The following is a 72,089-nucleotide window of genomic DNA, read 5'->3' as shown; positions in this document are numbered from 1 at the left end:
AGTCCTGCTGATCCACTTGGTCCTGGTTTAGTTTTCTTGGATCACGTGTTGCTCTCAGGTGTAAAGATTGTCTCAGTTTGTTTTTCCTCTCCTTCGACTTGTTTTCTTCTCTCAGTTCTTGTCTTTCAGCTGCAGTATTTCACAGCTCTGTGAAGTTTCCCTCGCCGGGACTCAGGTCTAAATGTACTTTCCTTTGGATGTGTGAATACACAAGTGTGTGTTGATCATTCCTAGAAAGCAGTTCATATGTAGCTGCTAATTACATACAACGTTTCGTGGAAATGACAAGAGTATTTCTCTACAAGCATCTCTTTGATTAATTCATATAACTCCACATCATAACAGAGAAAAAAAGTGAAAATGGACTGAAACAAACTTGGACAGTCGACCAGCACCTGCTGCTGCCTACATATTATATTTTACAATGGCCAGTTCACAACAACAGTCATCTCATGTCACGTTTCATACAGTGCAGTTCGAGACCATACTCTCTGATACATCTGTCTCAGTTGATCAAATGTTTTGTTTTAAGTTAAATGTTGTGAACTTTAATGTAACATAAACTTTGATTAATTTTGACCTCTGACCTCTTCTGTTTCAGGGTTTTTCATCAGATGCTGTTCGTTTTGTGGCGTTCTTCATCTGTTTCTGCCTTCAGCTCATTGAGCTCATTCTTAGCTGCTTCTCTGACCGCCGACCGCTCTCTGAAAAACACACCTACGTCCAGGTACCAAACACACATCCAGGTACCACTTATACTTACATCCAGGTACCACGCACACCTGGGTCCAGGTACCAAACACACGTCCAAGTACTTACATCCAGGTACCACGCACACCTGGGTACAGGTACCACGCACACCTGGGTCCAGGGACCACGCACACCTTGGTCCAGGTACTAAACACACGTCCAGGTACCACTTATACTTACATCCAGGTACCACGCACACCTATATCCAGGTACCAAACACACATCCAGGTACCACGCACACCTGGGTCCAGGTACCAAACACACGTCCAAGTACTTACATCCAGGTACCACGCACCCCTTGGTCCAGGTACCACGCACACCTGGGTCCAGGGACCACGCACACCTGGGTCCAGGTACCAAACACACGTCCAGGTACCACTTATACTTACATCCAGGTACCACGCACACCTATATCCAGGTACCAAACACACATTGAGGTACCACTTATACTTACGTCCAGGTACCACGCACATCTGGGTCCACATACCATGCACATCTGGGTTATAAGTAGCAGGTTTAATGAGTTAACTGGAGAAACGTCCTTAAATCTGAAAACTGGACTGACATCCAAAACATCTCAATTACACACCAACACTATAGCCCCTTTTCCACTGTACAGTACCAGCTCGGCTCGACTCGCCTTTGATTGGTTTTCCATTGTGGAAAAGTTGTACTTGCTTCCAGGTACTTTTTTTTGTATTACCTCCGTCGAGGTTCCAAGTGAGCTGAGGCTATACTAGAGAGAAATATACATGACATTCCATCAAACTCATTTTTGACAGCTATTTCCGGTCCCGCCCCCACACCGGATGTCTGTATGTAACTGATAAGAGGGGTGCAACCGGTCCCGCCCAACCGTTGGAGGAGGTTTTTCATTGATTTAAAGACTTTATAAAGTAATAAAACTTGAATGAATGAACTAGTAGGTGTTTATGGCAATAAATTTATCATTAAAAAAGTATAGCAGTGATTTATAAGTAAAGGAGGAATCTCCGGGGCCAGCAAAGGATCAGCAGGAGGTTTCTTTGGAATCAAGTCAGTCTTTATTATTAAACAAGTGAAGAATAAATTGAAATAATGACATTAAAGCAGTAAAATGGTATAACGGTGAGTTAAAATTAAACAGCATTATAAATTACCTTCAACAGCATGCAGCAAAATAAGAGTGAGTTCCAAAATTAAACTTTGTAAAATCTTTGCTAAAGCTTTGTGTGACAAACTTACCATCATTAAAGAACTAAAGAATAAATTGAAATAATTACAGTAAAATAGTATAACAGTGAGTTAAAATTAAACAGCATTTTAAATTACCTTCAACAGCATGCAGCAAAATAAGAGTTAATATAAGAGAGTTCCAAAATTAAACTTTGTAAAATCTTTGCTAGTGCTTTGTCTTACAAACTTGCCATCATTATCACTCCAAAGCTGTAGCCTAGTCTTAAACTTGTGAGTCTTAAAACTTTAATCCTTCTAGAGTCTGTGTCTCTTCTTCTCTGTCCTCTCTCTTTCTGGTGTAGCATAGGCTGTGCAGGGTGAATTGAGGAATGTGCTCCACCCCCCGCACCTCCTTCCCTCCCTCCCTCCCTCTGTTTCTCAATGAGCCACATCAAGTTGTGTGTTTAACTGTCATGAGCATCTTCAGGTAATCTTGTAGACCAGTTATGGAATAGAGTTATCTATAACCCAGACTCCGGATGTTAAAAACGGTCTGGGTTTATCACACAGAGTTCGTTTTCGAAACAGGAACCTATTTTTATCAGCCAGAGAGACAAAAGTTTGGAACTACAGTTATTTCCCACATGCTGTCACATACAAAATAAGAGGGTGGGCAGAGTTCCCGTGAGCCAATGATAAGAGACTAGGAGGGGTTACCATAGGCCAATGATGGGGTCTGTGAAAATAAAACCAGAACATTGTCTTCAAGAAATTGCCAAGAGGGCACTTGGATCCTTGAGCAGTATCTACCTACCAAAGAGGGGACCTCCATGCGGTTAATTTTTTTCAGCTAATGAGTGTTTGTATCTCTTAAAGACTTCTTGTTTCTTTCAAAAATGGACATTTTAACATCAGTGTTAGTAATATTTAAACATTTCTCTGTGATACAAAAATATTCAGGGCCACTTTATTGAGAATTTACAGTTTTACCTGTTATTCAGAAATAACTTGGATGCATGCACAAATATCAAAGATTGCAGTATTAGCAGCAAAAGTACTTTATCCAGGGTTCAATTATATAAAATGTCTTATTACACTAGTGCAGTCATTTAAACTTTCTCTTCAGGTTTGTCTGTGGTGCTTGGTCATTTGGTGAAGTAGGCCTTTTTAAAGGGCCTTCATCTTTATCTTATTTGTATTTGCTCTTCATAATTATAAATCAGGACTAAAATGCGCAGCAGCATGATCCTATTTTTTAAGTAATCACTAAAACAGGTTTATCAACTTTTACTAAACCTTTGGAATAATTCTGTCCCCAAATATTGTGAAATGAAATTGACCAGTTATAGACAAGATTTCTATCAATTTTGCAATGTACTTGTTTCTTCAATCTAAATTTTATAGGATTGCATTTTATTTATTGACTGCATTCCAGAAACGTCCATTGTTGGCTGGCACGTAATGACACGGAGTTCCCTCTTAGTTCCTTCTTAGCTAGCATGGAGCGACACTCCAGCATGAATGAATTAAAGAATGGGGTATTTCTATTAAGAGAATATTGTAATCTAAACTAAATATTTAATTTTTAGTTACACTTACAAAATAAGGACAATTCTTATGTAGCAAAAAAACACAAAACTACAAGTGTTAACAGCGTCCAAATAACTCTAAATGTAGTCTTTCAGTAACATATAGACTATGTCCCTCATTCTAAACTAAAGCCTTAGTCATAACTAAGTCACTAGTCACGCTAACAGGCCTCCTCTTTCCCTTTAGTAAAAAAAAGCTAGAATTATAAAAAAAATATAGTTTACAACTTCAACAACTGGAAACTTCAAGAGCTAAAGTTTGATCCTTCTACTGAGAACCAGCTGCCTTTTGCTAATTAGGCTTTATTAGACTATTACAGAGGTCATGAAATCCAGAACCCTTCCCTTGGGGATGAAGTATTCAAATGCTAGTTAACTACTTTGTTGACATAACAGGACAGTAGTTTTCTGTTGATGAAAATAAAACAGAAGGTTATAATAAATCTCCTACAGGTAAAAGAATAAAAATCAGCTTCTTTATTTTGGCTCAACCGTGATCTGTGCTAATAACACTTATTGCACGTTCCAAAGCTCAACAGGAACCAGCAGCTTCAACAACAAAAGTCTGTAACAATATCTATCATATGGCTTTTATTTTTATGTAATGCCCAGATTTACCACGGGGTTCTTGACTAGCCAGAACGTCTCGGGTTACGTATGTAACCCAGGTTCCCCAAGAAGGGGAACGAGAGACTGCGTCGGTTACGACACTATGGGAACGCCTCTAGGCAAAGCAGGTCTGAACGTGAATGAAATCACTCCAATCCTATTGGCCTGTTGCTAGAACGGTAAGGTGTGACAGAATAACCGGAGGAGTATAAAGCACACCTGTACACACTCATCATTAGCTTAAACTATGAAGCAGGCACTTCAGGCGGGGAGAGAGGTGCGGCGGGCCGACGCAGTCTCTCGTTCCCCTTCTCGGGGAACCAGGGTTACATACGTAACCCGAGACGTTCCCCTTCGAGATACCCACTAAACCGTGCCGAAAACCCCACCTGCCCCTGTGTGCAATAAAGTGGCACGACTAAGAGGAGAGCGCACGAGTGCCAGGTGCCGAAGGAAGGTCAAGACTGTAAAACCGAATGAATGTGTGCGGAGTGGCCCAGCCAGCCGCTAAACAACATCCTGCAAGAGGCCCCGGAAAGGAGGGCTCGAGAGGCCGCCTTGCCTCTGGTAGAATGAGCCCTCACAGCCACAGGTGAAGGCAAACCGCGCACCTGATAGGCCAGGGAAATAGTCTGAACAATCCAGTTGCTAATAGTATGTTTGGATGCAGGGAGCCCGGCCCTGGGAGACCCAAAACACACTAGCAGCTGGTCAGCCTTCCTCCAACGGGAGGACCTCAGAGTGTAAATACTCAGTGCTCTGACAGGGCAGAGCAGATGAAGTCTCCCGTCCTCCGCCGTCACATGAGGTGGAGGATGAAATGCCTGCAGCACTGTGGACCCTGCCGCACAAGAAGGCACTTTAGGGATGTATCCTGAACGAGGGTGCAGGATAGCCCTAATATTCCCCGGGACAAACTCCAGGCTTTGCGGGGAAACCGAAAGCGCTTGGAGCTCCCCCACCCTCCTCAGAGAGGTGATAGCAAGGAGAAAGGCCATCTTGAGGGTCAAGTGCGTAGCCTCAGCTGACTCCAGGGGTTTGAAGGGGGCCTCAGCCAACGCCCCAAGAACCACTGCCAGATCCCAAGTGGGAACCTTGGACCGAGTCGCAGGTCTCATCCTCCGGGCACCACGGAGGAAACGTACAACCAAGGGAAGTTTCCCCAAGAACCCCTCCCTCAGAGGGGTGTGGAAAGATGAAATAGCTGCCACGTACACCTTGAGGGTGGAAGGGGAAAGACCAGCAGAGAACCAGTCCTGGAGGAACTCAAGTACCTGAACCACCGGGCAGGTAACAGGGTCCACCGACCGCTCCCTACACCAAGTGGAGAAAACACTCCACTTCAGGCCGTACATCCTCCGTGTGGACGGGGCCCTGGAGCTCAGGAGGGTCTCGACTGCTCCGGCTGTTAGACCCACCTCTAGGTACTGTGCCCCCACAGGGGCCAGACCCACAGTCGCCATATGGCGGGGCAAGGGTGAAGAACCCGGCCCTGGGACAGCAGGTCTCTCCTCAGAGGGACCCGCCACGGCGGGCCGTCCAGGAGCGACATGATGTCCGAGAACCACACCCGGGTTGGCCAGAACGGGGCTACGAGCAGTAGGCCGACATTGTCCTGGCGGACCCGCTCCAGAACCCCGGGAGCAGAGCGACTGGGGGAAAAGCGTACAGTACATGTACCATGGCGTCCAGACCCAACAGGGCTGGAGGAACGAGAGAAACCATAGCGGGCAGTGCGTAGTCTCTTGAGACGCAAACAGATCCACGTCTATGGGGCCGAACTCTTCGCACAAGAGCTCCACCACTTCGGGGTGAAGTCTCCATTCCCCGGGCCTCAGCCCCTGCCTCAACAGCAGGTCTGCTCCCTGATTCTGCGTCCCCAGGAGATACATCGCCCTGAGCGATAGTAACCTCTGCTGGGACCACAGGAGGATCTGACGCGCCAGTCTGTCCAGAGGGCGCGAGCACAGACCGCCCTGGTGATTCAGATAGGCCACCACCGCTGTGTTGTTCTCCTCGGAACGAACCAGGACATGGTGGCCTTGGAGATCGGGCAGGAAACTCCTTAGAGCCTGGAACACCGCCAACATCTCGAGACAGTTGATATGCCACTCGGATCGATGCACCTGCCAGGATCCCCTTGCAAAGCGGCCGTCCATGACCGCGCCCCAGCCCGTGAGGGAGGCGTCTGTCGAAAGAACCAGCCGGCGACAAGACCCTCCCAGCACGGGCCCCTGGGACAGGAACCAAGTTTCCTTCCAAACTGATAGGGAACGAAGACACTTGCGCGTAACCCAAACCAGACGGAGAGGATTCCCCTCGGGGAAAAACCCTTGTTCCTTAGCCACCACTGCAGGGGTCTCATGTGCAGCAGTCCAGATGGTATTACGCTGGACGCAGCCGCCAGGAGACCCAACACTCGTTGAAAGTGTTTCATAGTGATGGCGTGGCCTAACTTCACCCCTTTCACAGCAGCCAATATGGTGTCGACACGTGCCGGAGACAATTGTGCCCGCATCGTTGTCGAATCCCATGCAACCCCTAGGAATATAGCCCGTAGGGTGGGCGCCAGCACGCTCTTCTTTGCGTTGCGCCTCAGCCCTAAACGCCGCAGACGAGCCAGAACGACATCTCGATGCCGAACCGCCAACTCTCGAGACTGGGCTAGGATGAGCCAGTCATCGATGAAGTTGAAATCCGGATGCCCCGGAGCCTCAGCGGGGCCAGTGCTGCATCCATACACTTGGTGAATGTGCGAGGGGAAAGTGCCAGGCCGAATGGAAGAACCCGATACTGGTAAGCCACACCCCCGAAGGCAAACCTCAGGAACTTCCTGTGAGAAGGACGGATGGAGACCTGGAAATAGGCGTCCTTTAGATCTATCGTGACGAACCAATCCTCAGATTGGATGTGCGTCACGGTGGCGGGGATGATGAGCATCTTTAACCTGAATCTCCTCAGAGACCGGTTAGAACCCGCAGATCCAAAATAGGGCACGCAGCCCTCCGTCCTTCTTGGGGACTATGAAGTACCGGCTGTAGAACCGGTGTCTCTGTCTGGGGGGGAGACACGTTCCACGGCCCCTTTCCTCAGCAGAGTACAAACTTCCTGTCCCAACACCGGACCTTGCTCGGGCGGACCACAGTCCAAACCACCCCCTCTCTTCTGTTGAATTTGGAGGGCGGGTTTTGAACTGTAGTCGATACCCATCTATGGCAGTGCGCAGGACCCGCGGAGAAATGTTCGTCAGGCTCCGCCAAGCGTCTGCAAAGTCTGCCATCGGTGTCTCGTGTGATCTTCTGGTGGACCCCTGAAGCCCCGGAACGGCAGGGGGGAGCCGCCAAAGATCCACGGTGAGTGAGTCGGGATGCCGTCCGCCTGCAAACCCTCGGGGCAGGCAGTACGGCGCGGACTCGATGGTGGCAGGTGCGTCATGAACGTGTAAACGGCGGGATAACATCACCTGTTGCCACGGCGGAGGGGACCTCGGTCGGCCTCCGGGGGGGGTGGGGGGTGTGCGGGAGGGGAGAAAGACTCCCCTACCCCGGTCTTCCCTGAGCTCCGTCGGGACTGGATGACGGTCCTCAGATCGCGTCTCTCAGACGGCTGAGGGTGAGAGCGCCGTCTCGCTGCCCCAGCTCCTCGGGGGGCCCCCGAGAAGCGACACTCTGCTTCCTCTCCTCTCCGTAGGAGCTCGTAGAGGGAAGGGACCTACGCCTGGCAGCCTTAGCTGCCTTGGGTCCAGACTGGCGAGGGAGGTACTGGCGGAACGCTTCGCACTGCGTCTAACGCTTCGTGGTTCTGCGAAGCTCCGCCAGATCTTCCTCGGAGGGACCCCCCCTCTGAACCATCTCCTGTAGCAGGTTGGCTTGGTAGGCTTGAAGCACCGTGGTGTGCAAGCTCGCACCTGCCTGGCCCGCTGCCATGTACGCCTTCCCCACGAGCGTGGATGTGGTGCGACATGGTTTGGATGGTAACGCCGGCTTCTCCAGGGAGGACGCAAGTCGAGGGGAGAGATAGCTCGCAAGCTCATCCTCCACCCGAGGCATCCTCCCATAACCACGGTCCCTAACCCCCATCACATTACTGTAGTTCAGTGATCGGGGTGTGGAAAGCCATGTAGAGAAGGGTCTGCCCCATGATTACTCAGTTCATCATGTACTTTCTTTTCAGGAAAGAATGGCAGAGACCGGCGTGGAGGTGGCGTGTGGTGCTTAAGAAACCTTTCATCAAGCTACCACTAGCCTGTGGTGTCTGCTCCTCCCGTGGCCAGTTGATGTTGAGCGTAGCCACAGCTCTAGTCACCACCTCCAGCAGCACGTCATAGTCGAGCGCGGCCAGATGACGCCGCCCCGACACCCGGAAGTCATCGTCCACTGCGCTGAGCACGTCCGCCTCCTCGGAGTCGGATTGCTGCAGTGTCTCGGATCCAAACCGCGAGCGGGAGAAGCCGAGAACGGGCTCCCGAACGAGGAAAGGAAGCGTCGGAGCCAGCGGATGAAGGTCGGGAAAAAGCCTCAGCTGTCCCGAAATCCTCCGACAGATCACGCTGTGAACCCTATGAGTGAAGCCGCCGGGCCGCCTCAGCGGCCGCAGGGCCCGTGCCACGGGGAAAACACATCCGGCCATCCTCGGAAAGAGAGCCATGCTGTACCTCAGTACCCGCACGGAAAGGGCTTCGCAACGGGCGCAGGCAGCCCACTTGAGTACCGAGGGCAAGAAAAAACAAACCTTCTGTACATCTGGTTGCCGGACATGCTGGTAGACTTCTTCTTCAGGTAAGACACACTGCTTGTAGGACTGGAGCTTTCTTCAAACAACATACAGAGCACCTGCTGAATAGAAAAAAGCTAATGATGAGTGTGTACAGGTGTGCTTTATACTCCTCCGGTTATTCCGTCACACCTTACCGTTCTAGCAACAGGCCAATAGGATTGGAGTGATTTCATTCACGTTCAGACCTGCTTCGCCTAGAGGCGTTCCCATAGTGTCGTAACCGACGCAGTTCGAGTTCCCTCGAAGGGGAACAGGATGTTCAGCAGTCTTACACTGTTTCATTGCAGGTCTTGCATTCAACCATAGTGGCTAGTTTGCCCTTGACAATAAGGTTTTAGTAAAAAGTCTCATCACTGCTGCGACCTCTTTTTTGAGACCATGCTGTTTCTATTTTTTTTCTAGTGTCCCCTTCCATAGCATTTTTCAGAGACACTACAAAAGAGGAAAACAGATTGCCATCGATAACCTAAACTCTAGGGTTAACTCGTAATTTTCATTACATTTGTTATGTAGTAAATCTACAACTTCAAAGCAATTTAGTGATCCCTACCATGTAGTGATCAAATGCCAATGCTCTCTCTCTCTTCCCCATATTTAAAATGTGTAAAACTAATACCGCAAAACTCATCAGGATCAATCTTCTGTGTGTAAGTTAACATGTTGCAAATTTTACCCTTGCTACTAAGAGTTAGTACATGACACGCAACATTAGTCCTCATTTTCCGAGCTGCTTTTGTCAAGCTTTGTGAGACGTGAAAACATTTATTTCACCCCCACAATGTTTCTACATCACTGAAAAGAGCATGTGAAAATCTAGTTTTGGGGAGAAGTCTGTTTTTGCTTGTGATAAGCTAGCCCAAATCACACCATCAAAACTTCTAGTTTCACATTTAAAAAATCCTGCCCCCGCCTTCATACTATTTACCTGTTTTGTGAAGCACATGCAGGAAGGATTGAATTACAATCAGCAGTGGTTTTACATGTCAACATTAGGTTATTGCAGAACAACAAAGAAGCCCCCTGCTGTGAAGAAGCATTTTGAGTAACAGAATTACATATCATGACAAATACATTAGTATGTACCACCGGTTGTTGTGGCACTAAAAACTGAGTTGATGGCTCACTATGACTCTGAACTGTTTTAAGTTAAATTAAAACACTTAACTACCACCTTCACTGAAATAGCATTCTTACAGAAGATAAGACTATTACTTATTATGTTTAAAGTTAAGCATTCATGAATGCAACATTTATTTATTAAAATACTCCCCTTTACATCTCACACCACGCCACATAAGAGGGGAAAAGGGTTCATCTGGCACATTTTCCAAGGCTGGTACTGCTGAGGAGCCCTCCTCAAGTTGACCGTTGTGCTGACAACAGTATTGATTATGAAATTACATTTTCATTAGCAAATTACACTTCTAATTTGGTGAAGAACTTAGAGCTACTCTAGTGCACATGAACATTGAAGTCAACATGGATGGCACCAAAATGCACACCAAAGACAGTGTGGACCAAACGGTATCTAGACAAATATTTAACACTTTCAGCAGTCTATTCAACTATCTTAAGTCTTGCAGGTTGCAATCCAACAAGTATGCAGCAACCATTTTCTTCACAAACAATCTGAATTACTTTAAACACATACATCCATATAAAAAGTCAAATTGGCTTCCATGTACAAACTATACAGTCTCCCATTTAGAATCTTATGTTTGTACCTCTTTGCAAAGTTTTAGTACTAATTCTCTTGATAAATAACAAAGAGACACACAAACATCAATTTGCACCTCAATTAAAGTGAAGTGAAAAAATCAACCCAACCGATGAATTGCACATGCTTCAAAACAAACAACCAAATTAAGCATCTAAATGATTATCAGTATAGATTATGCGTGATACAATGAGTTTTGTTATTTACTTTCAACAGCAAAAATCTATATTTAAGCTTAAACATGTTAATAGTTAGGTAGGCTCGTAAGTGTCATTGCGGAATTATTCTCAAAGTTATGTACTCACTAAGACCTTTTTAAACTTTTTTTAAGAACCAAGTCCAAGTGAATAGAATTTATCAGAGGAGGAATATGTACCTGATTCTTACAGTCAATCAGACTAGTTCATGGGAAAGCACAGCAGGACGTTCAAAATATTTGCAACCCTCAGAAGAACTTAATATTAAAATGTCCAACACTAAGACTGCAGTCAACACAACACTTGTAGGGAAATGAAGCAAGTACAAGTACCAGGAGTTCGGGCTAAAGCTCTTAATGGAAATACTGAAGACACGTCTGTTAAGGATAGTGCTGAAACTGGTGACGATCAGTACATCCAGTCTTTAAAGACATCCTCTTTAGTAAGTAATATAACCTACTGCTACATTTGTGGAAAACCAGTCAAAATGTACACGTCATTTAAAAAGTTTTCTCTCCACATGGGAATCAAGAAAAGAAACGTTGGAATTAGCGTATAACACATGATCAACTATATGGTGGTATACTAGCCTGTACATTCTGCAGGGATGGAGAGAGTCAGGCCATTGATTCATTGCATGTAGGCTAAGCAAAGCTACCGTATTTCTATTAAATTATTATGTTAAATATATTCTTAATACATGTTTTTATTTTCCTCCCCAATATATTAAAACCGCTCTGGAAGGCACATCTCTACAGGTATGCCCCAATAGAAATGTTTAACTAGCAAGCCGCTTTTAAAGCTATTTTAATGCAAGTCAGTGTCAACATCACCAAACTTTAAATTTAAAATTAGTGTCATCATTAGTATTTTGTTGGACAGTACAGCTGCTTGTCCCCATATAAACCTATGTCAGTTTGGTCTCTCTGACTCTTGCTCTCCTGCTTTGCATTGTTTTTGTCACTCAAGCATTTGTCCTTTTCACTTGCTATTTGGTCAGATAACTGCCCATAACATATAACTTCACTAAAAATTGACATCACTTTCATGATGTCCCTTTCCAGATGACTTAATACACCTCCTAGCCAGCTGCTGTAGAAAACTCTGAAGCTAATGAAAATGTAATTAACATTGCTTTGAAGTTTTAGATTTATAATATCCTGTAACTGACATAACACTTGTAGTAAAGTTGTAAATATTTATACATATGTATTGTTTTGGTTAGAATGGATAAGATTTTTTCTTTTGCACCGTGTAACAAGAACACAGACGAGAGGGACAAACAGGCGAACATGAGAAGGGAAGGGCACGAACCCCATGGTAAATACACAATACAAATACAAAAGTATGTGTTTTACTATCAGTTCAGAGTCATAGTGAGCCATCAACTCAGTTTTTAGTGCCACAACAACCGGTGGTACATACTAATGTATTTGTCATGATATGTAATTCTGTTACTCAAAATGCTTCTTCACAGCAGGGGGCTTCTTTGTTGTTCTGCAATAACCTAATGTTGACATGTAAAACCACTGCTGATTGTAATTCAATCCTTCCTGCATGTGCTTCACAAAACAGGTAAATAGTATGAAGGCGGGGGCAGGATTTTTTAAATGTGAAACTAGAAGTTTTGATGGTGTGATTTGGGCTAGCTTATCACAAGCAAAAACAGACTTCTCCCCAAAACTAGATTTTCACATGCTCTTTTCAGTGATGTAGAAACATTGTGGGGCTGAAATAAATGTTTTCACGTCTCACAAAGCTTGACAAAAGCAGCTCAGAAAGCAGCTCGGAAAATGAGGACTAATGTTGCGTGTCATGTACTAACTCTTAGTAGCAAGGGTAAAATATGCAACATGTTAACTTACACATAGAAGATTGATCCTGATGAGTTTTGCGGTATTAGTTTTACACATTTTAAATATGGGGAAGAGAGAGAGAGCATTGGCATTTGATCACTACATGGTAGGGATCACTAAATTGCTTTGCAGTTGTAGATTTACTACATAACAAATGTAATGAAAATTACGAGTTAACCCTAGAGTTTGGGTTATCGATGGCAATCTGTTTTCCTCTTTTGTAGTGTCTCTGAAAAATGCTATGGAAGGGGACACTAGAAAAAAAAATAGAAACAGCATGGTCTCAAAAAAGAGGTCGCAGCAGTGATGAGACTTTTTACTAAAACCTTATTGTCAAGGGCAAACTAGCCACTATGGTTGAATGCAAGACCTGCAATGAAACAGTGTAAGACTGCTGAACATCCTGTTCTGGCTAGTCAAGAACCCCGTGGTAAATCTGGGCATTACATAAAAAAAAAAGCCATATGATAGATATTGTTACAGACTTTTGTTGTTGAAGCTGCTGGTTCCTGTTGAGCTTTGGAACGTGCAATAAGTGTTATTAGCACAGATCACGGTTGAGCCAAAATAAAGAAGCTGATTTTTATTCTTTTACCTGTAGGAGATTTATTATAACCTTCTGTTTTATTTTCATCAACAGAAAACTACTGTCCTGTTATGTCAACAAAGTAGTTAACTAGCATTTGAATACTTCATCCCCAAGGGAAGGGTTCTGGATTTCATGACCTCTGTAATAGTCTAATAAAGCCTAATTAGCAAAAGGCAGCTGGTTCTCAGTAGAAGGATCAAACTTTAGCTCTTGAAGTTTCCAGTTGATGAAGTTGTAAACTATATTTTTTTATAATTCTAGCTTTTTTTTACTAAAGGGAAAGAGGAGGCCTGTTAGCGTGACTAGTGACTTAGTTATGAGTAAGGCTTTAGTTTAGAATGAGGGACATAGTCTATATGTTACTGAAAGACTACATTTAGAGTTATTTGGACGCTGTTAACACTTGTAGTTTTGTGTTTTTTTGCTACATAAGAATTGTCCTTATTTTGTAAGTGTAACTAAAAATTAAATATTTAGTTTAGATTACAATATTCTCTTAATAGAAATACCCCATTCTTTAATTCATCCATGCTGGAGTGTCGCTCCATGCTAGCTAAGAAGGAACTAAGAGGGAACTCCGTGTCATTACATGCCAGCCAACAATGGACGTTTCTGGAATGCAGTCAATAAATAAAATGCAATCCTATAAAATTTAGATTGAAGAAACAAGTACATTGCAAAATTGATAGAAATCTTGTCTATAACTGGTCAATTTCATTTCACAATATTTGGGGACAGAATTATTCCAAAGGTTTAGTAAAAGTTGATAAACCTGTTTTAGTGATTACTTAAAAAATAGGATCATGCTGCTGCGCATTTTAGTCCTGATTTATAATTATGAAGAGCAAATACAAAATAAGATAAAGATGAAGGCCCTTTAAAAAGGCCTACTTCACCAAATGACCAAGCACCACAGACAAACCTGAAGAGAAAGTTTAAATGACTGCACTAGTGTAATAAGACATTTTATATAATTGAACCCTGGATAAAGTATCTTTTGCTGCTAATACTGCAATCTTTGATATTTGTGCATGCATCCAAGTTATTTCTGAATAACAGGTAAAACTGTAAATTCTCAATAAAGTGGCCCTGAATATTTTTGTATCACAGAGAAATGTTTAAATATTACTAACACTGATGTTAAAATGTCCATTTTTGAAAGAAACAAGAAGTCTTTAAGAGATACAAACACTCATTAGCTGAAAAAAATTAACCGCATGGAGGTCCCCTCTTTGGTAGGTAGATACTGCTCAAGGATCCAAGTGCCCTCTTGGCAATTTCTTGAAGACAATGTTCTGGTTTTATTTTCACAGACCCATCATTGGCCTATGGTAACCCCTCCTAGTCTCTTATCATTGGCTCACGGGAACTCTGCCCACCCTCTTATTTTGTATGTGACAGCATGTGGGAAATAACTGGTGAGGGGTTGGGGGCCGTTACTTCTGGTACAACCAGATTATTATATAGTCTGTAGTTCCAAACTCTTGTCTCCGGCTGATAAAAATAGGTTCCTGTTTCGAAAACGAACTCTGTGTGATAAACCCAGACCGTTTTTAACATCCGGAGTCTGGGTTATAGATAACTCTATTCCATAACTGGTCTACAAGATTACCTGAAGATGCTCATGACAGTTAAACACAAGTTTAAGACTAGGCTACAGCTTTGGAGTGATAATGATGGCAAGTTTGTAAGACAAAGCACTAGCAAAGATTTTACAAAGTTTAATTTTGGAACTCTCTTATATTAACTCTTATTTTGCTGCATGCTGTTGAAGGTAATTTAAAATGCTGTTTAATTTTAACTCACTGTTATACTATTTTAATGTAATTATTTCAATTTATTCTTTAGTTCTTTAATGATGGTAAGTTTGTCACACAAAGCTTTAGCAAAGATTTTGAAGGTAATTAAAAATCTGTTTAATTTTAACTCACTGTTATACTATTTTAATGTAATTATTTCAATTTATTCTTTAGTTCTTTAATGGTGGTAAGTTTGTCACACAAAGCTTTAGCAAAGATTTTACAAAGTTCAATTTTGGAACTCACTCTTATTTTGCTGCATGCTGTTGAAGGTAATTTATAATGCTGTTTAATTTTTACTCACCGTTATACCATTTTACTGCTTTACTGTCATTATTTCAATTTATTCTTCACTTGTTTAATAATAAAGACTGACTTGATTCCAAAGAAACCTCCTGCTGATCCTTTGCTGGCCCCGGAGATTCCTCCTTTACTTATAAATCACTGCTATACTTTTTTAATGATAAATTTATTGCCATAAACACCTACTAGTTAATTCATTCAAGTTTTATTACTTTATAAAGTCTTTAAATCAATGAAAAACCTCCTCCAACGGTTGGGGCGGGACCGGTTGCACTCCTCTTATCAGTTACATACAGATATATTTCCGGTTGGGCGGGACCGGATACACCCTCTTATCAGTTACATACAGACATCCGGTATGGGGGCGGGACCGGAAATAGCTGTCAAAAATGAGTTTGATGGAATGTCATGTATATTTCTCTCTGATACTAAAATGTGACGTGAAAACACAGCAGACTACTGATCGGTCAGAGAGAATCGTCACTATTAGCTGCATCATCATTGCTGCACCAGACAGAGGCCAGCAAAATAAATATATATATATTGTCAAGTTCTGTGTGTTTTTAATTGATTACAGCTCAGCCCAAACTTGAAAACTGCTTTTCTCTCTGAAGAACGCAAAGGACAACTCAATCTTTTCACTTCTTGATTCTTTATTTTCTTTGAGATGGTTTGATAGACCAGTGATGGAATAATATGGTATAGTTTCTTGAATGTGACTTGATAGATCAGTGTGGGGCAGTAGGTATAGGTTGATAACCTTTCAAATGCACAAACCAAAACATGAATTAGTTACAGATAAGTCATGAATCAGTCACACATAAATCACAATACCACTTTCTCACAGAAGTAATAAATAAATGCTATTGAATCTTCAAACCAAACTAAACACGATCCTTAAGTCTAACCTAGGATTTTAACAAGAAAATACCAATCCCGTAATTAAACTCATGCACATGTTACTTCTATCAAGTTCAACATTCACATAACAAATCCCCATTACTTATTTTAAATTGCAAATTACAATCCAAGCAGAACCTGAACATTTAAACTCAATATATTCAAACACAGTCAATCATAAATTGTCCTACCAGTTGCGTCTTTGAGTGATCAGGAGCTGTAATCATAGTGTCCTTTTCCAGGAATAAATGAGAGAACCAACCGAACTCTCTACAAACATTTCAATGCCATGCTCTCTCTGTGGGTGCGCAGGCAAATATAGTCCCAAAGCTACTTCCCCAAAAGTTGGTTCCACCAACTTTTGTTGCATGATTGCCCCTGTAGTTGCATGATTGCCCCCTGCAGTTTGGGAGTGCCCTGAGAGCCCTGGGTGAATCAAGGCTTGGATTGCTCAGTACAACTAAAGCAAAGTAACCATAAATTGACACAACATATATATATATATATATATATATATATATATATATTATTATTATTATTATTATTATTATTTTATAGTTTTCGTATGTAATTTCATCACTAAATCTACTTCGGAGTAGTTTTGAGGTGAGAAATCAGCTGTGTAGATTTAAAATATTGACAATTTTACAAAAAGTGATAGCTTGAAATGTGTTTGAAAGTCTTCAAACAACCAGTTCCATTGAGGGCTACTATCTCTGGGTACTATCTGCGATGGAAAACGGAGCACGGCCAAGGCGAGGCGATTTGAGCTGGTTCTGGTAATGGAAAAGCACCATATCTGGATGGCTTTGCCCTGGCCTCCAGCACCACATGTAGCTGAGCCTCCATCTGCCCGGCTTCCAAGCCCACATTTTGTTAACCGTGAGTTTCTCTTTTCTCTCGTTAGAACCAATGTCCAGAAGAAGATGCTTCATTTCTCTCCAAGTTTTTCTTCTTCTGGTTCTTCTGGTACAAACAACACAGCTGAAACACTCAGATCCATGATCGCCATGATTGTGTTATATATATACACATACATATATACATACATGCAAATATTTGATTATATCTTTTCATGTGACAACACTGAAGAAATGACACTCTGCTACAGTGTAAAGTAGTTTGTTTAACCGTGTAAATCTGCTGTCCCCTCAAAATAACACACTCAATATCACACAGCCGTTAATGTCTAAACTGCTGGCAACAACAGTGAGTGAAAATACTAATAATAATAATAATAATACATTTTATTACTGCATTTTATATTTAAGCAAATCCCAAAGTGCTACATGATAAAACAGATAGTGCTAAAAAATAAAAACACAGAGAGCATGAAAATAAAACAAAAACAATGAGGCAAAGGAAATGGTGAAGAGTTCAATCAAAAGCTCTCCTAAAAAGGTGGGTTTAAGGCCACAACAGCATCCACAGTCTGTGGTGTCCTCAGGTGGTCAGAGAGCGTTCCACAGATTGGGAGCAGCTGAGCAGAAAGCCGATCTCCCATTGTATGGAGCTTTGTCCTAGGAGGTTTCAGGAGATACGGCAGATGGGAGGCAGATTGGAGGGCTGTGGGGTGAGGAGTTCCTTGAGATGGGGGGTGGGCTTCACCATGGATGCACTGGTGGGTAAGGAGGGAGACCTTGTACTCAAACCTGAGTGAGACAAGAAGCCAGTGGAGTGATTTAAGGATGGGGATGATGTGGTCATGTTTGCACACTTTCAGCAGGATCCTAGCAGTGCTGTTCTGGATGTACTGCAGCTTCTGAAGGCTTTTCTCAGGGATCCCGGTGAGGAGCAACATTGCAATAGTCCAGCCTGGAGGAAAGAAAAGCGTGGACAAGCTTTTCCACAGGTGGAAGAAGGAGGTCTTGTAGAGATGTTTGATGTGAGCCTGTGAAGTCAGATGAGAGTCCATTTTAACACCCAGGTTGGTGGCTGATGTTGAAAGTGGAATATTATGGACAGAGAAGGTGATGCTGGTAATGTCAGGTAACCATCCCTGGTGTGGAGTGTCGACTAAGATGACTTCAGTCTTTGAGCTGTTTAGTTGCAGAAAGTTTTGTTTCATCCACGCCTTTACCTCCTCCAGGCCGGTGGTCAGAGTGGCTGATGGCAGGACAGCAGATGGGGTTGGGTTTGTCCTGAGGTAGAGTTGAATGTCATCAGCATAGCAGTGGAATGAAATTCCATGCCAGCTAATGACGTGGGGGGAGCATGTAGAGATCAGGGTGGGGCCGAGCACTGAGCCTTGAGGGACACCACAGGTAACATTAGGTGCCAGGGATTTAGCCTCTACCAAGGTGACATGCTCAGTTCTCCCAGTGAGGTAGGACAAGAGCCACTCATGGACAGAGTCAGAAAGACCGATAGTGGAATGTAGACAGCAAAGGAGGATGCTGTGGTCCACAGTGTCAAAAGCAGCAGCCAAGTCCAGGAGGATGAGAAGAGATGGGGAGCCAGTATCTGCAGACATCAGCAGGTTCGTGACCCTGACCAGGGCTGTTTCTGTGCTGTGGCCAGGGTGGAAAGCATACTGAAATTTCTCGAACAGGTTGTTTTGTGTTAGATGGTCCTGAAGCTGTACCGTAACACCTTTTTCCAGCACCTTGGAAAGGAATGGAGGGTTGGAGATAGTCCTGTAGTTGGCTGTAGACTTCTGGGTCTAAGGTGGGTTTTTTGAGAAGTGGCCTGATGACAGCGGTTTTCAGTGTTGATGGAACATGGCCAGACTGGAGGAAGTGGTTAATGACCTTCGTGATGACGGGACTTATGGCATGGAGGTTGGATTTTACCAGGTCTATGGGGAAGGGGTCCAGGGCACAGGTGGATGGTTTCATCTTTTTGATGATGTCCTCAACCTCTCGTTATGAGGTGGCAGAGAAACAGGCAGGTTGGGAAATCCCAAGCTGGATAGCAGGGATCAGGTGGTGTCTAACTTTTTTTCTAAAAAAAGTGATGAAATTGTTGCACCTCTCTTCTGTGGCTTCTGAATGAGATTGAGTTTGAGGATGTAATTTATAGTAGAGAAAAGTTGCTTGGAGTTGCCAGGGCTTTTGTTTATAATGTTGGAATACAACTGTGAACGTGCATCTCTCAGGGACCTTGCATAGGACTCATGTTCTCGGTAGGCCTGCCTATGAACAGTGATTCCTGATGCCTTGAGGTGCTGCTCAAGGAGTCACCCAGCTGTTTTAATTTTCCAGAGTTCGCAGGTGTACCAGGGGGCTGAGCATAAGAAGCTGACAGTTTTAGTTTTAACAGGGCGTGGAGATCTAGGAGACTGCTCAGAGATTGGAGAAGTCAACTGACTCAGTGACTGAGGAGAAATCAGCAGAGGAGAGATGTTGCATGTCTATGGTCAAGGTGTCCGGGTTCATCTTTTTCAGGTCCCTATAGCAGATTTGACGCTTGTCTTTAGTGTGCGAGGAAAGGTGTGGCAGCTCCATTGAGATGGCCTTGTGGTCAGACACACCCAGATCATGCGCCAGAAGGATGCTAATGGGGGCGGAGTTAGAAATAACCAGGTCCAGTGTGTGCCCCAAGAGTGTGTGGGGACAGTGAGGCAGTCCAGTAGTTTCAGAAACTCAGCTGCAAAGTGGCAGCTGGGGTTGTCCACATGAATATTAATATCTCCAAGTATTCTAATGTTGGCAGAGGTGGTACAGAGTGTTGTGAGAAAGTCCTGTATGTCTGAGATGAAAGCTGAGTTGGGTTTGGGGGCCGGTAAATAAGGAGCATTGTCATGGGGAAATGAGTTTTACATTTAAATGCTAGGCATTCACATGAGGACACTGTAGGCAGTGGGAGGGGAGAGAGCTCCAAGATCTGTCAATGTATGAAGCTAGGCCGCCACCACGACCAATGCTGCGGGCTTTCTCCAGGTAGCTGTAACCGGGTGGACAGACTTCATTTAATGCTAAGAAACCCCCTGGCTGGTACCATGTTTCTGTTAGGCAGATGAAGTCTAATTCATGATGTGGTGTTTTATGAAGAATGCTGTATTTGTGAGGGATTGTGTATTGAAAAGTTCTATTTTGAGTATTGATGCTGTGGTGGATCTTTTGTAGAGGTTGTAGTACACTGGAATCCACTCCACGTTTTCTGGCCTGCTTGGTGTGCAGAGATCTCGCAGTGTTTCCCGTGTTGCTAGCACCAAAAGCGACAGTGCTCTGATGACCTGGCAGACGTGCAGCAGCGGTCCAGATGGATGGAATGTTTGAAGCAGGCTGGCCAGGCTGATGGTAATGAACTTTCGACCGGAACTTCTGTGGATGTAACGCAGACAGCGCTGAAGTCCAAGTTCTTCCATGCCTGCAATGCACGTTGGAATGGTGCAGTTGTTGAGAGTTAGCAGCTGTGGGATAGAGTACTTGAGCTTCATGCCGGTCGCCGAAAGTCTTAGCCTTGAGTAGCCATTAGCCAAACACAGAGATGGAGGACTGTCAGGCACAGCAAGAAGATTGTCCATATCATGGCAACGGGGTGCACGCGGCACGGAGGATTACCTGGATGCAACTGACAGCTAGCTACCAACTGCAGAGTTATCGCCCCATAGGCTCGAGGCCAAACCGGACCAGGACAGCTAGATGGCTGCCCCGGGAGTATACCTCCTGGAAGGGCGGAGAAGTCCTTAACCTGACCACTGACAGCAGAAAGGTGACCAACAATCCGCCGATGTAGGAGAAGATGGCAGTAGGTGAGTAAAGCCTTCAAATACATACTGATCAGTGCAAAAACACAAAAGAGAAATACTGTTTAGAATAAGAAAAAAACGAGAAAAATGGGGGAGAAGCAGCGAACAACAAATGCCAGCGTCCTTTCCCCTCCTGTTGAAAGTGGGCCCAAAGTGTAACTATTATGGGTGGCCAGCATTATTTTCCAGCACTGTCTTAACCTTCTTGGGCATGGAGTTCACAAGAGCTTCACAGGTTGCCATTAGAGTCCTCTTCCACTCCTGCATGATGACCTCATGGAGCAGGTGGATGTTAGAGACCTTGCGCTCCTCCATCTTCAGTTTGAGGACACCCCACAGATGCTCAATAGGCTTTTGGTCTGGAGACATGCTAAGCCACTTAGGCATGTACTCACTTTTGTTGCCAGCGGTTTAGACATTAATGGCTGTGTGATGAGAAAATTTACACTGACTAGCTATACACTCACTACTATACACTAAAGGCAACCCTTTTGTTTTTGTCCCAGTTCATCATGAGCTGAACTCAAAGATCTAAGACGTTCTTTATGTACATAAAAGGTCTATTTCTCTCAAATATTGTTTACTAATCTTTCAAATCTGTGTTAGTGAGCACTTCTTATTTGCCTAGATAATCCATCCACCTCACAGGTGTGGCATATCAAGATGCTGATCAGACAAAATGGGTATTGCACAAGTGTGCTGCTATTATAGACATTTCAAATGTTAATAAACCAAACGAGTCATTACGCTCGGGTTGTGACGCTCAGATATATTGATCTATCGTGTTGTTTGATATCGTGCCGCTAGGTTGCCAGCTAGTAAAATTTACTTCAAAGCAAGGGGCACTTCCTGTCGGCTTTGAGGCACTGCAGGAATACCCAGCATACCAATCACAGTTCTTAAGGTCCGCATCACCCCGATGTGCAGTTAAATTTTTGAGGAGGTGCACGTCAGGCTATAGCTTAGGGTAGGGGGGCTCTGCAGAGGCTACACTGTCAATGTAACGCAAGTATAAATCACGCTTTAGGCTGGCCAATCAAAAATGTGCATTTTCACTGTATTTCACAGGACCCCCTGTACGCCACAGGGGGTCCTGAAACCAATCAGTATCTGGTTTGAGCACCCTTTGCCTCATGCAGTGCAACACATCTCCTATGTATTGAGTGGATCAGGTTGTTGATAGTGGCCTATGAAATGTTGGTCCACTCCTCTTCAATAGCTGTGCGAATTTGCTGGATATTAGCAGGGCCTAGAACATGCTGTCGTATATGCTGATCCAGGGCATCCCAAACATGATCAGTGGGTGACATGTCACCCATTGTTCTTAGTCTTTCACACCCAAGTTGGAAATCACTGCAACCAATTCTCTTGTTATAGTGTACCGAGCACCTGGCCCGTAGTCTGAATTTTTATCTGAATTTGCAGAGTTTTTGTCAACTTTAGTCCTTAAAACAGACAAAGTTATTATTGTAGGGGATTTTAATATTCATGTGGATGTTGAGAATGACAGCTTCAGTACTGCGTTTATCTCTCTGTTAGATTCCATCGGCTTCTCTCAGAGTGTTCATGAACCGACTCACTGTTTTAACCACACCCTCGACCTTGTTTTGGTGTATGGTATTGAAATTGAACATTTAGTGGTGTTCCCACAGAATCCCTCTTTATCGACCACTGTTTGATAACTTTTGAGTTTGTATTGCTGAACTACTCGCCATTGGGCAAAAATTTCTATACAAGATGTCTGTCTGATAGTGCCATAGCTAAATTTAAGGATGCGATTCCATCAGCTCTAAATTCATTATCTAGTCACAAAGTAACGGAGGACTCCTATGCTAATTTCAGTCCCTCCCAAATCGATCATCTTGTTGATAGTGCTGCAGGCTCGCTGCGAATGACACTGGACTCTGTAGCCCCTCTAAAAAAGAAAATAATAAAAGCAAATTAAAGCAAATATCGCAGAAACTTGAGAGGAATTGGCGTTCCACCAAACTGGAAAATTCTCGTTCATTGGCAAGATAGTCTTAAACTTATAGGAAGGCCCTCCGTAATGCCAGAGCAGCGTACTACTCGTCATTAATAGAGGAAAATAGGAACAACCCCAGGTTTCTTTTCAGCACTGTAGCCAGGCTGACAGAGTCACAGCTCTATTGAGCCAAGTATTCCCATAGCTCTCAGTAGTTCCGACTAGATAAGTAGACGAGTAGATAAGTTACAGTGTTTCCCGTACGTTCAATTATTTGTGGCATCCTGCCACAATAACAACGCTGACCGCCACACATTAATATTCTATTTTTTTTTACTAGGCCTATTTAAAACCGTATTTGAGCTGCAGGCAGCGCGTATTCACGCAGCACATCCTCTCGCTCTCTCTCCCTCGTTAATACAGCTGCACAAATCTGTCCAACACAACGCCGTCGATGTCAGTGACCCAGCTATTAAAAGTTATTAGCAAGCATGTAAGGAGCCTAGCTAATAAGGAGAGCTAAGTTAATGTTAGAATACAGTCATTCTGCGGGAGACACTGAGTGATGATAAGTTATTAACAGATGAGCTAATAAAGTCCAGTCAATAACTGAATTAAAACGGATTAATTATTACTGAGATGAAAAGGTGCCACAAACACATTTAAATAGGTTACTGCCCCACAAAAGAGGAGGTGAGACTTAATCATGTGTGTTGACTCAGCAGGGATTATATTAAATACGTTGATCTACAGGAGAAATATTTGAATGCCTGAGAGCCTCACTACATTATATTCTATTATAATTATATATTTTGAATTGTCACCTGACATTTCCACCATAAATTGGTGCAGATAAGATAAGAAAACTTTATTGTCTGTCAGAAATTTGTCTTTGACAAGACAGGCTCAAAAGAGATAAAAACACATATTAAACATAGATAACACATATAAAATATAGATACACTGAAGACAATTTAGCCACATTAGTTGTACAGACATGTGCAGAATATAAAAATGTGATATGTTCTATATGTGGTTGTTCAGTATAGTAATGGCCGTGGGAATGAAGGATTTTTTATATGTTTTTCCTTGCAAGTGGGACTCTGTAGCGTCGACCTGATGGCATTAATTGGAAGGATTGGTTAAGTGGGTGGGTGGGATCTTGTGTGATTGTAGTGGCTTTGCTCAATACTGACCGGGTATGGAGTTCTGTTAAGGGAGTTTGAGGGGAGCCTATTATCCTACTAGCTTGATGTATTATTCGTGCAAGTTTGATTTTATGCTTAATAGAAAGGGAACTATACCAGGCTGCGATATTTAAAGTGAGTATGGATTCAATGAGTGGCCGGTAGACCCTAGATATAATGTCCTTGCTCACACTGAAGTTTCCTCAGCAGGTGTAAACGCTGCTGGGCTTTCTTAAACACAGTTTCTGCGTGCTGTGAAAAAGACAGAGATGTGTCCATCTCTGTCCCAAGATATTTAAAAACACAAAAAGGCAAAAATTGGAGGAGAAATTCACCAGAATGCAGGAAATTAAGTGTTTGATGCTCAAAATCTTCTGGGGGAGGACCCCATACCCCCCGCTTATTAAGTGCCCTATCCAAGTAAACTGTATCTGGCTTCACACAGTTTCTGGGAGGAACATTCACTTAAATATAATTACTTTTCACATGGCTTTTTTGTTACCTTTTCCGTGTTTTTAATAACAATAGTAACAATAAAAAAAATCAACAAAATTCAGGGCAAATAGCAAACATCTTTTTTGATGGTGGTGGTAAGGGACCTGGATAATGGATAGGGGGGCGCAGGCCCAAAAAAGGTTGAGAACCACTGATCTACACCATCAACCTGCCCTTTAGACCCCATCCTGACTAGGCTGCTTAAAGATGTTTTACCCTTAGTCAGCACCTCTATACTAGATATGATCAATCTATCTTTATCAACAGGCTATGTACCACAGTACTTTAAAGTAGCTGTAATTAAACCTCTTCTGAAAAAGCCCAAACTTGATCCGGATGTTTTAGCCAACTATAGACCTATATCTAACCTTCCATTTCTCTCTAAGGTTCTGGAGAAAGCAGTTGCTAAACAGCTGTGTGACTTTCTACAGAGCAATAGTTTATTTGAGGATTTTCAGTCAGGATTTAGAGCTCATCATAGCACAGAGACAGCACTGGTGAAAATTACTAACGACCTCCTTATTGCATCAGACAAAGGACTTGTCTCTGTACTGGTTTTATTAGATCTTAGTGCTGCATTTGATACTATTGACCATCAGATCCTATTGCAGAGACTGGAACATTTCATTGGCATTAAAGGAACCGCTCTAAGCTGGTTTAAGTCCTATTTATCAGATCGATTTCAGTTTGTACATGTTAACGATGAGTCCTCCATGCACGCCAAAGTTAGTCATAGAGTTCCTCAAGGATCTGTCCTCGGACCAATCCTCTTCACTTTATATATGCTTCCTTTAGGCAATATTATCATGAAACACTCCATAAACTTTCATTGTTGTGCAGAGGATACTCAGTTATATCTATCGATCAAACCAGATGAAACTCATCAGTTAGCTAAAGTCCAAATGTGCCTTCATGGATGACCTGTAATTTTCTAATGTTGAACTCAGACAAAACTGCGTCACATCCGTGATGCATTATCTAAAGATATAGTTTCCCTTGATGGCATCGCCCTGGCCTCCAGCACCATTGTGTGGAATCTTGGAGTTATCTTTGATCAGGACATGTCATTTAAGTCTCATATTAAGCTAATTTCAAGGACGCAGGATGCAGAAAAACTGGTCCATGCATTTGTTACTTCTAGGCTGGATTACTGCAATTCTTTATTATCAGGCTGCTCAAGAAAGTCCATTAAGACTCTTCAGCTGGTCCAAAATGCTGCAGCACATGAGAGAGAAATATACATGACATTCCATCAAACTCATTTTTGACAGCTATTTCCGGTCCACCCCCCACACCGGATGTCTGTATGTAACTGATAAGAGGGTTGCGTACATCCTTCCATTGTGTGTTTTTGACTGATAGTTGGAGGAGGTTTTTCATTGATTTAAAGACTTTATTAAGTAATAAAACTTGAATGAATTAACTAGTTGGTGTTTATGGCAATAAATTTATCATTAAAAAAGTATAGCAGTGAGTTATAAATAAAGGAGGAATCTCCGGGGCCAGCAAAGGATCAGTAGGAGGTTTCTTTGGAATCAAGTCAGTCTTTATTATTAAAAAGTGAAGAATAAATTGAAATAATGACAGTAAAGCAGTAAAATGGTATAACGGTGAGTAAAAATTAAACAGCATTATAAATTACCTTCAACAGCATGCAGCAAAATAAGAGTGAGCTCCAAAATTAAACTTAAGTTAAACTAAAATAAAATCTTTGCTAAAGCTTTGTGTGACAAATTTACCATCATTAAAGAACTAAAGAATAAATTGAAATAATTACATTAAAATAGTATAACAGTGAGTTAAAATTAAACAGATTTTTTAATTACCTTCAAAATCTTTGCTAAAGCTTTGTGTGACAAATTTACCATCATTAAAGAACTAAAGAATAAATTGAAATAATTACATTAAAATAGTATAACAGTGAGTTAAAATTAAACAGCATTTTAAATTACCTTCAACAGCATGCAGCAAAATAAGAGTTAATATAAGAGAGTTCCAAAATTAAACTTTGTAAAATCTTTGCTAGTGCTTTGTCTTACAAACTTGCCATCATTATCACTCCAAAGCTGTAGCCTAGTCTTAAACTTGTGAGTCTTAAAACTTTAATCCTTCTAGAGTCTGTGTCTCTTCTTCTCTGTCCTCTCTCTTTCTGGTGTAGCATAGGCTGTGCAGGGTGAATTGAGGAATGTGCTCCACCCCCCGCACCTCCTTCCATCCCTCCCCTCCCTCTGTTTTCTCAATGAGCCACATCAAGTTGTGTGTTTAACTGTCATGAGCATCTTCAGGTAATCTTGTAGACCAGTTATGGAATAGAGTTATCTATAACCCAGACTCCGGATGTTAAAAACGGTCTGGGTTTATCAGACAGAGTTCGTTTTCGAAACAGGAACCTATTTTTATCAGCCGGAGACAAGAGTTTGGAACTACAGACTATATATAATAATCTGGTTGTACCAGAAGTAACGGCCCCCAACCCCTCACCAGTTATTTCCCACATGCTGTCACATACAAAATAAGAGGGTGGGCAGAGTTCCCGTGAGCCAATGATAAGAGACTAGGAGGGGTTACCATAGGCCAATGATGGTCTGTGAAAATAAAACCAGAACATTGTCTTCAAGAAATTGCCAAGAGGGCACTTGGATCCTTGAGCAGTATCTACCTACCAAAGAGGGGACCTCCATGCGGTTAATTTTTTTCAGCTAATGAGTGTTTGTATCTCTTAAAGACTTCTTGTTTCTTTCAAAAATGGACATTTTAACATCAGTGTTAGTAATATTTAAACATTTCTCTGTGATACAAAAATATTCAGGGCCACTTTATTGAGAATTTACAGTTTTACCTGTTATTCAGAAATAACTTGGATGCATGCACAAATATCAAAGATTGCAGTATTAGCAGCAAAAGGTACTTTATCCAGGGTTCAATTATATAAAATGTCTTATTACACTAGTGCAGTCATTTAAACTTTCTCTTCAGGTTTGTCTGTGGTGCTTGGTCATTTGGTGAAGTAGGCCTTTTTAAAGGGCCTTCATCTTTATCTTATTTTGTATTTGCTCTTCATAATTATAAATCAGGACTAAAATGCGCAGCAGCATGATCCTATTTTTTAAGTAATCACTAAACAGGTTTATCAACTTTTACTAAACCTTTGGAATAATTCTGTCCCCAAATATTGTGAAATGAAATTGACCAGTTATAGACAAGATTTCTATCAATTTTGCAATGTACTTGTTTCTTCAATCTAAATTTTATAGGATTGCATTTTATTTATTGACTGCATTCCAGAAACGTCCATTGTTGGCTGGCATGTAATGACACGGAGTTCCCTCTTAGTTCCTTCTTTAGCATGGAGCGACACTCCAGCATGGATGAATTAAAGAATGGGGTATTTCTATTAAGAGAATATTGTAATCTAAACTAAATATTTAATTTTTAGTTACACTTACAAAATAAGGACAATTCTTATGTAGCAAAAAAACAAAAAAAACTACAAGTGTTAACAGCGTCCAAATAACTCTAAATGTAGTCTTTCAGTAACATATAGACTATGTCCCTCATTCTAAACTAAAGCCTTACTCATAACTAAGTCACTAGTCATGCTAACAGGCCTCCTCTTTCCCTTTAGTAAAAAAAGCTAGAATTATAAAAAAAATATAGTTTACAACTTCATCAACTGGAAACTTCAAGAGCTAAAGTTTGATCCTTCTACTGAGAACCAGCTGCCTTTTGCTAATTAGGCTTTATTAGACTATTACAGAGGTCATGAAATCCAGAACCCTTCCCTTGGGGATGAAGTATTCAAATGCTAGTTAACTACTTTGTTGACATAACAGGACAGTAGTTTTCTGTTGATGAAAATAAAACAGAAGGTTATAATAAATCTCCTACAGGTAAAAGAATAAAAATCAGCTTCTTTATTTTGGCTCAACCGTGATCTGTGCTAATAACACTTATTGCACGTTCCAAAGCTCAACAGGAACCAGCAGCTTCAACAACAAAAGTCTGTAACAATATCTATCATATGGCTTTTTATTTTTTATGTAATGCCCAGATTTACCACGGGGTTCTTGACTAGCCAGAACAGGATGTTCAGCAGTCTTACACTGTTTCATTGCAGGTCTTGCATTCAACCATAGTGGCTAGTTTGCCCTTGACAATAAGGTTTTAGTAAAAAGTCTCATCACTGCTGCGACCTCTTTTTTGAGACCATGCTGTTTCTATTTTTTTTTCTAGTGTCCCCTTCCATAGCATTTTTCAGAGACACTACAAAAGAGGAAAACAGATTGCCATCGATAACCCAAACTCTAGGGTTAACTCGTAATTTTCATTACATTTGTTATGTAGTAAATCTACAACTGCAAAGCAATTTAGTGATCCCTACCATGTAGTGATCAAATGCCAATGCTCTCTCTCTCTTCCCCATATTTAAAATGTGTAAAACTAATACCGCAAAACTCATCAGGATCAATCTTCTATGTGTAAGTTAACATGTTGCAAATTTTACCCTTGCTACTAAGAGTTAGTACAGGACACGCAACATTAGTCCTCATTTTCCGAGCTGCTTTCTGAGCTGCTTTTGTCAAGCTTTGTGAGACGTGAAAACATTTATTTCAGCCCCACAATGTTTCTACATCACTGAAAAGAGCATGTGAAAATCTAGTTTTGGGGAGAAGTCTGTTTTTGCTTGTGATAAGCTAGCCCAAATCACACCATCAAAACTTCTAGTTTCACATTTAAAAAATCCTGCCCCCGCCTTCATACTATTTACCTGTTTTGTGAAGCACATGCAGGAAGGATTGAATTACAATCAGCAGTGGTTTTACATGTCAACATTAGGTTATTGCAGAACAACAAAGAAGCCCCCTGCTGTGAAGAAGCATTTTGAGTAACAGAATTACATATCATGACAAATACATTAGTATGTACCACCGGTTGTTGTGGCACTAAAAACTGAGTTGATGGCTCACTATGACTCTGAACTGATAGTAAAACACATACTTTTGTATTTGTATTGTGTATTTACCATGGGGTTCGTGCCCTTCCCTTCTCATGTTCGCCTGTTTGTCCCTCTGTCTGTGTTCTTGTTACACGGTGCAAAAGAAAAAATCTTATCCATTCTAACCAAAACAATACATATGTATAAATATTTACAACTTTACTACAAGTGTTATGTCAGTTACAGGATATTATAAATCTAAAACTTCAAAGCAATGTTAATTACATTTTCATTAGCTTCAGAGTTTTCTACAGCAGCTGGCTAGGAGGTGTATTAAGTCATCTGGAAAGGGACATCATGAAAGTGATGGCAATTTTTAGTGAAGTTATATGTATGGGCACTTATCTGACCAAATACCAGTCTAAAGTGAAAAGGGCAAATGCTTGAGTGACAAAAACAATGCAAAGCAGGAGAGCAAGAGTCAGAGAGACCAAACTGACATAGGTTTATATGGGGACAAGCAGCTGTACTGTCCAACAAAATACTAATGATGACACTAATTTTAAATTTAAAGTTTGGTGATGTTGACACTGACTTGCATTAAAATAGCTTTAAAAGCGGCTTGCTAGTTAAACATTTCTATTGGGGCATACCTGTAGAGATGTGCCTTCCAGAGCGGTTTTAATATATTGGGGTGGAAAATAAAAACATGTATTAAGAATATATTTAACATAATAATTTAATAGAAATACGGTAGCTTTGCTTAGCCTACATGCAATGAATCAATGGCCTGACTCTCTCCATCCCTGCAGAATGTACAGGCTAGTATACCACCATATAGTTGATCATGTGTTATACGCTAATTCCAACGTTTCTTTTCTTGATTCCCATGTGGAGAGAAAACTTTTTAAATGACGTGTACATTTTGACTGGTTTTCCACAAATGTAGCAGTAGGTTATATTACTTACTAAAGAGGATGTCTTTAAAGACTGGATGTACTGATCGTCACCAGTTTCAGCACTATCCTTAACAGACGTGTCTTCAGTATTTCCATTAAGAGCTTTAGCCCGAACTCCTGGTACTTGTACTTGCTTCATTTCCCTACAAGTGTTGTGTTGACTGCAGTCTTAGTGTTGGACATTTTAATATTAAGTTCTTCTGAGGGTTGCAAATATTTTGAACGTCCTGCTGTGCTTTCCCATGAACTAGCCTGATTGACTGTAAGAATCAGGTACATATTCCTCCTCTGATAAATTCTATTCACTTGGACTTGGTTCTTAAAAAAAGCTTAAAAAGGTCTTAGTGAGTACATAACTTTGAGAATAATTCCGCAATGACACTTACGAGCCTACCTAACTATTAACATGTTTAAGCTTAAATACAGATTTTTGCTGTTGAAAGTAAATAACAAAACTCATTGTATCACGCATAATCTATACTGATAATCATTTAGATGCTTAATTTGGTTGTTTGTTTTGAAGCATGTGCAATTCATCGGTTGGGTTGATTTTTCACTTCACTTTAATTGAGGTGCAAATTGATGTTTGTGTGTCTCTTTGTTATTTATCAAGAGAATTAGTACTAAAACTTTGCAAAGAGGTACAAACATAAGATTCTAAATGGGAGACTGTATAGTTTGTACATGGAAGCCAATTTGACTTTTTATATGGATGTATGTGTTTAAAGTAATTCAGATTGTTTGTGAAGAAAATGGTTGCTGCAAACTTGTTGGATTGCAACCTGCAAGACTTAAGATAGTTGAATAGACTGCTGAAAGTGTTAAATATTTGTCTAGATACCGTTTGGTCCACACTGTCTTTGGTGTGCATTTTGGTGCCATCCATGTTGTTCTTCACCAAATTAGAAGTGTAATTTGCTAATGAAAATGTAATTTCATAATCAATACTGTTGTCAGCACAACGGTCAACTTGAGGAGGGCTCCTCAGCAGTACCAGCCTTGGAAAATGTGCCAGATGAACCCTTTTCCCCTCTTATGTGGCGTGGTGTGAGATGTAAAGGGGAGTATTTTAATAAATAAATGTTGCATTCATGAATGCTCAACCTTAAACATAATAAGTAATAGTCTTATCTTCTGTTAGAATGCTATTTCAGTGAAGGTGGTAGTTAAGTGTTTTAATTTAACTTTTTTAAATCTTTGGTTCACCAATATACTAGTCTATTGGAACTTGATACATGCAAAGCAGCAAATATTATATTTACAGAGGGTAAAAACTTCCTTGTGGTGTTGATTAATTGTGATTCTTCATATGCATCACTTTACAAATTTCTACAATAATCCTCAAGGGTGGGTTCACACCTAAAGGTCCGGTTCCTGAATCAAACCACTGAAAGGGAAATTCACACCTAAAGGTCTTAGAATAAACCATTTTGTGGAAATGTCATCTGATTATTGGTTGTTCAGTGGGTAAAAAACAAACCCCTCCATATTTCTACCTGGATATCGTACATCATGGAGTTAGCCCCTGCAAATGGCTAAAAGGATAAAAGCAGGAAATGTTTACATAATACATATGTATTTATGTATGTCCTTGATTGAATTCATGAATTTTGGACCCAACATGCTTGAAAGTTCAATATATCAAAGGTGCTAGGCTTTTCATCAAGAATATTTTTAGTTGTTTTATTATTTATTTTTGTATCTTTTAATTTCTTTTGGTGTAAGTTTTTATTTTCGATATTTATAATCTATAATGTACACGTCACTTAAAAAGTTTTCTCTCCACATGGGAATCAAGAAAAGAAACGTTGGAATTAGCGTATAACACATGATCAACTATATGGTGGGATACTAGCCTGTACATTCTGCAGGGATGGAGAGAGTCAGGCCATTGATTCATTGCATGTAGGCTAAGCAAAGCTACCGTATTTCTATTAAATTATTATGTTAAATATATTCTTAATACATGTTTTTATTTTCCTCCCCAATATATTAAACTATATTTTTTTTATAATTCTAGCTTTTTTTTACTAAAGGGAAAGAGGAGGCCTGTTAGCATGACTAGTGACTTAGTTATGAGTAAGGCTTTAGTTTAGAATGAGGGACATAGTCTATATGTTACTGAAAGACTACATTTAGAGTTATTTGGACGCTGTTAACACTTGTAGTTTTTTTTTGTTTTTTTTGCTACATAAGTTGTCCTTATTTTGTAAGTGTTTTTAAATTAAATATTTAGTTTAGATTACAATATTCTCTTAATAGAAATACCCCATTCTTTAATTCATTCATGCTGGAGTGTCGCTCCATGCTAGCTAAGAAGGAACTAAGAGGGAACTCTGTGTCATTACATGCCAGCCAACAATGGACGTTTCTGGAATGCAGTCAATAAATAAAATGCAATCCTATAAAATTTAGATTGAAGAAACAAGTACATTGCAAAATTGATAGAAATCTTGTCTATAACTGGTCAATTTCATTTCACAATATTTGGGGACAGAATTATTCCAAAGGTTTAGTAAAAGTTGATAAACCTGTTTTAGTGATTACTTAAAAAATAGGATCATGCTGCTGCGCATTTTAGTCCTGATTTATAATTATGAAGAGCAAATACAAATAAGATAAAGATGAAGGCCCTTTAAAAAGGCCTACTTCACCAAATGAGCACCACAGACAAACCTGAAGAGAAAGTTTAAATGACTGCACTAGTGTAATAAGACATTTTATATAATTGAACCCTGGATAAAGTATCTTTTGCTGCTAATACTGCAATCTTTGATATTTGTGCATGCATCCAAGTTATTTCTGAATAACAGGTAAAACTGTAAATTCTCAATAAAGTGGCCCTGAATATTTTTGTATCACAGAGAAATGTTTAAATATTACTAACACTGATGTTAAAATGTCCATTTTTGAAAGAAACAAGAAGTCTTTAAGAGATACAAACACTCATTAGCTGAAAAAAATTAACCGCATGGAGGTCCCCTCTTTGGTAGGTAGATACTGCTCAAGGATCCAAGTGCCCTCTTGGCAATTTCTTGAAGACAATGTTCTGGTTTTATTTTCACAGACCCATCATTGGCCTATGGTAACCCCTCCTAGTCTCTTATCATTGGCTCACGGGAACTCTGCCCACCCTCTTATTTTGTATGTGACAGCATGTGGGAAATAACTGGTGAGGGGTTGGGGGCCGTTACTTCTGGTACAACCAGATTATTATATATAGTCTGTAGTTCCAAACTCTTGTCTCCGGCTGATAAAAATAGGTTCCTGTTTCGAAAACGAACTCTGTCTGATAAACCCAGACCGTTTTTAACATCCGGAGTCTGGGTTATAGATAACTCTATTCCATAACTGGTCTACAAGATTACCTGAAGATGCTCATGACAGTTAAACACACAACTTGATGTGGCTCATTGAGAAAACAGAGGGAGGGGAGGGAGGGAAGGAGGTGCGGGGGGGTGGAGCACATTCCTCAATTCACCCTGCACAGCCTATGCTACACCAGAAAGAGAGAGGACAGAGAAGAAGAGACACAGACTCTAGAAGGATTAAAGTTTTAAGACTCACAAGTTTAAGACTAGGCTACAGCTTTGGAGTGATAATGATGGCAAGTTTGTAAGACAAAGCACTAGCAAAGATTTTACAAAGTTTAATTTTGGAACTCTCTTATTTTGCTGCATGCTGTTGAAGGTAATTTATAATGCTGTTTAATTTTAACTCACCGTTATACCATTTTACTGCTTTACTGTCATTATTTCAATTTATTCTTCACTTGTTTAATAATAAAGACTGACTTGATTCCAAAGAAACCTCCTACTGATCCTTTGCTGGCCCCGGAGATTCCTCCTTTACTTATAAATCACTGCTATACTTTTTAATGATAAATTTATTGCCATAAACACCTACTAGTTAATTCATTCAAGTTTTATTACTTAATAAGTCTTTAAATCAATGAAAAACCTCCTCCAATTATCAGTCAAAAACACACAATGGAAGGATGTACGCAACCCTCTTATCAGTTACATACAGACATCCGGTGTGGGGGCGGGACCGGAAATAGCTGTCAAAAATGAGTTTGATGGAATGTCATGTATATTCTCTCTCACGTGTTCTGACAGGAACCAGGAAAAGAGATCACATTTCTCCTGTCTTAGTTTCTCTGCATTGGCTTCCAGTAAAATCCAGAATAGAATTTAAAATCCTTCTTCTCACCTACAAAGCTCTTAATGGTCAGGCACCATCTTATCTTAAAGAGCTCATAAGCTGTGTCTCAATTCAGGGACTGCATCATTCAAAGGCTGCATTTGAAGACCAAATACGTCACTGTCGATGCGACTAGGCTGTCCCATTCGAAGGCTGCTTCAAATGTGGCCTGAGAAATGCAGCCTTTTTTTCCTCCATTTGGAGGATCAACAGCTGGATCCTTCACAGCCCCAGGTATCCCAAGATTCATTGTGCACCGGTTGATTGTCCCAGCGTAAATAATGGTGTCGGCTGTGTCTGTTGAGCCCCCTGGATTTTACCTATAAATGTAAGTATTAGATTTCATCTCGCTCCAAAAAATAACAAATAAAAGCGCAGTATGTTATTTAAAGAATAGGATTGTGGCAAAAGTTAACATGAGTTGATTGATTAGCTGGTCAGCCAACGTAACCTGAGGTTCTTGATGTGCTAACTGGGCTGGGCGAGTTACAACTTAAAAAATAAAGCCTTTATTCACTTAAAATCGAAGAGGTTCAGAGTCTGACCTTCGTCTTACCGAGATTGTGGCGATATTATACGTCGCTTATACTTATATTACTTACATATTGTGTACATAAAAATACCACGTAACGTTAGACTGATGTAACATTAGACAGGTTGTGAACCCTGCTTGGACAGTTAACGTTAGTAGCCGTTGCAAAAACCTTGAGATATAGTACACAGTTAATGTAACTAGGTAATTTTGCGATTTATGCTGCTTACTGTTTGGTGATGTGAAGCAAAATCTTACTTGAAAATTTCATCTTGTTTTAGGGAGCAAGGAGCAAACTGCCCTCTTTATTAAACTGAGGGGGGAGAGCGACCACCCTTTTGATATATCTGCATTTAATCATTGTGTACTTAAAGTTACAGTTAAATGAGCCCCCATCCTATTCAAAGCCTGTAACAATAATACAACTAGCAGATGGGGCAGCCCTTTGTTGTGTTTTTGTGTCTCTGTCCTGCCCTGTCACCTTTTCCAGTCTTCAAAAAATTACCATTTCTTTTGTTTCTCCTGTGATTAGGACAATTTTGGAGAAAATGGGCCTGTGGGGGAAGGTGATTTCCCTCCAAGCAAAAAAAGTGGGACAATTTTTTAAAAAGTATGTATGTGTGATTTTATATTTATATTCATTATATTTTTTTTTGTGTAAATCGTTCATTATGTAGCATAAAGGGAACTACAAACTGCATTCATCTTACAACCCTGTTTTAATATAATAATAATAAATTTACCTTGTACGTCGTATATTCATTTCATTCATTTTAGCCATGCCTGTTAACAAACACAGTTGCTGAAATTAGTTTTTCTGCTGTTGTTATTTACCATGATTGATTTCCTGTGCCTAGGATTGCAAGTGTCCAGGGTCAGGAGAGGGTGTAGGGGGGAAGCCCACTGCTGCAACTTGGCCCTGGTTTGTCCTCATGGATGAGGTGTTGGGACAGAAGCATTCCACCTCCCCACCTGTCGTAATTGCCTCTATCCCTGAGGACACACCAGGGCCAAGTGCTGCAGTGGGTGACCAGGAGGAGGAGCAGGAGGAAGAGGAGCAGGAGGAAGAGGAGCAGGAGGAGAGCCAGCCGAGAAAGAGAAAGAGGGACAGAGAGGATGAGCTGCTTCAGCTTCTCAAGGAAGACATGAGGTTGCAGAGAGAGGCAGAGGTGAGGATGGACAGGCTGTTCTCTCTACTAGAGAAAAATAAATCCTTACATAATTATATATACAATATTTATTAATCAATTCAAATAAAATATTTGTTAAATAAATGATTTTATTTTCTTTTGAACTATTTACAACATATTTACAACATTTATTCCACTGAGCAGGGAGACCCTGGTGATGATGCTGGACCTGGATGAGCTGCCACAATAAAGACCCTGGTGTGTTCTGTGACCGTCTCCAAACCATTCTCCCACTCATCCACTGCCTCGTCCTCCTCAGGCTCATCCTCTGGGGCCACAATTTCACCAGCCCCAAGGCAGATGTTGTGGAGGATGACACATGCTGTTATGGCCTGAAATGGTTAAAAATATATTTCAGTCTGGAAAAAAACATCCGTCTGCAAGGATGAAATGCCCTTGAGGAGGGTAGAGTGAACTCCTGTACAGTGGGCTGTAGCGGAGCACTCTGGAGTCGTGGACCGACCCAGGCCAGCCCACGCAGGTGTCAATGAAGCGGCCCTGATGGTCACAGACAGCCTGCAGGATGAAGGATGAAAACAGTTTCCTGTTCCTGTAGCACTGACCATCAGGGCCGCTCGGTGGCTTGATGCGGACATGGCAGCCGTCGAGTGCTCCAGCTGCTTTAAAAAAGGCTCTGTTTCTTGCCAGCCCTGCAAACCCACGGGATATCGGTTGTAACTCATCCTGGGTCTTCGGTAGGTGGATGACTTTGTGGCGAATGGCCACCACCTCCTCAGTGAATCTGGACGATGTGGTGGACAGTGGATCGAGGCATTGCAAACACTCTGGAGACCACCCTGTATTATGCCACACTTGCCAGCCAGAAGAGAAACCCCAGGGTCTCAATGGTGACACCCCATCCATCTCTCTGTTCCTGGTTTAGGCCCAGTAACACTCCCAGGGCCTCCCTGCTCAACCGGAAATCGGGCCGTGTCCTGCTGGCTAAAAAACCTGTCCAGCACAGGAACACTCAGATTTATCCTGCAGTACAGGGGCCGGGGCTGGTTTAGGGAGAAAAAGGAGAAATAGTAGTAGTAAATAATAGTAGTAGAAATAAACTACGTTAATTGTGGTTAACATCACTGTTAGCTTTAGCAAGCCTATAGTACCTAAATACATATAAAATGTAAAGTTTTCTTAGTTACTTTCCCCCGTATTTACCTGGCCAGGGTCCTCTCTCAGCCTGAGATAGTCATGATCCTGTCTGTGTGTCTTGTTTGGGAGTCTGAGTTTAGTTCCATGTCCTTAGTTCATGTTTTGGTATTCATTCCTGGTCCTTGTTTGTATTATTGTGATTTGGTCTCCTCTGTGTTCTAGTTCTGTGTTCTTGTTTAGGTTCTGGTTCTTTGTAACTTGTGTGTGTTTCTGTCTTCTTGGTTATTCACTCTGCCCCATGTCTGCTTGTCTAGTGTTCTCTCTGTTTCCCCCTGCTGTCTCTCTGCCTCGTTAGTCCTGATCCCGCTCACCTGTGTTGCTCCCGCCGCGCTCGTTAGTCCCTGTGTATATGTATGCCTGCTTGTCTCTCCAGTCTTTGTCACGTCCTTGCGTCTAAAGTTGAGTGTTCCTGCCTGTTCCTTTGTCTTCCTTGTTCTGGATTAGTCCCTGTGTTTTGGATCACCTTGTGTTCTGGACTACCTTTGTTGGACTTTGCCCCGAGCTCCTTGTAAGCCTGTTTAAGTTAGTTTTTTGAATTAATAAACATATTTTTCAACTGCAACCTCCTCGCTTTGCCATTGTCTGCATTTGGGTCCTCGCCCCAGTCCGTGACAGAGATACATCATGCGGTGAAGTAGCTCCGCTGTTAAGAGAGAAAATATTAAAATTAGGATATTCGTCTCCATACTGGTGGACAGCAGCTGTGAAGGTTGCTAGGCGACAGGAGCAGCGCTTCACCACGGAAGGGTAAGGGCGGGGCCAGTTGGTGATGCAGATAGACAGTCCTCTGTCTCATTTAACAACATTGGCCTTTGCGGCTGTATGCCTTCGTAGGCCGCAAAGGTCACGCCCTTCGAAGGATGCGGTCCCTGATTTGAGACACAGCTATAGTACCTTACTACCCCACCAGAGCACTGCGCTCCCAGAATGCAGGGTTACTTGTGGTTCCTAGAGTCTCCAAAAGTAGACTAGGAGCCAGAGCGTTCAGCTATCAAGCTCCTCTCCTGTGGAACCAGGTTCCAGTTTGGGTTCAGGAGGCAGACACCATCTCCACATTTAAGAGTAGGCTTAAGACTTTCCTCTTTGATAAAGCTTATAGTTAGGGCTGGCTCAGGTGAGTCCTGAACCATCACTTAGTTATGCTGCTATAGGCCTAGACTGCCGGGGGATTTCCCATGATGCACTGAGCTCCTCTCTCCTCTACTTTCTCTCCCTCTGTATGCAACCTTATCCCATTATTGCATGTTACTAACACAACTTCTCCCCTTTCTGGTAGTCTTGTGCTTTCTCGTCCCTCTCCTCTCTCCTCCTATCACTTCCTGCAGGTTTTCTGGCTCTGGAGCTGTGGAGTCTGGATCTGTGGTTGCGGGTCACCTGCTGCCCCCGTGTTCCTGCTCGACACCCTCTGCTGCAACGAATATTGTTACTAGTCCTATTGTTATTATAATCGTTAACATTATGATTATTATCATTAACACTACTATATATATCTGTACCATTTTTCATTTAGTCTATAGCAACATCACCTTTACTGTCTGTACCTCTGTGTGGATATTGTGGGCCTCAGGATCTTGTCACGGTATCTCATCATATCATATCTGCATTCAAAATGCCATCAATAAAATGCACCTGTTTTTGTTGTCCGTAACACACGCCTGTCCATACCATAACCCCACCGCCACCATAGGCCACTCGATCTACAACTTTGACATCAGCAAACCGCTCACCCACACAACGCCATACACGCTGTCTGCCATCTGATTAGAGAACAAATGCCAGACGCCATTGAATGTGAGCATTTGCCCACTCAAGTCGGTTACGACGACGAACTGCAGTCAGGTCGAGACCCCGATGAGGACGATGAGCATGCAGATGAGCTTCCCTTAGATGGTTCCTGACAGTTTGTGAAGAAATTCTTTAGTTATGCAAACAGATTGTTGCAGCAGCTGTCTGGGTGGCTGGTCTCAGACGATCTTGGAGGTGAAGATGCTGGATGTGGAGGTCCTGGGTTGGTGTAGTTACACGTGATCTGCGGTTTTGAGGCCGGTTGGATGTACTGCCAAGTTCTCTGAAATGCCTTTGGAGACGGCTTATGTTAGAGAAATGAACATTCAATCCACGACCAACAGTTCTGGTGGACATTCCTGCAGTCAGCATGCCAATTGCACGCTCCCTCAAAACTTGCAACATCTGTGGCGTTGTGCTGTGTGATGGAACTGCACATTTTAGAGTGGCCTTTTATTGTGGTCAGCCTAAGGCCCATCTGTGCAATCCCCATGCTGTCTGATCAGCATCTTGATATGCCACACCTGTGAGGTGGATGGATTATCTCAGCAAAGGAGAAGTGCTCACTAACACTTGTGAACAATATTTGCGAGAAATCGGCCTTTTGTGTACATAGAGAAAGTCTTATAGTACAAGTAGTAGTGGTGGACAATATAAAAATAGAATGTGTGTGTGTGTGTGTGTGTGTGTGTGTACATATATCTACACACACACACACTAAACAAAATTATAAAGACAACACTTTTTGCCCTGAGCTGAACTCAAAGATCTAAGACTAATATCATCATTGTTATTAATAACATTTCTTTGTTGTCATCATGTCAGTTTGGTGGTTCGGGGTTACCGGTACCCCCTGCAGGCTGCAGACATGTGGCCTCTACGGAACCAGGACTCCTCGATCTGGATCATGACAGAGTTGGAGAAGTTCTGGTCTCAGAACTACAAAGAGCCACAGTACGACACTTTATATTTTCCACTGAGATGCATTGTTGTTGATGTTTAACATAAAGGTTAACACGTGAAAAACATACCGAGCAATAAAATAAAGACAGTTGGTGATGTCACCGCTGAGCCCGATTCCTTCGGTCTGCTGTCTGTGACACTCAACACTTCCTGCAGATGTTTCCAAATAAAAGCCCCTTGACTCACTGGAAGGCTTTTAATGTGAAACAGCTGGAGGAAAAGGAAATGGACAGGAGGACACCTGAAAACATGGAGGCTTCTTCCTGAAACATGAATTTGTACATAACACAGTGAATGTAGCGCCACTGGACGTCAGTCTCTGTGTGTCGGCTCTGAGCTTGACTTGTCCAGTCTGGCCAGGTGTGTCCTGTCGAGGTGTGACCAGCCTCATGCCAAATGTCAGATGGGATTGGCTGCATCCCTCCTGCGGGTGTAGCTTATAGACAGATGGTCAAAATTAGAAATTAGTTTTGATGTTCTGCAGGGAGGAGCTTTCTGGTTCTGGACCATCCTTGTCTCATTCCCGGTCCCTATCCTGGTCCTGGTCTGGTGGTTCAGCTGTGCTGACAGAAAAAACAAGGCTGCTGAGTAAGAACAGGAAGGGGCAGGGCTATGGCCTCTTGGTCCTGCGTGCTTTGTGGCAGAGTGTCGGGACGTACTTCCTGTGTGGGACGCTGTGTCTCCTTCTGCATGAGACCTTCATGTTTGCCGTCCCTCAGGTGCTCAGGTGAGTTTCTGAGGTATGTTTACTGACGTTGTGGCTCAGTCTGAAACGTTCAGCCTCACAGGTGAGTTTGTCCTGGCTGGGAGTAGTTTGCGTTTGTAGTCAGCTGTTGACACGGACATGCTAGAGTTTATTGTTTCTGTTTATCTGTATTGTTGTTTATAGTTTACTGTTTGTTGCTGTTGTCGTCATCAGCTTGCTGCTGGCATTCATGCGAGACAAAGACGCTGAGATGTGGAAAGGTTTCATGTTTGCCTCGCTGCTCTTCCTGCTGTCCTGTCTGCAGTCTCTCCTCCATCATCAGTACATGTTCCACTGCTTCACTGTAGGGATGAGACTGAAGACGGCCATCATGGGACTCGTCTACAGGAAGGTAACAGACAGACTGAGACAGACAGAGAGACAACTGAAAATAATTTGAAGGAGTTCTAGAAATAGAAGTTGTTGTTGTTCGAATGGTATCAGTTTGATATTAAATATAAAATTTTTCTCAGTAAATGTTCGAGGTGTTTATGTTATCAGGCCAACACACAGAGGAAGAGATTCCTATTGGAAGAAGTTTGTTGAGGGAAGTTCCCCTAACCGACATTCCCTGAGCAGGAAGTAGGAGTACTGGTTCTGCTCACCGTGGATCAGAACGCAGTCAGTCAGGTCTTCAGTTAAGACTTCCTTGTTCAGTGACCTGCTTCGTTAACATTTACAAGTTCTATTGACCGCCATGGGTGGATTTTTATATGGTCATAGATATTTAGGTGAAAATGAATGTGCTAATTAGATAATTGCATTTTCATTTAAAAAAAACACAAACATGGAAAATTGGAATCGTGTTGTGGAATTACATTTTCATTTTAATATAGTCCCCTGTAGGCTTCCATAGTGTCGCACTCACATTTTAAATCAATACAGAACCAGAGATATCCTCTTTTTTATTCCACAAAACCTGGTGCCTACATTACCCACAATGCATCTCTCTCTCTCTCTGGGACTGGGCTGTGTCACTGCACACCAACACAGTGGTTTCTCTTTCAAACTCATGGTTTTCAGCCAACGCTGCCTCAGGTGACATCACTTGAGGACATTTATCAGATGTCACACAGCTCCCTCTGGAAACTCCTGGAAACACCTGGAAACTCCTGGGCATTAACATTTCAGTGTGTGTGTTTGAATCCTCAGAGTCTGCTGATCAGCAGTGCAGCTCGGCGGCGCTGTACTTTGGGAGAGATCATTAACCTGGTTTCGGCCGACACTCAGAAGCTGATGGACTTTGTGGTTTATTTCAACTGTCTCTGGATCGCTCCCATCGAGATCGCACTCTGCTTCTACTTCCTGTGGCAGGTAGAAAAAAGAAACATGATGTTCATCTAATGTTGTGATCACAGATGGAGTATTCATAGTTTTCACGTGATGTCACATTCAAGATAAAAACGCTCGCTCAACAAGGAGACTAGCCTGAAATGTGTTAGGTGAGGGATTCCCTACAAGCTAAACGTAAACATTACCACAATAGAGCGCTGGCAGGGACCTGTGGGTGTTTATATGGATCGCAAGTGCCCAGTTTGTGTCCATGACTATCTCTTCTTTCTTTAGCTGACTAAAATAAAATTTAATGGCTTTTGCGGCATCTCTCCAGGTCACCGCGCATGTCACATGACTGAAAACTATGAATTGATCAGCTGTGACATCATGATGACAGCCTCTCTGGGACTGATTGATTGACAGTCCTTCTGTTATTGCCTCGATTGATTGATTTACTGATTTATTGATTGACAGCTCCTTGGTCCATCTGCTCTTGCTGGTATTACTGTTGTTGTTCTGATATTCCCTCTGAATGGATTCATCGCTAAAGTGAGAAGCAAGTTGCAGGTGAGAGTTTGTTGGGTTTTTTTCTTGCTGGTTTAAGTCCTATTTATCAGATCGATTTCAGTTTGTACATGTTAACGATGAATCCTCCATGCACGCCAAAGTTAGTCATCGCCCTGGCCTCTAGCACCACTGTGAGGAATCTTGGAGTTATCTTTGATCAGGACATGTCGTCTCACATTAATAAATTTCAAGGACCGCCTTTTTTCACCTACGAAATATCCTGTCTGAAAATCATGCAGAAAAACTAGTCCATGCATTTGTTACTTCTAGGCTGGATTACTGCAATGTCAGGATTGTGGTGGTTGAGAAGGGTAAGCAGGGTGGTGGACCCAAACGCAGGACGCAGAGCAGAGGAGGTACATTTCAAAAAGGGGTTTATTCCATAAACAAACAATAGCACACTTACTGGCAGAGTGGCTGAGACTAATTCAAAAATGAACATAGAAAGTCCAATACCAAGAACTAAGAGGGGACAGGCAGGTAACAGGACAAGACAGCGCAAACTACAACCATGACAACAAGGGACAGAGCGTATACACGCGACAATGACCGGACGAGGACTGAAGAGAAACAGCAAACATATATACACCAGGGACTAATGAGCAGGGTGGGAGCAACACAGGTGACAGACATGAGACTAAGGAGACACAGGCAGGCAGGGAGAGAACAGGGGAAAACAGACTATATAACAGATACTGGACAAAGAACAACAGACAGGGCCAAACCCAAAACTCAACAACTCTAAGACAGATACTGAACAGATCAAAATAACAAACACCGAAGTACACGGACCAGGAGTAACTACTAAGACATTAACACCGGACTGGGAACTAAGACATGGAACCAAAACACAGACTAAATAACAGATACAGAAGGGACTACAAATAACATGACTGAAGACTAAATGAACAAAGCAGAACAGACATGCCCACAGTGTGAATTGCAATTCCTTATTATCAGGCTGCTCAAAAAAGTCCATTAAGAGTCTTCAGCTGACCCAGAATTCTGCAGCACGTGTTCTGACAGGAACCAGGAAAAGAGATCACATTTCTCCTGTTTTAGCTTCTTTGCATTGGCTTCCAGTAAAATCCAGAATAGAATTTAAAATCATTCTTCTTACCTACAAAGCTCTTAATGGTCAGGCACCATCTTATCTTAAAGAGCTCATAGTACCTTACTACCCCACCAGAGCACTGCGCTCCCAGAATGCAGGGTTACTTGTGGTTCCTAGAGTCTCCAAAAGTAGACTAGGAGCCAGAGCGTTCAGCTATCAAGCTCCTCTCCTGTGGAACCAGGTTCCAGTTTGGGTTCAGGAGGCAGACACCATCTCCACATTTAAGAGTAGGCTTAAGACTTTCCTCTTTGATAAAGCTTATAGTTAGGGCTGGCTCAGGTGAGTCCTGAACCATCCCTTAGTTATGCTGCTATAGGCCTAGACTGCTGGGGGATTTCCCATGATGCACTGAGCTCCTCTCTCCTCTACTTTCTCTCCCTCTATATGCAACCTCATCCCATTATTGCATGTTACTAACACAACTTCTCCCCTTTCTGGTAGTCTTGTGCTTTCTCGGCCCTCTCCTCTGACTGGTTAAAAGGTGAACAATGTTTTGTTTTTCAGGAGGTTCAGATGAAGTTCATGGACGGTCGGATCAAACTGATGAATGAAATCCTGAGCGGTGTGAAGATCCTGAAGTTTTATGCCTGGGAAGAAGCTTTCCTTCGACGTGTTTGCATTCTGAGAGACGGAGAACTCAACGCCCTGAAGAAATCTCAGATCCTCTACTCTGTCTCTCTGGCTTCCTTTAACTCCACCTCCTTCCTGGTGAGTCTCACAGCCGTCTGGTCCAGATGCAACCAGCTTCTGGTCTGGTTACACAGACTCACGTCTGACTGAGGTTTACCTGAGCACACATTAGTGTGAGTCCGGTCAATCCGGAGATTCAAAACTCTCTGAAACACTAAAAGCCTTCAGACGTTCACACCTGGAAGCCAGCTGCTCGTGTTAGTGAACAGACAAATCAGAGGCTTCAGGTAGAACGTCTGCCCTCTTCATCAGAGTAAGCCAATGCTGGCTTCAGGCCTGAGTCGCCCTCAGTCATTTCACTACACAGGCATATTAGACATCATCGTATCTCCGTATCTCTGTCCCTTTATCATCCATAAACAACATCTTGACCTTCTGCTTTACATATAATTCACATGGTTTTGTCTGACATCAAGTGCTGCCATGGTTACCCACACCTGTGACCAGATGTTTTTTGAGGTTTCTTGTTCATAGTAATTGTCCCAATTAGGAGCCACCAACGTCTGCCAGCCAATCAGAACTGAGCTGGCTTCAGATGTTTTCATCAAATTTAAACTGGATCTGAACTCTAAACATCTGTGTGATGTATTTTCTTCCTCTGATTTTTTTTCTGTTCAGGTTGCCTTTTCAGTGTTTGGAGTTTATGTGCTGATCGATGAGCAAAACGTTCTGGATGCTCAGAAGATTTTTGTTTCTGTTGCTCTCATCAACATCCTGAAAACTCCTCTGAGTCAGCTCCCCTTCGCCATGAGCACCACCATGCAGGCAAGTTCCAGCCAATCAGAAACGTCAAATTGCAGGAAATATTTTTTTCTATCCTCTGTAGATATGTGTCATTTCTGCCTCCACCTCGGGTCAGGAGAGAAAACTGGAGTTTGAGAAATGATATTTTACTTTAAGCTAAGCATTAAAATGTTTTTAAATGTAAATTTCTGTGGGATCTTTAGCGTCTATGCGAAGGAAATCGTCAAACACCGATATCTGAATTTGAAAAGCTTAAAATGAAACAGGTGGTCATAACACACCTGGGCCGAGTCCAGGTCCGACGAAGGGGATGGAGAGAAGACGATCAGAACAAGAGAGGAACGTCATGAGCAAGTAGGTGTGTAGGAACAGCGTAGATCTGATAAGAAGGCCATGGAGCAGATGCATGATTTACCTGGGAGCTTGTGGGTTGCTGGAGGGTTGTGATGATGTGCTCCCAGGACCAAAGGTGGCAGAGAACTCCTGCAGCCGAGCTCTGGACGTTTTGGAGTCTGTTTAACAGCTGAGAAGAGGGCAGTACAGCATGTGGATGAAAAGGCGTGGACTAGAGTCTGCATCAGAGTGGGCACAGTCTGGAGATGTACTCGGGGGTGGGGGAGATGGCAAGTCGAGTTTTCAAATTAACAGCTCAGGTTTTTCAATGAATTTTATTACAGTTTTCTGCAGAAGGACTCACAGCAACACTCCATGTACATTTCAACCCTTTTATCGGCACATTCTTCCATCCACCTGTGGTCCACATGTTGCATGTGAGTCCTGGCTTTTCTCTTCATGCAGCAGATCATTCAGATGTGAGACAACATGAGTCATGGCGTCTGAGACATCTGGGGCGTACCCTCAACAGTCCGTTCCAATAGTGTGGCAAACTCCGCCTTGGGGGGATGGTGGTGGAGTGGATGAGACACATGGCTTTGGTGTGAAAGACCCAGGTTCAATTTCCCACTGTGACACATCCATCAATGTCTCCCTGAGAAAGACACTTAACACCTAGTTGCTCCAGAGGCATGCGACCTCTGATATATACAGCAATTGTAAGTCACTTTGGATAAAAGCGTTAGCTAAATTAATAAACGTAACGACTCACCAGCATCAGGTCCATTGCCATTCTGTTTTGCTACTTTTCTGATGCCCTGCACAGTTGGGGTGGAAAACCCACTTCCACCCGGGCTGTCAGGTTTTCAAGTTCAATAGCCAGTCCATCTATCTTAGTCCATTGTTCACAGACCCCCACCAGGGGAGGAAGCCACCGAAGCCTTTCTCTGCTTCCGAAACTCTGGTGGTTGAGCGCCTTGCTCTGCCATAGTAGTGAGTGTGGAAATGACTCAGAGGGTAGGATGGTGACAGATGCAACTTCATCCCATTATTGCATGTTACTAACACAACTTCTCCCCTTTCTGGTAGTCTTGTGCTTTCTCGTCCCTCTCCTCTCTCCTCCTATCACTTCCTGCAGGTTTTCTGGCTCTGGAGCTGTGGAGTCTGGATCTGTGGTTGCGGGTCACCTGCTGCCCCCGTGTTCCTGCTCGACACCCTCTGCTACAACGACTATTGTTACTAGTCCTGTTGTTATTATTGTTATTATAATCATTAACATTACAATTATTATCATTAACACTACTATAAATATCTGTACCATTTTTCATTTAGTCTATAGCAACATCACCTTTACTGTCTGTACCTCTGTGTGGATATTGTGTAGGCTGCCTCCCTCACCTCTCTCTCTCCTTCCATCCCTCTGTTTTTCTCTCTGTTCCTCTCTTGCCCTCTCTCTCTCTCTCTTTCACCCCAACCGGTGGAGGCAGATGGCCGCCCACCCTGAGCCATGGTTCTGCCTCTTAAAAGGAAGTTTTTCCTTGCCTCTGTCTCCTAGTGCTGCTCTTGGTGGGAACTGTTGGGCTTCTGTAAATAACATCATAGAGTTCGGTCTAGACCTGCTCTTTATGAAAAACGCTGTGAGATAACTGTTGTTGTGATTTGGTGCTATATAAATAAAATTGAATTGAAGAGATCATCAGGTTCACAAGATAACACGTCCCATACCATCCGTGTCTCTGATAAGACTGATATGCATGTTGTCCACATACCCACACGTGTTGCCTCAGCAATCCACAGCCTCCTCAGATGAGGGAATCGCAAGGACTGGCTTGTCACTTCCTGGGTGGTGCAAGCTGGTGGTGTCCATCAGGTTCAGCTGTGCGATGTTCAGCTGCGCCCATCTACACACCTCCGTAGCTTCGTCATTACACATGGTGCCACAGGTTGCTGTAACCATTTGCTTGCACAGTGATGTCCCCAGAAAGCAATTTCTTGGTGTGAAACACCACCTTCTGAAAACACCATGCCAGTCCGGGCTGTTGGATTCGTTGTCATGATGGGCTTGGGAACCCCCTGCTGAGTTATGAGACCTGTTCCAAAATCTTGCTGTGGAAACCCCAAAGCTGACCATGCTGATGTCTCAGAGTTTGAGTTCCTCAGCCATGATTTTTAACTTCCTGTCAACAAAGGAAGCCCCCAAGTAGAAGCTGCCCTAACTCCTAGTGTCTCTGAAACATTTATCTGTTCAGCTCCTGTCACACTCCCTTTTGTAACGTGGTCTTTACCATGTGTCAATTCAGCATCAGAAGGTAACAGATACAGCAGGCTGGCGTCTCATCTGGGACGTACCAAATAACATTTTCCAAACTGGAGTCACTCTCGTCTGCAATGCCTGCAGCTTAGAAGTCAATGCCCGGTCAGTTAAAAGTGTACACTGAGAGATTGACGTCAGTTTTGCTGCAGCCTTTGCTGCAAGGTCAGCTCTGGCGTTCCCCTGTGAGATAGGATCAAGGTTGTTCATGTGGGCGTCACAATTACACTCAGCAATCATTTTGGGCAACAGCACAGCATCAAGAAGTTCAGCAACCAGTGTGTGAGCGATAGGTTTGCCTCTGGATGGATATTATATACTTGTTTCTGTCAGTGTAACTAACTCTGCTGCTTGTGCAGAATAGTTTGAAGGAAGTTGTTTTTATACAATTGTCTCATTCAAAGTCTTTACTGCTAGCCTTTCGACCACTCAAAGCGCTTTTACACTACATCTGCATTCACCACTCACACACATTCACACGCTGGTGGAACAGCCACCAGGGGCAATTCGGGGTTCAGTATCTTACCCAACTTTGACATGCAGCCTGGAGGAGCCAGGGATTGAACCGCCGACCTACAGGTTAACGGGCAACCTGCTCTACCTCCTGAGTAACAGCCACCCCACAAGTGCTGAACATGTACTTGAACATGATGTGTTCATTGTTTCTATGACGGATCTGTTTTATCACGTTCAGGCCATCATCTCTCTAAGACGTCTGAGAAACTTCCTGTGCCAAGACGAGATGAAGCCCGACAACGTGGACAGACTCCCTCACAGCAGAGGTACGATACCACCTGCCCAACTTAACGGGACAGGAATCAGTTTCACCGGTGTGTCCAGTACCAAAACCTCAAGCCTAGCCTGAGCACAAGGACTGGAAGCAGGGGGAAACTGTTAGTTTAGCATAAAGACTGGAAGCAGGGTGAACTTTGTGTGGAGGAACCAGGTGGAACCATGTTCTTTCTACAGATGGAGACGCTGTGGTGATTGAGGGCGGGTACTTCTCCTGGACCAGTGGTGGGCCGCCATGTCTGCAGAGGATCAACATGAAGGTGAAGACGGGCTCCCTGGTGGCGGTTGTCGGCCATGTTGGCTCAGGGAAGTCATCTCTGCTATCAGTCATTTTGGGAGAGATGGAGAGGAGGTGTGGCTTCGTCTCCATCAAGGTAACATTTGTCTTTATTTTAAACTGTGAAGGTTTAAGTTTTATAAAACTTTGTGTGTGTGATGTCATCTCAAGGGAGAGAAATACTGAGCATGTGCAGTGCTCTGTCTGGGTGAGATTAGGTCACATTTTCCAGCCAACACAATATCCTTGGGTCTGTTATTGCAATACCAAATGTTACCTGCATATGCATCTTCGATCACATAGACTGAGAGACCCTGAGCAGCACAAAACCAAACTTTAACAGTTGAATTTGTTCAGCAGGTCTGTGGCATAGTTTTTTTTGCCTGCATGTGGTGCTACAGGAGTTCCATATTTCTACAGGAGTGGCAGGGGTAGCAGCTGCAGTTATCAGCTGCTTCTAGTGAAGCTTCCAGAGAAGATTTGAAAATCAATACTCTCCTATTTAAAAGTGAAGATCCCTCTGTTGGATTTATGTATTTTACAGCAGAATCTTGACTTGACTTTTGACTGGTGCAGGGTTCAGTGGCCTACGTCCCCCAGCAAGCTTGGATCCAGAACGCCTCTCTGAAGGACAACATTTTGTTTTGTGGAGAGAGGAAGGAGAGCTGGTACCATTGTGTGCTGGAAGCCTGCGCTCTGCTACCGGACCTGGACATCCTGCCCGCTAGAGACAGCACTGAGATTGGGGAGAAGGTATCAACACTGCCTCTGGGTCCTGGTCTGTCCATGGCAACCTAAGCCCAGACTGTGTGTTTGTTTAGAGGGCTGATGTGTACCTCAGTACAGACGCTCTGACTGTTTAATGTTAACTATTCAGTATTGGCTGCTTGTTGTTGACAGTTTTTTACTATAAATGTTAATTATTGACAGTTTGACTGTATTTTGCTTCTGTTTATTGATGATGTCTTTACTGACTGCAGGGTCTGAATCTGTCCGGAGGTCAGAAGCAGAGGGTTAGTCTAGCTCGGGCCGTCTACAGGAAGTCCGATGTTTACCTGCTGGATGACCCGCTGTCGGCCGTTGATGCTCACGTGGGACAACACATCTTTGATCGAGTCATTGGACCCAGAGGACTCCTTAAAGACAAGGTGAGACCCTGCACCTCCATTTTTCCTCCGACAGCAAGCTGTTGGCCAAATGACAGAAGCCATACACATCATATCTGAAACCTTCATTTAACTAGAAAGTCACATTGAAATGACGAAGGAAGATGATCACTGTTAATTATGTGGCAATACCGTTTTCACAGGCCTCAGGGGAAAGGTGACTGAGGCCTAGTTCCCAACCACATAATAAATGAAAATAAGAACTGAAACTTCTCATCACTGCCCAGAGGTAAGGTGTACAATGCCAGAGGGGTATGGACCATGGCTCTCGACAGAGCATCGGGAGCATTGTTCAATTTACCCGTGCAATATTTGATAATGAACAAAAACTCCTGCAGATGCAGAGCCCAGCGAATAAGCCTGGAGTTTGCTTTAGTGGTGTTAAAAACGAGGTGAGGTCAGATGGTCTTTAAGACATTGAAATGCCGTCTGACTCTCATTTATCCACTGAAATATGGCTCCTTTCTTCTTCAGTGCATTAAGCGGCTCAGCAATCATTGAAAAGTTGTGGACGAAACAATGGTACCATCCAGCAAGACCCAGAAACCTTTGGACTTCCTTTCTTTTCTGCGGTTTCTTGGCAGAGGGGAGTCAAGAAGTGCCTCTATCTTCGCAGGATCTGCCCGCACTCCTTCCTTGCTCACTGCATGTCCAAGGAACTTAAGCTCTGGGCGACAGAAGTGGCATTTCTTCAATTTGAGTGGAGACAATCAAACACTCGCTGGACGTCATGAAAGTGTGTATGGACATCCTTGGAATAAATTACAATATCATCCAAGTACACCATACAGAAGTCTCCTAGGCAGCTCTGGAGAACTTGATTCATCAGCCTCTGGAATGTAGCTGGGGCTCCTTTCAGGCCAAAAGGCATAACTCAAAATTAGAACAGTCCAAAACACGTGACAAACACCGTGAGGGCTTGACTTTCAGGGACCATCTCAACCTGCCGACAACCACTATTGAGATCTAAGGTGGTGAACCCAACTGAACCCCTCTAGAGATTCTAGTATCTCAGAAATGGTTGGTACAGGATAGGCATCTCCAACACTATGTTGATTAACACAACGAAAATCGACACAAAACTGGGGATGCCCACCATCCTTCTTGGGTACCAGCACCACTGGGGACGCCCATGGTGAACTGGAAGGCACAATAATACCCTGCTGGAGCATATCTTGGATTTGCTCTTACACAATCTACCGCTTCTGTAGGGGCGATCGATAGGGGCTCTGGGAAACCACAACATCACGCATCACACATTATCTACACACATAGGGGCGGCTGTGGCTCAGGAGGTAGCGCGGGTTGGCCGTTAATCGGAAGGTCGGCGGTTCAATCCCTGGCTCCCCCTGGTTGTGTGTCGAAATGTCCTTGGGCAAGATACTCATACATGTGTGTGAATGTTAGGTTCCGTTTGAGCACTTAGGCTCAGTGTATGAATGTGTGTGAATGGTGAATGCAGATGTAGTGTAAAAGCGGTCGAAAAGACTAGAAAGGCGCTATCGGCTCATCGGATTTTATGGTTGAGCACTGAGGTGTGGCCTAAAATGGTCATGCAGACCCGGGAATTGTTCAGCAACGGTTGGTGCAATTGATCACAATCCCTCCCCTTTAAAGTACTGTCCACACCAGCAGTATGGAGAAAACTGTGCAAGTCCTCTCCCTCAGGCAACCAGGCTATGTCCCACAGACTATCACCGGTAATGTAGGTGCCAGGGAAGTGTACAGAAGTCGGCAGTCAACAAAGCTGACTTCATCACTGCTTATGCACATTATCTCTTGGGCTACTGGCGCTCACTGAGACCTGGATCAAACCAGAAAAGTCGGCAGTCAACAAAGCTGACTTCATCACTGCTTATGCACATTATCTCTTGGGCTACTGGCGCTCACTGAGACCTGGATCAAACCAGAAAACTCTGCTACCCCCGCTGCACTGTCCATCAATTACTCTTTCACCCACACACCCCGGCCATCTGGGAGGGGGGGTGGGACTGGGTTCTTAATTTCCAACAAATGGAAATTCACACAGCTGCTATCCCCGAATCAATATGCCTCCTTGGAATGCCATGCTGTCTTTGTGTCCGCTCAAGGTAAAGGTCTCTGTGATTGTCATATACTGTCCACCAGGACAAATGGGTAACTTTGTGGAGGAGCTAGACACACTGCTGTCTTCAATCCCAGAGCATGACTGTCCCCTATTTGTCCTCGGTGACATGAACATTCACTTAGACAATTCAAACTCAGCAGACTTCTTGTCTCTGATTCAGTCCTTTGATCTAACATGGGTTCTCAGCCCCCCGACCCACAAAGCTGGCAAGGTGCTTGACCTCGTTCTTGTCCGAAATTGTGCCACAGAGTGCCTAACAGTCACACATCTACATGTGTCTGACCACTATTGCATTCAGTTCACGGTATGCCTACAGGAAAAGCCCATTCTTCCAACACCATTGGTCTCACACTGCCGCAACCTCTGCAACCTGTCTCACACTCACTTTGCCTCAGTTGTACCTTCCGCTCTACCCTCCCTCAACACATTTTCCTCACTTGAGGTCAATGATGCCACACAATCTCTGTGCTCTACACTCAGCTTGTGCCTGGATAGCCTGTGTCCTCTATCCACCAAGCCTGCTCGCCCAAACCAGTCCCACCCGTGGCTAACTGATACCATCTGTGGGCTCCATACTGATCTCAGAGCGGCTGAAAGAAAATGGCGAAAAACCAAAGACCCTGCTGACCTTAAGGGCTACCAATTGCTCCTATCCTCCTTCTCAACAAGCATCAGTGCTGCCAAAACTGCATTCTATAATGACAGAATAAGCAGTGCCACTGACTCAAGGAAATTATTTTCCACTTTTAAAGCGCTATTAAATCCACCTCCACCACCCACAAACTTGTCTGCTGATACCTTTGCTGCCTTCTTCACAGGCAAAGTGGAGGCTATAACTAGCCAATTCTCTGAAACACTCAAACTCAACCATTGTAGCAGTCCTCCTACATCTTTTCCTCTGCCCTCCCAGGTGGTTGTTCACTCTCTTCGTTTACTCCTCTCACAGAGAGCGAAGTATCAGAACTCTTGACCCATAGCCGTCCAACTACATGCCCACTGGACCCAATTCCTACGAATCTCCTCCAAGCCATATCTCCTACTGTGGTCCCGACAATCACTCATGTGATAAATACTTCTTTGACTTCAGGAACCTTCCCGACCACTTTCAAAAGGGCTCAGGTTACACCCTTGCTCAAAAAGCCCTCACTTGAACCAACTCAAGTTGAGAACTATCGACCAGTGTCTCTTTTACCTTTTTTATCCAAAACTATTGAACGGGCAGTATTCAAACAGGTCTCAGAATTCCTCTCATGGAATGACCAACTAACAGAAGCCCTAAGGTCAACTAAAGCTGCAGCCCAATCCTTGGTTCTTATCCTGCTTGACCTTTCAGCTGCCTTTGACACAGTCAACCATAAGATCCTGCTATCCGCTCTCTCAGCAATGGGCATCTCGAGTAAAGCAGTCCTGTGGTTCAAATCCTACTTCTCGGGGCGTTCCTACAATGTTTTGTGGGCCGATCATTCACTCGCACGGCTTCTCTTACCACTGCTACACAGACGATACGCAACTCTACCTATCCTTCCCACCAGGCGATCCCACCGTCTCGGCACGGATCACGGACTGTCTATCGGATATATCTGCATGGATGAAGGCTTGCCACCTTCAACTATACCTCTCTAAGACTGAACTCTTGGTCATTCCAGCCAAGCAATCTATCCACCATAACATCAAACTACAAATTGACTCCACAACCATCACTCCAACCAAGGTGGTGAGAAACTTGGGTGTCATGATTGATGACCAGCTGTCCTTTTCAGACCATGTTGCTACTGTCTCTCGGTCGTGCTGCTTTGCTCTATACAACATAAGGAAAATCAGGCCCTACCTCACTCAGTATGCCACCCAGCTTCTGGTACAGGCCATGGTTATCTGTTGCATCAACTATTGCAATGCCCTCCTAGCAGGTCTCCCAGCTTGTGCGGTGAAACCCTTACAAATGGTTCAGAACGCAGCAGCGCATCTGGTTTTTGATCAGCCCAAAAGGACTCATGTCACTCCATTACTCAGTGACCTCCACTGGCTCACCGTGGCCTCCAGAATCAAATTTAAGTCACTAATGCTTGCATACAGAGTGACTACTGGGTCTGCACTCATCTACCTAAACTCCGTAATACAAACTTACGTTCCTTCTCAGCCACTACGCTCCTCCAACGAACGCCGCCTGGCTCTGCCATCCCTTCACACAAAGCAATCCCAGTCCCGGCTGTTCTCATCTGTGACACCACGATGGTGGAACGAGCTACCACACGCCATCAGAGCAGGGGCGTCCCTCTCTAACTTCATGAAGCTCTTGAAATGAATCTTTTCCGAGAACACTTCCTCTTATAACACCTCTAACTCCTAACCTCTAACATGCACTTCCTGTGCTCTTCATCTATCACCTACAATTATCTTGTATTGATTGCACTTTTTTGTTTTGATTGCACTTTTTGTTAACTCTTACTTCCTTCCCTAGGTATTTACCCCATTGATGTGATATGTACTATGAGCTCTTACTAGTATTTATTGTCAGCTGTATTTGATGCTCTGTTGATGCTTGTATGTTGTTCCTCAAATGTAAGTTGCTTTGGATAAAAGCCAAATGAGTAAATGTAAATGTAAGTGTCCTGTTCATGTTCAGGTCACCCCAACTTTCAGCAGGGGACAGGAGAGGCTAGAAAGGGAAAACTCTTGCCTAGTCATCACCAGGAAAAGAGTACACCTGGGCCTAAATATTAACTAGGAGACCACTTATGGCCATAAAATCTAACCCCAGGACCAATGGATACACAAGTACATTTGCAAGATACATTGGGCCACCTTGCCACAATATGAGGGACTCATTTGGGCCCTTAATCTTACTCCAGAGGTTTGCGTGCAGTAATGTGTAAGTAGTCCACAAGTGCTTTCCCATGATGCTGGCGTACAGTGACGGGCACGAACAACTGTTTCAGACTAACAAGTGCACAAGCTGGAGTCTCTTCCAGGCTAATAGACTTTTGCCTCTGGCGGTTCTTGTTGCCAGGCTGACTAGCACAGGTAGCCATGGAACCCTTTCTATCTGGTTCTGCAGTCTGTTTTGCGACTTCTGCTGCTTCCCATACTTTAGGCTACTTGGGGGGCCATGAAATTGAGGGCAGGAGCCCGGTGCATGGTCCATGTCAATACCAGCAAAACAGTTTCTCTATTTACAGTTCTTTCCGTAGTAACATTAGCTTTTATTTTAATTTTTATTTAGTTTCTTTTATTGTCCTCATGTACCTTTTTTGATTTTCATGATCTCTTTCAATCTGACTTCTGAGTCAGACCAGCTCTTCTATGGAAGTAACCCAACCACGGAGCTGACATTCCAGAAAGGGATTCATAGATTTGCACATCTGTGGCTGAAGAGGGCAAATGTTAAGTGCTTGAAAGGAGAAAACGAAGTAACAAAGTGACTCATTTCTGCCCTGCACCCTGGTTCAAATTTTTTCTTCCATAACGTCAGCATAGTCCTCTGGAAGAAACGACGCCAGGAAAACACTCTGAAATTTCACACGACTCCCACCAATCGTGTGCAGAACCATGCGGCACACTTCTCATGATTGCTAGGATCTCACCATGGGAAAGTGGTTTCAGGCACAGGTAATCATTACATCTTTGTTAAAACACCAATGGAGCTATATCATCCCGAGGTCCACCAAGACAAGGGAAAACCTTCATAATTGGCAACCACGAAGGGACACGTCACATGATACAATTTCTTATCTAAGAAATTAAGCATGGATGTCAACTCCTTCCAGACCTTCAGAAAGCACCATCACTACTTATCATGGCAAAACAACACTCAATGAGCATGTAATTCTGAAGTTACCTGATTGACTCTTCAAGTTCACTGTGATGACTTTTAGACTTACTTCAAAAGTCCTCCAGGATTTGGAAGTCTGCTATGCATCCTACCATGACTATGTTGTGATTTTCAGTATCACCTGGGTGGAACACGCTCAGGTGAGTCCTGAACCATCCCTTAGTTATACTGCTATAGGCCTAGACTGCCAGGGGATTTCCCATGATGCACTGAGCCTCTCTCTCCCTTTCTCTCCCTCTGTATGCAACCTCATCCCATTCATGTATGTTACTTCTCCCCTTTCTGGTAGTCTTGTGCTTTCTCGTCCCTCTCCTCTCTCCTCCTATCACTTCCTGCAGGTTTTCTGGCTCTGGAGCTGTGGAGTCTGGATCTGTGGTTGAGGGTCACCTGCTGCCCCCGTGTTCCTGCTCGACACCCTCTGCTACAATTATTATTACTATTAGTCTTATTAGTATTATGATTATTATTACTATATTCATTAGTACCAATATTCAGTTTCTGTCAGTACCACTACCATTTTTACTGTTTTGTTTTTTCTGTGGAATACAGAAACAGATGGACAGATGGTTTTTTTGACTTGAAGGTTATTGTTGTGCCATGTCAATGAGTGCAATCGTGTCACTCTCAGAAGCGTTGTAATCCATAAAGATGCATCCACCACCAAACGTCTTCTGTGATTATTTATCGATCTTTCCTCCTCTTTTGACATGTTGACCAATCAGACACTGTGTAGGCATGTGTGTGGTAGCACTGATCTCAAACGCATTGCACAATGGAATAACATAAGATTTACCCCATCCCCATATAAATAAATCTATATGATCAGGGCAACACCTGAAATAATGTGTAGAAGTGGGTAAATGTAATAAATATGTGTAGATTCTCCGTCGCATATGTCACACGTCCAGGGCGCGTGTCTTGGGTGCATGGCAAGATCTAGTTTATCTTTACCACAGAGGTTTGTACACGTTTTGTTTGACTTCTTGACATGAAAAAGGACCACATGTAGTAGGCAGCATTGCTCAGCCAGCCAAAAAATTGCTTGCATGACACACATAAAAGTTAATGTAATTTTTGATGTGTGTTTGTTAGACAGTTAATTTCTTTTCCCCTGATTGCCAAGACTAAGGGGAACAATTCAGAGAAACCCAAATTATTGTTCATTAAATTTTTCAATGTGATTTGAATATAGTTCTGTGAGATTCGATTTCTGTTTTTATTTTTCGTCTTTATGGTCATATAACTATTAATACATTCATCTGATATCACTGTAGTATACACATTATGATGACTTTTGAGGGTTAAGGCAGGAGACGCAGTAGCTGGGCTACTAGCTGTCCTCTGTTAGCTGGTAGCCCAGGTACTGAGTGAGTCCACAAATGGATAAAGTGGAAGCCATCCCAAGCTGCCCTCCACCTCCACAAAAGAAGAAGTACAGTCCTGCTTGGGAGGGGTTACTGGTGACTCAGACCCCAGTTTACAACCACTGCATCCCGCTCAGAGTTCTGGCCACGAAGGACCAGGAGAACCCTGTAACCTGGACTGAGTGTACATCTGTACCCTAAAGTCCGGAATGTCTTTTTCTGTGGTCCGGTCTTGCAGACCGAACTTTAGCACCAGCCGGAGATTTCTCAATAATGTGTATATGGCCACTGCCGGCCATGCAGCTGACCAAAGTCCTGTTAAACCTTGTAATATGTGTTTCGATGTGTTTTTGTAGACGAGAGTGCTGGTAACGCACGGCCTGAGCTTCCTGTCTAAAGCAGACCTGGTCCTGGTGATGGAGAATGGTCACATCTCTGAGATGGGCTCCTACATGGAACTGATGGACAGGAAGGGAGCCTTTGCCAAATTCATCCGCACCTTCAGTGGAAACCAGTTCAGAGAGAGCTCCACCCCCAGAGGCAAGAGTAAAAACTTAACTTCTTAGTAGAAAGGAATAAAACGACAGTAACTAAACTAACCAGAGCTCAGGAAGAGCCCAGGTTGCAAATCCCTCCTATTAATCGGGCCTAAATGAAAGCTGAGCAGTCTTGAGATATTCTTCCACTAGGGGGCACACCTGTGAAAAAGTTTATATCTTGTAATCTGCTGCATGGATTCATAAAAAAATCAGTCTGTACTATCTAGGGTCACTGCTAAGCTGATCTATAAAGTTTAGTAATGATTGCTTAAAGTGGGCGTGGCTTATTACAATAAAGGTAAATTTCTAGACATTTCTCATTCCAAACTTCAAACAATTTAAGAAAATCAACCGTACATCCTAGAGAGGTGGAATTATTTCAGCACAATCACAGATATGGTCAATTCAGAAGTCAGTCACTCTGTATTTTTAACAACTATATCTCCACAAGTCTTTGTTCAAATGATAAATCAACATGCACATTCTCTATATGGCCAATATAAAGCGTTTCAAAGGGCTTTTAGATTGGTCAAATGGTGAGTCTGCAGTGATGTTCAGTATCTTACTATGAGTTGTACAGTATGCACAACATTGTCTTTTCTGCTCAGTGTTGGATCAAACGCCACCAAAATGAGTGACAACACACCCAAAACCAGCAGAATGATGTCTGATTATTTTCATAATTTTCTCACCAACATCTTGACTGTTGTGTCACTACCTCAACTGGTGAGAAGGTGTTTGGAAACTAACTCTTACCACCGGCTCAGTCAAGAAGTGACCTGTTCTGTGGATACAAAGTTCCAGGGTCCAAGTCCCAGTTGCCAGCAATGGGGGTTTACACCCATGTCGTGTGTTTTCTATTATTTGTTGAGGCCATAGTGAGTCAATTTTTGCCTATTCCAACTGGACCCTTTGAATTTTTATTATTATTTTTCTCTGCTAAAAAAACTTGGAAACACGAAAATTGGCAGGTGGGTTGCAAATTTAATTTTTTGCGACCTGCTTCGATCCCGATCATTGCTGCTTGTGGCTATATTTTTGATTTTACTTGTGTACAAGCAATGGAACGTGATACACAGTTTAGTCCACAGTGACATTTGTACTCAGTATTGAAAATCTGCGGCATGAAAATCCCTGAATGTTATTAAAGGATAACTTGCATCATATTTATTCATGAACAAGGAGAAAAACAAACAAAGTTGTATAAAGGTGCAAAGCTCACTGATACAATCAAAATGTCATTGTTGTAAAGTAATACATGTTAAACTGTGCATATTTGTATGTGCAGTGTGTGTGTATGTGGATAATTGTGTGTGTGTGTTTTTGTAGGCAGCAGGAAGTCGGTGTCTCGCCTCAGTATGACTGATTTCTCCATCGATCTTTCTCAGGAGCAGCTGATCAGGTGAGAAAACTGTTATTCAGCGTTGATTTATTCTGGGTTGATTTCTTCAGCCTTGATTTAATCAGCGTTGAATTATTCAGCATTGATATATTTAATTCAATTCAATTTTATTTATATAGCACCAAATCACAACAACAGTTATCTCACAGCGCTTTTCATAAAGAGCAGGTCTAGACCGACTCTGTGATGATATTTACAGAAGCCCAACAGTTCCGAGGCAAGGAAAAACTTCCTTTTAAGAGGCAGAAACCTCGAGCAGAACCATGGCTCAGGGTGGGCGGCCATCTGCCTCCACCGGTTGGGGGGGGGGTTACCGTCACATTATTTATCTGTGTAATTAATGATGTCTATGTGTTTGTGTGTTCCAGCTGTGATATGAGCAGTGCCAGTGTTCAGATGATGGAAGCTGTTGATCAAGTCTTTTGTGCTGAGGATGCTGGGAAACTTACAGAGGCTGACAAAGCTCATATAGGGAGAGTATGTCCTTCTTTTCATCAATATGAGTAATATTTGTATCAGTATTATTATGTAGGCAGCAGCATCATGGACTTACAGAAAATTCACAAAGCTACCTTTAAAATGATTACCTAAAATAAAAACTGTGTTCAGCTAGAACTTCCTGGTACTAAATAGCCACAGGAGCTAAACTAAGGAAATGATTGTGGTTCCACCTCATCTAAGACCTGAAATAAGATAAAAAAACAAGACTTTCAGTGGTGAAAGCTGCACAGTGACAAATGTCCATTTTTTAAAATTTAATAAACAGGAAGTGTGTGATATTAACAGTGTTCTTCTTCTGCTGTCAGGTCAAGCTGCAGATGTATAGAGAGTACTTCAGGACCGTCGGGTTGACCTTCATTATGACCATCATCTTCTTCTGTGCCTTCCAGCAGGCCGCCTCGTTGGCCTACAGCTATTGGCTGAGCCTGTGGGCCGATGACCCGCCCGTCAATGGCACGCAGAGCGACCACGAGCTGAAGCTGAGCGTGTTTGCAGCTCTGGGCTTCACGCAGGGTGGGTCAAGGGTTGTCATACACCTCAACACCTTTGAGTTCCCTCTGAATGATTCAGCAGAACAGAGCTCACTGAGGTTCCTCTCTGTGTTTCAGGGATGGCCATGTTCGGGACGACCCTTGCCATCGCTCTGGGAGGTATTGTAGCATCGCGTCACCTTCACGCCGATCTCCTCCACAGTGTCCTGCACTCAACCATGACCTTCTTTGAGGTCACGCCCAGCGGAAACCTTCTGAATCGCTTCTCCAAAGAGATCGATGCAATCGACTGCATGATTCCTGATGGGCTAAAGATGATGCTGGGCTACCTGTTCAAGCTGCTGGAGATCTGCATCATTTTGTTGCTGGCCACACCCTTCACAGGGCTGGTGCTCCTCCCCCTCACCTGTGTTTACGGCTTCATACAGGTAAAGGTTTCTCCTGAACGTCATCTGGACATATGAGGTTCAGCCTCCCTGTAAGTATTGCTTTCTATGCTTCTGTTCTCCAGAGTTTCTATGTGGCTGCGTCGTGTCAGCTGCGACGGCTGGAGGCGGTGAGTCGCTCGCCTATCTACAGCCATTTTAATGAGACGGTGCAGGGCGCCAGCGTCATCCGAGCCTTCTGTGAACAGCGACACTTCATCCTGCAGGCCAACCGCCGCATTGACAACAATCAGGAAGCTTATTTCCCTCGCTTCGTCGCCACCAGGTTCATACTGAAAACACACCAGAGTGTTTCAAAGGTTTTTCTGTGTGATAGTACTTTAAAGGTATTTCAGAATCAGAAACTCATAAAACAACAGAAATACTCTTCATTTAGCTGACGCTTTTATCCAAAGCGACTTACAATTGCTATATATGTCAGAGGTTGCACGCCTCTGGAGCAACGAGGGGTTAAGTGTCTTGCTCAGGGACACATTGGTGGACGGGTCACACTGGGGGGGACGAGACAGCAACAATGTCCTTGGATGCTGACTGGGACTATATTAACATGCAATGTTGTTGACTAAAATGACTAAAATGTAATACATAATTACAATACATCAGTGTATGAGTAAATAAATATTACAGTGCAACTGTAGTGTATAGTATAATATAGTCTATTTGAATATTTTCTCTGTAATGTTTCTATAGTTGTTCAGTGTGTTTGTCCCTGATTTCTACCTCCTGAGTAGTACTAATACTTTACCCTCACAGTATTGTCATGTTTTAGTATTTCATTTTCTCAGATACTCAGGTATTTTGTCATTAAATGTGTTTCTGTCAGATGGCTGGCAGTGAACCTGGAGTTTTTGGGGAATCTGTTGGTTTTGGCTGCAGCCGTCCTCTGTGTGCGAGGTCGGGGTGAACTCAGCCCGGGCATCGTGGGATTGGCATTGTCACAGTCTCTCCAGGTTCAAAACTTTTTATTAAAAGTGGTTCTGAGGGAGATTACAGATGCTTTTCCATTTCCTCTACAACTTCAGTACGTATTCAGTATGTTTGCCATAAAAGTATACCTGACACTGGACACCTAACCCAAAAAACACTAAAGGCCTGCAGTGTTTATAAGCAAAGCTTATTTAATACAAAGCTGCCATTAGAAATAATACAGTTATAATTAGTCATTTTTAATTAATCAGCCAACCAGGACTTGATTCCTCACGGGCTGCAGTGTTTCAGAGAGACCGCTGCCTCGACTCCCTTTGACTCCTGTGTCATCTGTGTTGAAAGAACACCTCAGATAAATGACAGTCATTTGTGTTTGTTAAAATTCAGGAGTGAGTCAGAGAGGCCTCGCTGAAAGCTCTGCAGTGTAAGAAATCTTCAGCTTCAGTGATGGAGGGTTTGTGTTTCTGCAGGTGACGGGAATCCTGAGCTGGATTGTTCGATCCTGGACTGATGTGGAGAACAACATTGTGTCGGTGGAGAGAGTCAAAGAGTACGACAGCACTCCTAAAGAGGTCTGCAACTGGACCTGGTTCATGTGGAAACTGAAATCTGTGGCTCGTAGTCCAACATGTCTGAAGCTTAACGTGTAGAAAGTATTTTATTAATGTGCTTCTGCTTCTTCTGAACCATCAGTGTTTTTAGTGTTGACCTTACTGACCCGATGTGTCTCCCCAGGCAGCGTGGACCCTCGAGGGCAGCTGGTTGCCGGCAGCCTGGCCGACCACAGGAAACATCCAGTTTGAAGACTACGGACTGCAGTACCGTAAAGGTCTGGACTGGGCTTTAAACCACATCTGCATCAACATCCAGGACAGAGAAAAGGTCAGAAACGATCAGAGTAAAAATATACATGTGGTGTTAATCTGCACTCAGAGTACCAAAGTGAAATAAATCCATCTAATAGGAAAATATTCGTATTCATTTGACAGTGGTCAGTTACAGTTGTATGAATTTATGACGTGTAATAAATCCTCTGAAGACAAGTTGATTAAAAGAATGAACTTGCAGGTGGGGATCGTTGGAAGGACGGGAGCTGGGAAGTCCTCTCTGGCTCTGGGGATCTTCCGGATTCTGGAGGCAGCGAAGGGACGGATCTTTATTGACGGGATCGACATCGCTCAGATCGGCCTGCATGATCTCCGCTCCAGGATCACCATCATTCCTCAGGTCAGTGCTGCAAATACTGCAGCACAAGTACTATAGTACCCTCACACTACTGTAGTACAAATATTATAGTGCACTGGAAATACTACAGCACAAATATTATTAGTGCAATTAAAATTTTAATCGCAATTAATCACATTGTTATGCGCAAAATGTAATAATGAATTCTAAAGTAGTGTATTCCCACTTTTAATTTAAATGTACTGCTATAAACACAAAAGTGCTTTAAACAAATAAGGAGCTTTTTCCCAGCAGTATTCCCTTTACACAGCAGCACTAAAATATTTCTTGTAAATCTCAACTTAAACATTAATGTAATCAAATCAAATATTAAACCAAAGCTATTTGCCGCTGCCAGGCCGTTACCTTTTATCTAGTTTGGTAAAACAAGTTAGAGTCCAGAGCCACGATCAGAACATCAGAACAGGCTCCTTCTGAGCAGCAGGTGAACAGATAGAAATCTGTTTTCAGGTATCAGCAGAAACATTTGTCTTTTATCAGACAGCAGCAGAAAAAGCATTATCTTGAACTTTTTGTACGTGACGCGCAGCACAAATCATTGGATAAGAGACTGATCCTCGCTGTTTGGGAGTAAACAGGACATCAGCAGGGGGGAATTCACACGGCAGAGCGTCCCCGCAAAACTAGATGAGCCTATCAGGTAAAGTTTAATTAAACAGGCTACAGCTGTGTAGCGCACAAGAAAAGTTGACATGGTTACTCTCCATAGAGCGCCTGCAGAGTCAGAGAGCAGCGGACTTTCAAAATAATAAGAATAGAAAATGTGTTTACATTCAATAAAATAATTGTCAACAAGCTTAGCCCTAAATATTAAAGTACAAATACTGTAGTACACCTTGCAGTGAATTCTTAAACAGTACAGCATGCAGTGAGTACTTCACAAAGTTAGTATAACTTGCAGTGAGTACTTCATACAGTTAGTATAACATGCAGTGAGTACTTCATACAGTTAGTACAGCATGCAGCGACTTCATATAGTTAGTACAGCATGCAGTGAGTACTTCATACAGTTAGTATAACTTGCAGTGAGTACTTCATACAGTTAGTACAGCATGCAGCGACTTCATATAGTTAGTACAGCATGCAGTGAGTACTTCATACAGTTAGTATAACTTGCCGTGAGTACTTCATACAGTTAGTATAACTTGCAGTGAGTACTTGATACAGTTAGTACAGCATGCAGCGACTTCATATAGTTAGTATAACATGCAGTGAGTACTTCATACAGTTAGTATAACATGCAGTGAGTACTTCATACAGTTAGTATAACTTGCAGTGAGTACTTCATACAGTTAGTACAGCATGCAGCGACTTCATATAGTTAGTATAACATGCAGTGAGTACTTCATACAGTTAGTATAACATGCAGTGAGTACTTCATACAGTTAGTATAACTTGCAGTGAGTACTTCATACAGTTAGTACAGCATGCAGCGACTTCATATAGTTAGTACAGCATGCAGTGAGTACTTCATACAGTTAGTATAACTTGCAGTGAGTACTTCATACAGTTAGTATAACTTGCAGTGAGTACTTGATACAGTTAGTACAGCATGCAGCGACTTCATATAGTTAGTATACATGCAGTGAGTACTTCATACAGTTAGTATAACTTGCAGTGAGTACTTCATACAGTTAGTATAACTTGCAGTGAGTACTTGATACAGTTAGTACAGCATGCAGCGACTTCATATAGTTAGTATAACATGCAGTGAGTACTTCATACAGTTAGTATAACATGCAGTGAGTACTTCATACAGTTAGTATAACTTGCAGTGAGTACTTCATACAGTTAGTACAGCATGCAGCGACTTCATATAGTTAGTATAACATGCAGTGAGTACTTCATACAGTTAGTATAACTTGCAGTGAGTACTTCATACAGTTAGTACAGCATGCAGTGAGTACTTCATACAGTTAGTATAACATGCAGTGAGTACTTCATACAGTTAGTATAACATGCAGTAAGTACTTTATATAGTTAGTACAGCATGCAGTGAGTACTTCATATAGTTAGTATAACATGCAGTGAGTACTTCATACAGTTAGTACAGCATGCAGTGAGTACTTCATATAGTTAGTACAACATGCAGTGAGTACTTCACACAGTTAGTATAACTTGCAGTGAATACTTCATACAGTTAGTACAGCAAGCAGTGAGTACTTCATACAGTTAGTACAGCATGCAGCGACTTCATATAGTTAGTATAACATGCAGTGAGTACTTCATACAGTTAGTATAACTTGCAGTGAGTACTTCATACAGTTAGTACAGCATGCAGTGAGTACTTCATACAGTTAGTATAACATGCAGTGAGTACTTCATACAGTTAGTACAGCATGCAGCGACTTCATATAGTTAGTACAGCATGCAGTGAGTACTTCATACAGTTAGTATAACTTGCAGTGAGTACTTCATACAGTTAGTACAGCATGCAGCGACTTCATATAGTTAGTACAGCATGCAGCGACTTCATATAGTTAGTATAATGCAGTGAGTACTTCATACAGTTAGTATAACTTGCAGTGAGTACTTCATACAGTTAGTACAGCATGCAGTGAGTACTTCATATAGTTAGTATAACATGCAGTGAGTACTTCATACAGTTAATACAGCATGCAGTGAGTACTTATATAGTTAGTACAACATGCAGTGAGTACTTCATATAGTTAGTATAACATGCAGTGAGTACTTCATACAGTTAATACAGCATGCAGTGAGTACTTTATATAGTTAGTACAACATGCAGTGAGTACTTCATATAGTTAGTACAGCATGCAGTGAGTACTTCATATAGTTAGTACAACATGCAGTGAGTACTTCACACAGTTAGTATAACTTGCAGTGAGTATTTCATACAGTTAGTACAGCATGCAGTGAGTACTTCATACAGTTAGTATACATGCAGTGAGTACATCATACAGTTAGTATAACATGCAGTGAGTACTTATACAGTTAGTACAACATGCAGTGAGTACTTCATACAGTTAGTATAACATGCAGTGAGTACTTCATACAGTTAGTACAGCATGCAGCGACTTCATATAGTTAGTACAGCATGCAGTGAGTACTTCATACAGTTAGTATAACTTGCAGTGAGTACTTCATACAGTTAGTACAGCATGCAGTGAGTACTTCATACAGTTAGTATAACTTGCAGTGAGTACTTCATACAGTTAGTATAACTTGCAGTGAGTACTTGATACAGTTAGTACAGCATGCAGCGACTTCATATAGTTAGTATAACATGCAGTGAGTACTTCATACAGTTAGTACAACATGCAGTGAGTACTTCATACAGTTAGTATAACTTGCAGTGAGTACTTGATACAGTTAGTACAGCATGCAGCGACTTCATATAGTTAGTATAACATGCAGTGAGTACTTCATACAGTTAGTATAACATGCAGTGAGTACTTCATACAGTTAGTATAACTTGCAGTGAGTACTTCATACAGTTAGTACAGCATGCAGCGACTTCATATAGTTAGTATAACATGCAGTGAGTACTTCATACAGTTAGTATAACATGCAGTGAGTACTTCATACAGTTAGTATAACTTGCAGTGAGTACTTCATACAGTTAGTACAGCATGCAGCGACTTCATATAGTTAGTATACATGCAGTGAGTACTTCATACAGTTAGTATAACTTGCAGTGAGTACTTCATACAGTTAGTACAGCATGCAGTGAGTACTTCATATAGTTAGTATAACATGCAGTGAGTACTTCATACAGTTAGTACAGCATGCAGTGAGTACTTCATATAGTTAGTACAGCATGCAGTGAGTACTTCATATAGTTAGTACAACATGCAGTGAGTACTTCACACAGTTAGTATAACTTGCAGTGAGTACTTCATACAGTTAGTACAGCAAGCAGTGAGTACTTCATACAGTTAGTACAGCATGCAGCGACTTCATATAGTTAGTATAACATACAGTGAGTACTAAAATACAGTTAGTATAACTTGCAGTGAGTACTTCATACAGTTAGTACAGCATGCAGCGACTTCATATAGTTAGTACAGCATGCAGCGACTTCATATAGTTAGTATAACATGCAGTGAGTACTTCATATAGTTAGTACAGCATGCAGTGAGTACTTCATATAGTTAGTACAACATGCAGTGAATACTTCACACAGTTAGTATAACTTGCAGTGAGTATTTCATACAGTTAGTACAGCATGCAGTGAGTACTTCATACAGTTAGTATAACATGCAGTGAGTACATCATACAGTTAGTATAACATGCAGTGAGTGTACTTTATACAGTTAGTACAACATGCAGTGAGTACTTCATACAGTTAGTATAACATGCAGTGAGTACTTTATATAGTTAGTACAGCATGCAGTGAGTACTTCATATAGTTAGTACAGCATGCAGTGAGTACTTCATATAGTTAGTATAACATACAGTGAGTACTAAATACAGTTAGTATAACTGCAGTGAGTACTTCATACAGTTAGTACAGCATGCAGCGACTTCATATAGTTAGTACAGCATGCAGCGACTTCATATAGTTAGTATAACATGCAGTGAGTACTTCATACAGTTAGTACAGCATGCAGTGAGTACTTCATATAGTTAGTACAACATGCAGTGAATACTTCACACAGTTAGTATAACTTGCAGTGAGTATTCATACAGTTAGTACAGCATGCAGTGAGTACTTCATACAGTTAGTATAACATGCAGTGAGTACATCATACAGTTAGTATAACATGCAGTGAGTACTTCATACAGTTAGTATAACTTGCAGTGAGTACTTGATACAGTTAGTACAGCATGCAGCGACTTCATATAGTTAGTATAACATGCAGTGAGTACTTCATACAGTTAGTATAACATGCAGTGAGTACTTCATACAGTTAGTATAACTTGCAGTGAGTACTTCATACAGTTAGTACAGCATGCAGCGACTTCATATAGTTAGTATAACATGCAGTGAGTACTTCATACAGTTAGTATAACATGCAGTGAGTACTTCATACAGTTAGTATAACTTGCAGTGAGTACTTCATACAGTTAGTACAGCATGCAGCGACTTCATATAGTTAGTATAACATGCAGTGAGTACTTCATACAGTTAGTATAACTTGCAGTGAGTACTTCATACAGTTAGTACAGCATGCAGTGAGTACTTCATATAGTTAGTATAACATGCAGTGAGTACTTCATACAGTTAGTACAGCATGCAGTGAGTACTTCATATAGTTAGTACAGCATGCAGTGAGTACTTCATATAGTTAGTACAACATGCAGTGAGTACTTCACACAGTTAGTATAACTTGCAGTGAATACTTCATACAGTTAGTACAGCAAGCAGTGAGTACTTCATACAGTTAGTACAGCATGCAGCGACTTCATATAGTTAGTATAACATACAGTGAGTACTAAAATACAGTTAGTATAACTTGCAGTGAGTACTTCATACAGTTAGTACAGCATGCAGCGACTTCATATAGTTAGTACAGCATGCAGCGACTTCATATAGTTAGTATAACATGCAGTGAGTACTTCATATAGTTAGTACAGCATGCAGTGAGTACTTCATATAGTTAGTACAACATGCAGTGAATACTTCACACAGTTAGTATAACTTGCAGTGAGTATTTCATACAGTTAGTACAGCATGCAGTGAGTACTTCATACAGTTAGTATAACATGCAGTGAGTACATCATACAGTTAGTATAACATGCAGTGAGTACTTTATACAGTTAGTACAACATGCAGTGAGTACTTCATACAGTTAGTATAACATGCAGTGAGTACTTTATATAGTTAGTACAGCATGCAGTGAGTACTTCATATAGTTAGTACAGCATGCAGTGAGTACTTCATATAGTTAGTATAACATACAGTGAGTACTAAAATACAGTTAGTATAACTTGCAGTGAGTACTTCATACAGTTAGTACAGCATGCAGCGACTTCATATAGTTAGTACAGCATGCAGCGACTTCATATAGTTAGTATAACATGCAGTGAGTACTTCATATAGTTAGTACAGCATGCAGTGAGTACTTCATATAGTTAGTACAACATGCAGTGAATACTTCACACAGTTAGTATAACTTGCAGTGAGTATTTCATACAGTTAATACAGCATGCAGTGAGTACTTCATACAGTTAGTATAACATGCAGTGAGTACATCATACAGTTAGTATAACATGCAGTGAGTACTTTATACAGTTAGTACAACATGCAGTGAGTACTTCATACAGTTAGTATAACATGCAGTGAGTACTTTATATAGTTAGTACAGCATGCAGTGAGTACTTCATATAGTTAGTACAACATGCAGTGAGTACTTCATACAGTTAGTATAACCTGCAGTGAGTACTTTATATAGTTAGTACAGCATGCAGTGAGTACATTATATAGTTAGTACAGCATGCAATGAGTACTTCATATAGTTAGTACAACATGCAGTGAGTACTTCATATAGTTAGTATAACATGCAGTGTGTACTTCATACAGTTAGTACAGCATGCAGTGAGTACTTCATACAGTTAGTACAGCATGCAGTGAGTACTTCATATAGTTAGTATAACATGCAGTGAGTACTTCATACAGTTAGTACAGCATGCAGTGAGTACTTCATATAGTTAGTACAGCATGCAGTGAGTACTTCATATAGTTAGTACAACATGCAGTGAGTACTTCATATAGTTAGTATAACATGCAGTGAGTACTTCATACAGTTAGTATAACATGCAGTGAGTACTTCATACAGTTAGTATACCATGCAGTGAGTACTTCATACAGTTAGTATAACTTGCAGTGAGTACTTCATACAGTTAGTATAACATGCAGTGAGTACTTCATACAGTTAGTATAACATGCAGTGAGTACTTCATACAGTTAGTATAACTTGCAGTGAGTACTTCATACAGTTAGTACAGCATGCAGCGACTTCATATAGTTAGTATAACATGCAGTGAGTACTTCATACAGTTAGTATAACTTGCAGTGAGTATTTCATACAGTTAGTACAGCATGCAGTGAGTACTTCATACAGTTAGTATAACATGCAGTGAGTACATCATACAGTTAGTATAACATGCAGTGAGTACTTTATACAGTTAGTACAACATGCAGTTAGTACTTTATATAGTTAGTACAGCATGCAGTGAGTACTTCATATAGTTAGTATAACATGCAGTGAGTACTTCATACAGTTAATACAGCATGCAGTGAGTACTTCATATAGTTAGTACAACATGCAGTGAGTACTTCATATAGTTAGTACAGCATGCAGTGAGTACTTCATATAGTTAGTACAGCATGCAGTGAGTACTTCATATAGTTAGTACAACATGCAGTGAGTACTTCACACAGTTAGTATAACTTGCAGTGAGTATTTCATACAGTTAGTACAGCATGCAGTGAGTACTTCATACAGTTAGTATAACATGCAGTGAATACATCATACAGTTAGTATAACATGCAGTGAGTACTTTATACAGTTAGTACAACATGCAGTGAGTACTTCATACAGTTAGTATAACATGCAGTGAGTACTTTATATTAGTACAGCATGCAGTGAGTACTTCATATAGTTAGTACAACATGCAGTGAGTACTTCATACAGTTAGTATAACCTGCAGTGAGTACTTTATATTGTTAGTACAGCATGCAGTGAGTACATTATATAGTTAGTACAGCATGCAATGAGTACTTCATATAGTTAGTACAACATGCAGTGAGTACTTCATATAGTTAGTATAACATGCAGTGTGTACTTCATACAGTTAGTACAGCATGCAGTGAGTACTTCATATAGTTAGTACAGCATGCAGTGAGTACTTCATATAGTTAGTACAACATGCAGTGAGTACTTCATATAGTTAGTATAACATGCAGTGAGTACTTCATACAGTTAGTACAGCATGCAGCGACTTCATATAGTTAGTACAGCATGCAGTGAGTACTTCATACAGTTAGTATAACTTGCAGTGAGTACTTCATACAGTTAGTACAGCATGCAGCGACTTCATATAGTTAGTATAACTTGCAGTGAGTACTTCATACAGTTAGTACAACATGCAGCGACTTCATACAGTTAGTATAACATGCAGTGAGTACTTCATACAGTTAGTATAACATGCAGTGAGTACTTCATACATTTAGTATAACTTGCAGTGAGTACTTGTTGTGTTAGTCTATGTTTGAGCACTTAGGCTCAGTGAATGAATGTGTGTGAATGCAGATGTAGTTTAAAAGCGCTTTGAGTGGTCGAAAAGACTACATACAAGTACGGAGCATTTACATTCATATAGTTAGTACAGCATCAGAGAGAGGCGAGAGTGCCAGCCCAGAAAAACACACACACTTTGAGGTGACCCCTGACCTTTCATTCCCAGGACCCGGTGCTGTTTTCTGGTTCTCTGAGGTTGAACCTGGACCCCTTTGAAACCTGCTCAGATGAGGATCTATGGAAAGCTCTGGAACTGGCTCATCTCAGCAGCTTCGTATCTGCACTACCACAGAAACTGAACCATCAGTGCTGTGAAGGAGGAGAGAACCTCAGGTAGATCCACCTACACCTGACCACCAGCAGAGGGCGATGTATAACCCTAACACAGTTCCACAGGGCAATGCCAGTGAGCGCTGTATACCAATAGGACTGCTCAGAGCTCAGCTACTGCAGCTTCCAGTCGTTTCAGCATCTGTTCTGCATGCTGTGAGTCAATCTGGCAAGAAAACACTGATAATCTATTGTACACTATTATGTGATACAAATGATCCAGGCCAGTGCTCGCTCGAGAATTTACCTACCACTGTCAGCCTGTCTCACATCCTGTCTGTCACCAGCGTAACACAACACCAGGGGCCACACAAGTTGGTATGGAAAAATGCTGTAAAGTAAGAATCCTTTCTATCAGTGAACAAAATGCAAAGTGAGTGAGCAGA

The 72,089-nt window shown here is 42.3% G+C and overlaps 1 protein-coding gene and 1 long non-coding RNA gene across 2 annotated transcripts; one reads left to right on the top strand and one right to left on the bottom strand.

Annotated features, from left to right (window-relative positions):
• Positions 1-15,973: 15,973 nt before the first annotated feature.
• LOC119915121 lies at positions 15,974-16,604 on the bottom strand. Its single transcript, XR_005446894.1, has 2 exons — positions 16,432-16,604; positions 15,974-16,100 (listed from the first exon to the last, which is right to left on the bottom strand). It is a non-coding gene; the product is annotated as an uncharacterized LOC119915121 (long non-coding RNA).
• A 23,602-nt stretch (positions 16,605-40,206) lies between these two features.
• On the top strand, positions 40,207-71,706 carry LOC119914340 (multidrug resistance-associated protein 1-like; the record flags this gene model as incomplete). Its single annotated transcript, XM_038733591.1, has 21 exons — positions 40,207-40,292; positions 40,786-41,028; positions 41,221-41,398; positions 42,199-42,360; positions 44,507-44,710; positions 45,311-45,457; positions 48,775-48,862; positions 49,050-49,246; positions 49,726-49,902; positions 50,130-50,297; positions 57,972-58,155; positions 59,484-59,556; positions 59,925-60,033; positions 60,363-60,570; positions 60,666-60,976; positions 61,060-61,259; positions 61,818-61,944; positions 62,392-62,493; positions 62,657-62,803; positions 62,990-63,148; positions 71,540-71,706. Coding segments are annotated over exons 1-21 (3,437 nt in total), but the record flags the coding sequence as incomplete, so codon positions are not given.
• Between the last annotated feature and the right edge of the window lie 383 nt (positions 71,707-72,089).

This window comes from Micropterus salmoides, unplaced genomic scaffold, assembly GCF_014851395.1.
Source record: "Micropterus salmoides isolate LMB-PRFRI ecotype aquatic unplaced genomic scaffold, ASM1485139v1 Ms_hic_scaffold_20, whole genome shotgun sequence".
Taxonomy (NCBI): Eukaryota; Metazoa; Chordata; class Actinopteri; order Centrarchiformes; family Centrarchidae; genus Micropterus; species Micropterus salmoides.
Note: the sequence above shows the minus strand (reverse complement) of the source record. Positions and strands in the feature narration are given on the sequence as shown.